Below are 72,089 nucleotides of genomic sequence, written 5' to 3'. Positions count from 1 at the left end.
TTAAGGGTGATGTTCATGGTTGAATGAGTGAGTGAGTGATTACTGGTGATCATAGGTGGTTGATGTTTTATGCAGGCTGATTCTGAAGTGTCCTGTGGTTGTGCTTAGTGTGCTAGAGGAGAGACGGGTGCCAGTTTGCCTTGAGATGATTCTTGTCAATGTATATAGGGCTTAGTGAATTGAATTAGATTCTTGATATATGGCGTTTCGAGCATGCCAGTTGAGCATAATTCATAGTGACTAAAAAAAAAGGAAAGACAAGAGATTCATAGCTTAATAATTGGGCGTTCGTTACACAATTCTTTTAGATTGGAACAATTTTATGGTTGGTGAAGGGGGTGTGAGTAACATTGGATAAGGAAACCTAGAAATGGTAGCAGTATGACTTGTAACCTTTGTTTGTTTTGAAATGTTTGTTGTGTGAGGAAGAACCAATAAACTGTACCTTAGAGGGTGAGTAATACTGTTACTTTGTTGGCAGGAAATGGTTTTGTTCCCTTGGCTATTGATGAGTTCTCACCTGGAGCTGACTTGATAGTTGTTCCGCGATCTTGCATGCCTGTTCTAGTTATTTTGGATGCTGTTGTTATTATATGTAGAACGTGCATGCTGTTATGTACATTTGGCTTAAAGTTGTTTTTAAAAAAAATATATTTAGTCAATTAAAAAGAGATTTATTTGGTAATAATTTAAAACATATTGATTAAAGTCTCAATCATAAAACAAATAGAATTGAGTCACAGTGGAGATAGAAAAATGTGTGGCCGTTAGGAGAGTTTCAGGTAGACTATGTTTTATACTAATGACTTAATGCGTATATAGTATTGAAGTGATGCTGCAACGCTGCATATAAAGGTGCAAACCTTGTATATAACTTAGGATTTATTAAATTAAACAAATTAAGATAGATTTGAATAAATAAAGGCCCATCAGTTATTACCTAAGTGATTGACAAAAACGTAAATATCTTATAATAAAATTTGTTTTACAAATAGTAGGAAGTGAATTAAAAGCCATAACATACATAGACATTATTTCAGTTTCACATATAGGATTATTGATTACATCAAGTTCATTAAGATTACTACATATATAATTTTTGCTAAGACTAAGTTTACAACTATTACTTATATAACTGAGGATACAATATTTAGACTTACCTCTATTAATAGCTATATAAGTAATTAGCGGGAGGGATTATTGTAGCAAAAGATTTCTGTGTACTACTATTATGAGGTTAAGGAGTTTGAATATTTTTAAACAAATTAAAATGGGAAATTGAAACCAGAAGAATGTTTTTTTTTTTTTAATTTTAAAAGCTACATCCACGGGCGCATAGTTGCCCGTGCCTTTTTTTAATTTAAGAAAGTTTTTTTTTATGTGGCGTACTTAATTTTGGGACAATTTAAACTGTACTTATATCTAGAGCTTATACTAGAGGGGTTGGATGAGACCCCCCTACCGACAATCTTTTTTTTCTTCTTTTTTTAACATATATTATTATAGTACATTACATATATAATTGTCTTTTATATAATTATTTTATACATTTATATAGGTGTGGAATTTTAGATTTGGCCTGGCTTATGCAGAACGCCTTCAAATTTTCGCCCGTCCGCCCCGGGCCTCGAGTCCTGGGGGGGCCAATGGTGCAAATTCCCTTGATCAAATTGTAAATAAGCCTTTGAAAAGACGCATAGTATGTCCTTAAGAGGAAGTTTGAGGTTGGAGGGGGCCTCCAATAAACAATATAAGTACAAGGATTAGTGCAGCCTGTACCGGTAGTTTATTTATTTATTTATTTATATTCTTTATTGCACAAAAAAGATAAAAAAAATGTACAATAGGCGGGCTTAACGCTAACAAGCATTTTCTACCAGTCAACCTGTCATGTGGGAGAACAAAAAGTGTAGGCGTGCAAAAAAAAAAAAAAAGAATTAAAAATAAAATATCAATTTTGAAAATACATACAGATATATATAATAAATACAATATAATATATACAAACTAATAAAATATTATATATATATATATACACAAAAATAAATATATATATATATATATATATATATATATATATATATATATAAAAAAAAATAGCTACATATATACAACAAACCATTATATACATTTAAATGAATAATAGTAATTTATAAATAAATAAAAAAATTATATAATTACATGTTTATTAAAAAAGGATTCTTTTACCCGGCGTTTGAATATTTTACGAGAGGGAGCTCTCCGAATAGGCTCGGGCAATTCATTCCAGAGTCGAACTCCTGCGACTGCAAAAGAGTTAGACATGTACCCAGAAGAATGATGAGGTGTTGACAGTAAAAGGTTTGATTGGGAACGTAAGGATTTATCATGCAAAGAGGAAAGGTAGGAAAAGTCGGAAGACAGATAGGTGGGGAAATTGGGATCAGAAAGGATGGAGTAAATTATAGAAAGGACCCTACATTTTCTGCGATCGGCTATCGAAAGCCAGCCAAGCTGCCTCCTACAAGATGATACACGGTCATACTTGCGCAGGTTATAAATGAAGCGTATGCAGGTGTTCAGTATCCGTTCGAGCTTGTTTAAGAGATCTTTATTCATATCCAAACAGCAAGCATCACCGTAATCAATAATAGGAAGCAGCAAGGTATTGACCAACTGTATTTTCGTTTGCACAGGTAAAAAATTCTTTAGGCGCATCATTGAGTGCAAAGAGGCGTAGATCTTACGCGATATATCGGCAACGTAATTGCTCCAAGTTAGCTTGTCATCAATAATTACACCTAGGTCTTTCACGGTGTTAGTAAAATTTATGATCGTGCCATTATACGTTAGGTTAGGCAACTTATTTTTTTCAAATTTAGCCAATTGTCTCGAACTGCCGACAATTATGGCCTGACATTTGTCAGGGTTAACATTAATGCCGTATTTGGAAGACCAAACTGAAATATGTCGGAGGTTAGCATTTAAAGAGTTTATAGCTCCAACAATATTTTCTACGCTAGAGTGCACATAAGGCTGCAAATCATCGGCGTAAAGATGGTATCGAGAAGTTATAATGGAAGTAATGGAGTTAATAAATATTGAAAAAAGAAGGGGAGATAGAATACCGCCTTGAGGAACACCAGCTGTCACATCATGCCAATCAGAAATAGTCTGGCCAACACGAACCGACTGCTGACGTCCCCGAAGATATGAGGAAAACTACTCTAAAGCCGTACTGGATACATTAGCATTGCATAACAGAGCAATAAGAAGCTCATGATCTACAACATTGAATGCGTTACTAAAATCAATTAAAATAAGCACTGTTAATTGCCTGTTTTCCATAGCAGATCTAATGTCTTCAGTAACTCTCAACAAAGCAGTAGTAGTGCTGTGTCCAGTTCTAAAACCGGACTGCAGTGGATTTAAAAAGTCACATTTTGAGAAATGGGTGGAAATCTGTTGGTGAACAGTGGATTCTAAAATTTTGGAAAGGAAAGGAAGAATTGAAATGGGACGAAAATGAGATGGTAGCGTAGGATTTGATATTTTTGGAAGTGGGAGAATAAATGCCTTTCGCCACCTCTCGGGAAACTGACTGGTGGATAGAGTTTACATTATATTAATTAAAATTACCTTTATCTTTCTAATGTCCATTTAGTTTGCATGTGGTTTTTTACTTCAAATTTCTAGAGTCTCCAGACCGACGTCATTTTATAAAAGTTTGCGTACTCACTAGCCTGAAAGTGGGGCCCTTCCAGAAGTAGCGCAAAATAAAGGTTCATCTTTGTCTGGGAGGACCATTGAGCCATCATCATCGGTTTGGGTGCTTATAAGGGATCTTAAAATAGTCCATAAATATTATATGTAAAATTTTAGCGTACTTTTTAAAATTGGTTTTGGAAATCAAATGGCAGTTGCTCTATTTAAAAACCGCCATCCGCCGCTTATACGGAACGCAACAACGTGTCAAGTACGAACACTGCTTAAAACGCTAGTACCCAGACAGAAATTTCGCTTTGCAACGTGGAATATTGGCTCTATAACCGGATGATGCAGAGAACTCGCAGATGTACTTATAAGACTTCGGGTTCAGTGCGGGACTTCGCTTTTCTCCAGGAAGCTTGCTAGAAGGGCAATAAGCCCCGCAATAACGGACAGGGTTACCGGCTTATATACACCGGGTCACCCTCATGTAAAAACGGTGTGGCAGTAGTTCTTTCTGAAGAGCTTCAGAACTGGCTTAATGGTATAAGGGTGCTGATTGAAGGCACAACTACAAACTAAATTAGTGCCTATGCGCCGCAGGCCGGCTGTGCCGTGTCCGAAAAAGAGTCATTCAATAAATAAATAAAAATAAATAAAAATATATTTATTTCAGTTTCACATTTTCTTTACCTGTGTGAAGTAATGAGACCAACCTATTAAGTTACTAGTAAAACTAGTACTTGTGTAAGGTGGCCCCGCTCTTCCTTAGCACTTCATACATTTGTGGAAATAAATATCTACACAATATGAATATATATCTAAGTTTAAACGTAACTTAATCTTAAATAACAATAAAAACAAAAATACAAGTAAAAATAAAAATACAAGTAAAAATACGGGCAAGACGATTCGTTTGAGGGTGCATGTATGTGGGTGTACATGTGAGAACGCGCGAGTGTGAATGCATGTGTGAGTGTGTGTGTGCGAATGTATATGTATGTGTGTGTGTAGGCATAAGTTTAGGTAGGTAGGTTTATGTATTAGAATCCATTAAGGCTTCTGTAGCGTCGTAATTCAATGATAATAACCAGGCTGTTAATATTTTCTTAAATTGATAAATACTCGTAGACAAAGGATTAACATTAATTTTTTTGTTTATTTTATTATATAAAAATCTAGACCGATTTGTAAATTGGCTATTGCCAAATTTTGTTCTCATGGAAGGAATATATGCAGTCACAATTCTTCTTTGATTGTGTAGTTTAGAGTTACTTGAGAAAGTGATGACTCTATGCACTTTTACAGTACTTTGGAGTATATATAGCTTTCGAACGGTTAGTAATTCACAGTAGTTGTATATTCTCTCAGTGGAGACTCTAAACGGCTTAAAAAACATTACTTTTAGCAAAGATCTCTGTACTCTTTCTAATTGAAGAAATTTTATTTTTGTTGCACCGCCCCATACGGAGATACAATATCCCAGTATCGATTGTGCTAAGGCAAGATATATTTGGATTAATAGTTTTTTAGTTGTTTATTATTATTTTATTATTTTTTATTTTAAATATCCAAATAAGCTTCCGAATTCTAGAACCAGTGAAGTCTATGTGTGGGTGCCAAGAAAGTCGTTGATCTAGCATAACACCAAGATATTTAGTTGTGGATACTCTACTCAGAGTTGACGGAGCACAATCACACAAATTAGAAGTATCATACAGACAATTATGCAACTCTATTTTGAAATCATTTTCAGGCTGAGTTTTACTATTTATAGTAAAACACATGTAATTTGTTTTATCTAAGTTAATAGTAAGTAAGTTAGATTTTAGCCAGGAAGATATATATGAAAGTCCCTTTTCTGCAAACAGCTTGACAGCGTTCCACGAGAAACCTGAAAAAACAATTGCAGTATCATCTGCATATGCAAAAATTCGACCACTATCAATCTTTAGACTCAATAAGTCGTTAATATAGACCAGAAACAATGTAGGCCCCAAGACGCTCCCTTGTGGAACACCAAAGCTTACAGAAGAATCACTACTTATGTAATCTCCTATTTTTACCCTTTGTTGTCTATTGCTTAAGTAGTCTTTAAACATCAGTAGCGCTGTGCCCCTAATTTCTATGTTTTCAAGCTTTTGCAATAGAATAGGGACAGATACAGTGTCAAAAGCTTTTTTGAGATCTAAAAAGACAGTTAAGCATTTTTGACCTTTATCAAGGACTTCAGTGATATGACAAGTCAGTGATAGAATTGCATCTTCAGTATTTTTATTACGTCTAAAACCATATTGGGAGCTGGAGATAATATGAAATTTTTCCATGTAACCCAGTAACCTGGAGTTCAGTATCTTTTCTATGATTTTAGCAATAGCTGGTAACACTGAGATAGGTCTATAATTACTTGTATCATTAGAGTCTCCGCCTTTGTAGACTGGGGTTAATATAGACTGTTTTAACAGGTAAGGAAAAGTTCCTAATTTAAAGCATAGATTTACTACACGCAGAAGGATGTTGACAGAAATATAATAAACTATGACGAAGTGAATAGTGCATTATCGCATATTCTTCGTTGGTTTGATGTTAATAATCTAATGTTAAATGCTAAAAAAACGAAATGCATCGAGTTTGCCTTACCAAATGTTAAAAAACATAATTTTAATGTAATAATTAAAGGAGAACCTCTTAATGTGTCGGAATCAGCTATTTTCTTAGGTTTTACTATAGATTCCAAACTCCAGTGAAACGCTCATCTGGAAACACTTGCAGATAAACTCAGCTCTGCCGCGTTCGCAATTGAGAAAGTAAGACAAATGACGGACGTTGAAACTGCCCGACTAGTCTACTTTAGCTACTTTCATAGTATTTTATCTTATGGAATGCTGTTATGGGGCAGTGCTTCAGATATCAATTCAATATTTATTCTCCAAAAAAGAGCCGTAAGATATATTTATAATCTAAGAGCTCGAGATTCTCTGCGAGACGTTTTCAAAGATGCAGGTATTATTACAGTTGCTTCTCAATTTCTATACTATAATATTCTCTTTGTCCGACAATATATACATTGTCATAGAAAAAATAGCGACAGTCATACGATAGAAACGAGAAATAAAGATAAGCTTGTTACACCAAGTTTTCGCCTCCAAAAAGTTAATAAATCCTTTATGGGTCTGAGAATACGTGTATATAATAAAATTCCGCAGTGTATTCTTAATTTGCCACATCCAAAATTTAAAATATCTGTAAAAAAAATTCTAACAAGTAAAGCTTATTCACTGTTCAAGAATATTTAGAGGATAAGCAAGTATGGAATTAATGTCTATTGAATGTCAGGCAGGACAGCTGCCAGCTAATGTAATAGTAAAATATACCATTGACTTTAAAAAGAGCAACTGTTGAGTTTCTTGCCGGCTCTTCTCAGCAGAACTGCCTTCCGAACCGGTGGTAGCTTTTTGTTGACATGTACATTCGACGATTCAAAAGTGCTTATAAAGTTTATTTGAATAAAGAATATTTTGAATTTGAATTTGAATTCCTGTAAGAATATACCCAACAATAAAAGCATCTCAGAATTTTCTTACAATCAAGTGTGAGTCTTACAAATTTTGATCCCATCTTTACAGACAACAAGTTTTTGCAATTTTTAACCTTACATCTGTATCCCAGCCGTCAGAATATTTGTTAGTATTTTGAATTTTCATAATACCATTACAATTAATTCTTCTGCATGATATTTCAGATATGTTAAGTCCATATCTTACCATAAACGGTATTGCCTTACTGTTGTCCGTAAAGATTTCGTGAAAAGGATTAAGCTCGAAGGTGTTTTCAAATCTAGATGAATACATTTATGGGTTAGGATTTTAAAAAAATTATACATGTTCAAAAACACCCTTACTCTGAAAACTCCACCCCTTCTTTCTAAGAGCAGGTCCAAATTTTAAAAAAATATGGATTTTCTATTATTTTTTTAGGGGTTAGTTTCTAAAGTAGCGCCTAAAATTGTATCATCATCATTCATCATCATCAATCATCATCATCATCATCATCAATATATATATTTTTTTTATTTTTGAATTTCTAACCCCTAAGATTTAAAAAAAGTAGAAAACAACAAAAAGAATTGAGCATGTATTATCGCTTTAAATGTTTTGGTGTTTTAAATTTAATGTTTAAATATCTTTTTTAACCATTTTTATGTGTATTTTGTCTGTATTTGATGTCTTTTTTGCAACTTTAGATATTTACTGAGTTATTGTTGCTCAGAGTTAGAAAGAGAACACATAAAAATAGAAAAGAAGAAAGCATTAGACTGTGGAATTATACTTCAATAAGTCCCGATTAAAACGGGATAGCTTTTCTAGTCATCATATTAATAAAAGGATTTCAAAATAATTTTTTAACCCCTCTAAAGAGGGGTTAAAAAATTATTTTTTAAATTAAGAAAAAAATAAAAATTCATGAAATGTAAAAGTATCAATTATTGTTTTAAAATGTGCTAATTTTCCTTTAAACAGTTTTGAAATCAATTTATTAGTCCATTTTTAGATATCATTTGATATGTTTTGACAGTTTACATGAAGGTGTTTATAAATACAATGTTCTCAGTATTTTTTCTTTATTTCAATATGATTGAATGCGTTTGATACTTTTGAATTCAATATTTCCTTTTTTTAACTTTTTCTAAAAACAATCTCTGCATGAAGATGTTAAAATATTTTAAGTTATTCAATATTGACTCAAATTTAGTTGAATTTATCATTTTTCATGTTATTGCCTCATATTTAAACCAAAGAATCCAGAAGGTTAGTATAAATAATGTAAAATCATCTGGATCTCCTCTAAAGATGGGCGTTCCACAAGGATCCATTCTTGGTCCCCTTTTATTTCTTCTTTACATTAACGATCTACCTTTTTATGTGAAGAACCTATGTGATATTGTACTTTTCGCGGATGATACCTCTTTAATATTTAAGGTTGACAGAAATAAAATAAACTATGACGATGTGAATAGCGCATTATCGCATATTCTTCGTTGGTTTGATGTTAATAATCTAATGTTAAATGCTAAAAAAACTAAATGTATTGAGTTTGCTTTACAAAATGTTAAAAAAAATAATTTCAGTCTACTAATTAAAGGAGAAACTCTCAATTTGTCGGAATCAGCTATTTTCTTAGGTGTAACTATAGATTCCAAACTCCAGTGGAACGCTCATCTGGAAGCACTTGCGGATAAACTCAGCTCTGCCGCGTTTGCAATTAAAAAAGTAAGACAAATGACGGACGTTGACACTGCCCGATTAGTCTACTATAGCTATTTCCATAGTATTTTATCTTATGGAATGCTGCTATGGGGCAGTGCTTCAGACATAAATTCAATATTTATCCTCCAAAAAAGAGCCGTGAGATATATTTATAAACTAAGAGCGCGAGATTCTCTGCGAGATGTTTTCAAAGATGCAGGTATTCTTACAGTTGCTTCCCAATTTATATACTATAATATTCTCTTTGTCCGACAAAATATACATTATCATAGTAAACATAGTCAACATCATACGATAGAAACGAGAAATAAAGATAAGATTGTTACTACAAGTTTTCGCCTCCAAAAAATTAATAAATCTTTTATGGGTCTGAGCATACGTGTATATAATAAAATTCCACATTGTATTCTAGATTTGCCACTTCCAAAATTTAAAATATCAGTAAAAAAAATTCTAACAAGTAAAGCTTATTACACTGTTCAAGAATACTTAGAGGACAAACATGTATGGAATTAATGTCTATTGAATGTAATGCAGGATAGCTGCCAGCTAATGTAATAGATTGTACCATTGATTTTGAAAAGAGCAACTGTTGAGTTTCTTGCCGGCTCTTCTCAGCAGAACTGCCTTCCGAACCGGTGGTAGCTTTTTGTTCATATGTTCATTCGACGATTCAAAAGTGCTTATTATAAGTTTATTTGAATAAAGAATATATTGAATTTGAATTCCACTGTAGGAAGGATAGTGGAGCCATTGTGAAGGATATTGAAGATTTTGAGTAGGTTTTGGGCAACGTTGGACGGTAAAGGAAGTTCATCAGCAGTTGAGATTATGCTCACAAGAGTGTCAGTCAAAGCAATCAACAGATCCTTTGTAGATTCTGCTGAACTGTCAGAACCTTGATTAAGTGCACAACCATTAGGAAGGGATGAGGAACAACTGCTAATAATGGACTGGTGAGCTTGTCTATTGTATCCCTTTGCCATAGGAGCGTGGGGACGGGGAGCTTGGAAAACTGTTTTAGAATAGGATTTAGAGGAAGAAGCAGCAGGTCTGCTTTGTTGGGATTGGGAGTTCGTGAAAATAGGAGGTGAAAACATTTCCTTAGCAACATCTGCATAGGAACGTTGGACAGACGGAAACCGAGAGGATGCTTCCATATAGGAAATACACTCTTGCGACATAACCGACTTAATGTTCTGTTGTCTTACATACTCAGGGCACCCTTTATCAGTTGCAAAATGTTTAGCTGCGCAATGGATGCAGGTTGAATTTTCCTGCCGGATGTCACATGCGTCACCAGTATGAGACTGGGAACACCTATAGCACCTTGGCTTTGATCTACACTGTGACTTAACATGACCAAAACGACAGCAATTAAGGCACTGGATTGTAGGATATTTATAAAGTTCAATATTAAGGACGGATTTATAGGAGAACACTCTTTCAGGCAATTGTTGACCACGTATAGTAATTACAACAGTTTGAGTTGGAACCCATGTAACTACACCCTCACTTACATTCTTCCGGTTCATTCGTCTTGCTTTTATAACTTCTCCGCACGCAGTAGGGAATATCAGTGAGCCAACAAACTCTTCCAAAGACCATTCAACGGGAATTCCTTTTACAATTCCCATCCTTGTAATATTAAATGTCGGGATTACACAAACATATTTACATAGACTAAGAACAAGATTATTCAAAAATCTATTTGCTGCATCAGCAGATGTAAATTGGACACTGATTTTATTGCGACCCACATTTTTAACTCCATCATTAACTATATCAGTGATTTTATTAGTATGGAGAAATTGACCAAATTTAATGGCTCTTAAAGAGGTCCCTGCAGACGGGTCAGGAGATTCCCTTGACACATACACGATAAAAGGACCTTTATCAGTACTTATATAAGATTTTGGGGCATCGGATAAGGCAGGGTGGGTCCATACATTCTGGATGGAAGGAGTGGCGGAGGATGGGTCTATAATAGTTTTTTTAATAATATCCTGGTTTGAGGATGTTTCCTCAACTTGCCTCTTTCTATTGATTACTTGAGCTGTAAAATTTACATTACCCCCCCCCCAGGATCAGGGGGGTCAGGTGGAGGATCAGGATCCATCTTAAAATAAAATAACCTAACTATATACTAAAACTAATCTAAACTATAAGACAACACAACTACTTACTATTACCAATCACCTTGTTAGTATGGATCTATTTACACTATTATATATTGTTTCCACTATGTAAAATAAACATTTTCAATAGTACAAAAAGGAAATTTTCACGAACACGTGTGTCAAGCAAAACAAACGTCAGCGAAAAAAAACGTAACTTTTAATAATAAATGAAGACATTTTGACATTGACAGTGACATTGACACATTGCAGTACTATATTTGACAGTTGACATTTGTAGCACAGAAGTCTCCTAACTATATTGTTAGAAATAATGACCATAGAGGTTATATAAGGGCGACTCAAATTACTGGCTGGCACTTTTTAAGGCTGCCAATGGCGACCGAAAGAGGAGGATCGCTAACGTCACTCTGCCCAATGAATTCTTTAGAATCGGATATTGTTATTACACTGCTAGATAATTCCCTTTTAGTTGTTTAATAATTATTCGAAGCCTTGTTTTAATTCATTAACCTTCTCACTTTATTTAATATTTCCAATAGTTTCTTATAATATATATTTAGGTTTTAGGTTAGAAATTTATAAAAATAAACCAAAACAACAGATCATAAAGTTACCATTAGGTTTCAATTCAAATAAACATGTAAAAAGACTTAATTAAGGAACAAACTAATAATCTACACACATTAATAGCTAAAGTAAATAACTAAGTAAAGGTCACAGAATAATGACTCTACAAGCACCTACTAGTAGTAATTATCAGGGGGGGAAGGATGAGCTAGATGCCACCTGGTCGGTCAAGCTCAGCCAGGTGAGACCCTCGGTAGACCCGAGGGAGGCCCAGCTTAAGCGACCAGCGACCGAGGTGGCAGCTCAGGAGTCGGACTCGGGATCGGATTCAGGGGGAGGGAGGAGGTCCCTCGGAAGGCGTCGTACGTGGGACCTCCTCCAAATGAGGATGTACACGACGGAGCGCTTTTTATTATAGTGGGAATGGCAGAGATGGGCATCGACACCACTTGTACACTGACGCCCGGATTCTGAATTGAGAATTTGTTTATTTGAGAAGTTAAGAAAGTCTCAAACTGTACTCAACTGTTACTTAAGCATTTTTTTGTTTCTCATTTGATTTTTCTCAAACCTTTCTCAAACCATTCTCAATATTTGAGCATTTGACTAGTAGCATGCTCAACTCATGCTTTTCAACGTATTTTGCGTTTCACAACTGAGCAAAACACGTTTGACAGTTCTCAAACCATACTTATGTCAGTGAAAAGCAAGGAACATACTAGAAGAAGCGTAACTCCCATACAAAAAATTTTGCCAATAGCTTTACACGCTTATACTACTAGCGCCGCATTTTGTAGCATCAAACTTTTTCGGAAAAGCAGGAACATTCAAATTCAAAAGCATAATTACTAGTAGGCAGTATTGGGGTAATTTTAATTGCAATTAACAATTAAATATTAATAATAAAACATCTGTCTGTACGGAAATCAAAATTACCAATTGATTTTGATTGATCATAATAAACATTCAATTGTGATTTCCGTACAAACAAAATATGTTAAATTGTTATTTGTAAGTATAATATTATAAGAACATAAATATGTAAAAATGTTTTATTTTATATCAAACATTAATTACAAATGGCTGTTTCACATTTCTAATGATTTATTATACACTGAACTGGGAATTCTTCTCGAGGGGTCCTTCAGTTGCGGCCTGCAAATTTATATATAGTTGTATAAAGGAACAATAAGCCGTAATAACCACAGTAATGATTTGGTTAATTTAATACAAGTTTGCTTTATGAAATCGATTTTTTAAAATAAACTTATAATTTATTCGTTTTCTAAACAAATAAAATCTTTTTTATTGGTATGTACATGTTTTAAAAATACTTACGGGAGAGAATGTGAAGTTATTGCAACAAGACATCCAACTCTTCTGCTGCTATTGTTTCTGCTGGGTTGTCGATCATAGGGGACTTTTCCGCGCCATTGAGGACATCAGTGTGCAGAGCAGAGTGATTTGGTGCTATGAAAAAAATTACACGCGAATTTAATTAAACATTGAAATATATTATCAACTAACACAACATATTTGAAATTTAGATTATTAAACATCCAATTTAAAAATACTCTAAACACTTACTGCGGGAGTCCCCACTTCCAGGCTTAGTTATGCTTTAGAATGCTGGCTTAAATGTAAGCTGCAAGTAGCATAAGTATTAGTTCGTTATTATTTATTATTAACACAAGTATTATTATAATTATCATGTTCATTATTATTACATATACTTTTCTTAACCTTTAACTATGTACGTGATTTTTTTATAACACACATATGGACGTCGGGTCTGTCAGACCAGTGTATTTATTGGTCATATTCCGTCTGTTTTTTAAGGGAAGAAGACAATTTTATGTTTTAGTTTACATGAATAGCCTCAAATCAAGCAAAATGAATATAAATAAAATCGCTTTTTATTAAAGTTTACGCATCACAACGATTTAAGTAACTTAAAGTCATAATTTCAGTCTTTGGCCACATGGGATGACTCTTAAGAAAATAATACTATAAAAAAAGTTTTTAACAAAATATAAAGTCGAACAAATAAAAAAAATAAAGAAATTACATCTTATGTTATAAAACAAAAATTTTGACAACACCTCAAGATAAGGTATTATTGAACATCGATACACAATGGCTTTCAACATTGTAGGCTATATATCTTTGGGGGCAAAGTGTACATGTTTTTCAAGAACCCAAAGCTATTTTTTTTTAATTCATGTTCAATAAATGATAGATCAGATCGCGAAACGCGAGTCAAAGTCATTCTCAATTCTTAGAGTAGTTTAGTATACGGAACGCGTCTTTTTATTTGATAAAGTGCTATTTTCTTTATAAAATGTCGTCGTCCAATTCTTTTGTTTGATGTTGATTATAAAGTACCGATATTTTTGGCCCTGACGTGCTTGGTCGATTATTTTTTTCCATTTTATCATCAAATCATTCATGTATGGGAAACATGGACGTCGGGTCTGACAGACCCAGGCCCCGTTTAGAAAGTAAAATACTCACGTGTTTTGAACCCAGAGACACAACCACTGCTATCTACATTCATTTTGTCATTAATACGAAAGGTACTGAGCGACTTAGTGGCAGAGGTCACCGAAAAGTAGCCGATTTGTAGAATTCGTAGAACTAGATGGGTCTATCAGACCCGACGTCCATACTTAAAGGTTAACTATCCTTTAAGTAGTCATATCAAAACTAAATTTCCAGCATATATGGTTTATATTTGAATATTAATTATTTTCAATTGGAGCAAAGAAAAACTTGGCATTAATTTACATAAATCATAAAAGAATATTTTATTAAATATTATATATACATATATTTAACTATTTCCTAATCTTATTATTAATTTTATTTTCTTTTGGTAATTTCCCCGGGAGTTGTATCACAAATTGTACTCACATTTAAGGAATGGAATTTTAAAAATAATGTAAAACATAATAAAATACCTCTTCTCATGCTGTTGACTCTAAACCAATGTTTTTATGTCATCTTCACGTCTTGCTCTATTTCTCAAATTTTATATTTTTTTAAAAGTTAAGGTCCCTTGCTTTAGAAGGAATCTCTTTCATCTGTAAAAAAAGAATTCATTTAAAATTCATATTATTGCATGTTTGTTAGTTTCTACTGGTATTTTTTTATTTTCAACTAGGCTTTAATATTATAATTATAAAAAATAAAATAAATCAGCTTCTCACTGTATCCCACATACTGTGACTGTGTCTCACTGGTAAGACACTCCTTTGCCTAAGTAACACTAAATATAAGAGGCAGTTGAGGCGCAGCAGCACAAGGGTGTGACTGTAATGCGACAGTAGTGGGTTCAATCCCCACTTAAGGAAACAAAATATTCTGATAACTTATGCTTTTATTTCCTTGCTCTGGTGCAGCGCGGCATTGAGTTCCGCCACTCAACTCTTAATGCCTCCAGAACAAGAAAGGCAGAATGCCTAATATATATTTACAATGACAAAAAATAACTTTACCTAGTCTTCACCATTTATAGGTGAATAGGATGGCCCAATTATATCTGGCACAGCATATTATATGCTTAGGTTTGCCTTTCGCTTTTATAAAAACATGACATACTAACCACATAAGACTATTGGTAGTATAGGTAGTGTTTATAGTATAGTAATAGTGGGTGTAATGACTCCAAAAAAAGTCTTAGGCCAACAACATTTGACCCAAGTCTGTGCCCTGAAACATGAAATAAATTTAGGTGAAAAAACCATAAAATATAGAACTGTGCTACTTATAGATTTCTTTCAAAAACAAATAATTCCCTTCTGAAATTACTTTTAATGACCCTAACAGTAATGTTAACTGAACACGCATATTCTAACATTTACTGCTCTCTGATATTAACATTTTACATAATAGGTTTTTACTTAAATTTGGAAGTTGTGTTAGTATTGATTTAACAGCTACAAAACTTCAATCTAAACACTGGCTACCAAATGAATAAGGTAATTATAATGCTTGAAGGTATACTCGCAATAAGAGTTTGATTTTTAAGTCCAAAATATATCATAAAATAATTTTCATTACTTGCTTTATAATATTTGTACACTTACTTCATAATATTTAGCTTTCCTGTTTTAAAACTATAAAAGACAATCGCCATATTGCCAGCACGTGTTTTAACAAACTCTTCAATATACTGACACGAAACCACTTAACTTAAAGTACATCTTTTCGTTAACTAAATTAAAAAATATTAATTCGTAATACACACAAGAATGTTAAAAATATCAAATGAGAAGATCAGCTAAATCACATGGTACAACAAGATTGACCGCCATGTTAATTAACCCAACCCAGATAACATTGTTGCCATTGACAAATATAACAAAATAAACAAAAAGTAACATGTGGAAAATTAAATTAATATTATAAAAGTCCAGTTTATTGTATAATTCTTTTTGTCTAATATTCTTCAGCAGATAAATTAAATTCATTATAATTAAGCAAACATGTATTTTTAATTCCACTTTAACAAAACACTAAGTACAAAATTGCAGCATTGTAATTTGTCTATTATGTCTAGAAATCTTGGTACAATATATATTTCTGTATAAAATATACAAATTATGGTTGGTACACAAAATTAAAATAGTAATGTGAAAGCAAGTTTGAATCTTGTAACATAGAAGCAGCCTGGGAGGGTCACGCCTAAACGTAACGTGGAATGAACTAATGCCAGTTCTAGCACCAACAGCCAAAAAATGTCTATGTGTGCAGGCAAAACTTTTCATATGGGAGTCGACCACAGAACACATTTACGACAGACAGACCCTGGTGAAAAGTTAAGCGTGCGACCGCGGCTACTTAAACTATTCTCAAATCTCTTTCTCGTAGTTTTGTGAGAAAATAGTACAAGTTTTACATAACAATAAAACTTGTATTATTGTGGAGAGACGATGCACAGCATCTGTGAGAGGGCGCTGTATACTTCCCTTTGATTATCCAATGATGTTCACTTCCGGTTGCTGTTTTGGACCAATCAGCGATTCGCCGGAAGTCACGTGGTCTCAGGTGGTAGGGCGCCGGAACGTATAAAAGGCGACACTACGCTTCTTACCTCATAGCAGATTCTCACCAGGAGCCTTAAAATGATGCTGTGCATCGTCTCTCCACAATAATACAAGTTTTATTGTTATGTAAAACTTGTACTATTATTTGGGATGTGACGATGCACAGCATCTGTGAGAGACGTGTTTATAACTCCTGGTGACCACGTACGACACTATGTGATCTAAATCAGAATGATTGTATAAATTGATTCTGATACATTCAGATAAATTGATCTGTAAAACCACAAAAAACATGAGTAACATTGTTTTATTTATAAGCAAACAAAGAATTGTAAATTGCTTAATTTTTTAATTCAATTAATAATCGCTCTGTCGGAAGCTGAGCCAAAACAATCTAACTTCAATTATTAGATTTACTTATAATCTGCTTACAAGCAAATTTTAGATGAAAAGATTTTAGAAAGATGTTTCGCAACTCGCTGATAAGCATGAGTAGGAAAGGAAGCTCTCATAACCGTCTAAATAATAAGCTTAGACGTGCTCACTTCTTTTGATAATAATTTACTAACCTGTTTATATAAGTATCGATTATTATTCCTGAAGCCCTTGCGTAGCCTCCCCTCTAAATTACACAAAATTGTTACCTTTTGTAGCCTGTTTCCGGTGGTCTAGCTAGATTCTTAATGTAGAACCTAGAAAAACATTTTTCTTAGGATGACACCACCGTCTCTAGAGCGTAATTTTCAACAGGTCTCACCTGTTTCACCGAAATATTTCTAAACGAAATATGATATTAGAAGTACGAGCAGGATCGAAATGCCCATGAAAATGTCGTCCGGTCTATTGAAAATTAAATCCGGCTCAGACAGCAGGTCCTAGATAGAACCGGCCAACTCCATACTTTCTTACTACAACTATAATAAATTTATAGTAAGTAGAGACGCGTTCTAGAGTGGATACCACGCCTGATACCAAGCGTAATGTAGGACGTCTTCCCGCTAGATGGGGTGACGATGTCCGCAAAGTGGCGGCAACGTCCGGATGCAGAGAGCCGAAGATTGAGCCCAGCGGAGCGCCATTGAAGAGGCCCACGTCCAGCAGTGGACGAAGACAGACTGATGATGATGATGATGATGAAATAGTTACCCGAGTTAATTTTTACCTTGTAATTGATGCCATTAGTACAACATATTAGTAACACTAGAGCATTTAATAGAATGCTTTACAAAATACTATGTACTCAGCCCAATAATATGTTCCAATTTTTCCAATTTAGAGTTAAACTGGTCAAACCTTTGAACACCTTTGTAAAATTTAAGTCCATCATCACACACTTTGAGTATTATAACTTCATAAAAGCATCAATGAATACTCACCAGAACCGCGACCCGACCGACAATTCATGATGTGAATGTCCTATCTGCTACTTAGGTACAGTTTTGAAGAAAACTGGATTTGACATACGACGCGTTAGAAAATGTGAGTTTATAAGCTCATTAGTTTTTCAACCAAAATTTAGGCCGACTAATGCTTATATCATTCTTCGAAGTGTAATAAAGTTATAAGTAATTGATACTACTATACATTGACATATAAAGTTATCAATTTTATAATATTTCAATTATCGCTTCTTAGCTGTATTTTAGAACTACAATAGTTCACCCTCTGAAATTCGCCTTTAGAAGTAACTTTACAGTGTCAAAATTTATACGATTTAAATACAGATGTACTCAATTCAAACGTCCGATTTCCCCGGACTTGATGTCGTAGACATCCAACATGCTCTCCGCCATATTGGAGTTGCGACTACGTGTACACCTCGCTAGCCAGGTTCAGATTATGCAAAACTCAAGGCAATAAGCAGCGGAATACCTACGTTACGCACGCGGATATCGCCCAAGGTCTATATGCAGACATCATATAACAAGACTGTTGACAGTAATAATTAGCACAACTACCTTTACACAGCCCTCATGTTCCATGAAGATATTATTTTCATTAACTTTTCCCAGCTCTGGAACCAAAGTTACAAAAAATGAATGAAACTTTTTGATAGTCTTTTTGCATTATTATTGTGTATCATACTTTATGGTATCCAACAACTTAGTAATAAAAGGTTGTCGTCTGTAATTCTTGGAGACTAATTTCGTCTTGATTTGCCTTCTGAATTATTTAATGGCTTTTCTTTTCCACTTTCTCCTGCTTCTTACCAACATTTCCTTCTATTTAGATGCAAATTTTTACTTCTTCCAAATATTTTCTGCTGGATTACAGATTTCTTATACTACATCAGCTTCAATTCTGATGGTTACTGCGATACACAACAGGTATAGACAGTTTCTAATATATAGTACGTCAGGTATTAAATACTTTTGCCGAGGTACTCATGGGGATGTGCACTCACTGGCACGAGGATAATGCCAAATTAGCCGAAGAAACCTTCGGTGACTTTTTATAATACTTATGTGGACTTTAATTTAGTTTTAGACACATTGTTTCTTTTTATCCATTACTTAACAATCCATATATCGAACTTTTTATTCTTTTTTGATAAACCTTTCGTTATCTATTACAAAATTTCCTATTGGTTTGCTTTATCAGTTGTCGAACGTGAGTCGAACTATTTTCTATTCTTGCTTTCTCGAACCGCTTGAAAATTCTTATTGGATAAAGCCAGAGATAATATGGAGAATGCTCTTTATTAAGTCGAAAAGAGTTTTCAGAGCCCCAAACCATCTACACCCGTCTCCGATATATCCAGAGGCAGCCTCCGTATTTCTCAACACAATGTATACAGAAAGATACAGTGTATCTGTATCTGTTTAAATAAAGTTATTAACAATCATGCAATACCCTTGTACTAAGTTCTGGGCTTGTGTTACCAGTCGGCGGGTTCTCACTCCAAACTACCGATATCCGGTATGCACCGATACCTGAGAATTGCTAATGTATAATTAAATGTGCTAGAGTTTTATACTCAACGCATGCTTCTCAATTTTGATGCATGTAGGGTTGACGAAGGTCTAACTGCTTCAAATAATCTTGGAAAAGGATTATTGGTGGCATGGAGGTAGATGGCTAGATGCATTCCCGCGATTAAACCGGGAAGGGCCTACGGAGCCCAAACCATCAGCCACTGCCTCCGATACGCTCAGAGGCAGCCTCCTTATAACTGCCCCCCTCCCGTACAATTGAGAGCATTCCTAATTAAAATAGTACCGAGATTTTTTAAATTCTAATGTACGGATAAATGCACTTTAAATAATTGGACATACCTTATGTCAAGTAATAGTCCGAGTCCCCCTTAAGGCAACTAAGATAAGGTGACTGGCTAGAATCTTTGCCGAAGAGGCCATACAGAAGATCCCTTGATTGCCAAATACTATGACGCCCACTGCTAAATGTTATGACGTTCATAGCGATGGCAGTAACCACGAATAAGCAGGAAATCCACAATTCCTTTATCCTCTCTCCTCCAGGATTGAGACACATTTTTTAAACACTTTTCCTGCCAGGAGGCTTTGAAATTGTCTTCGAATCCTTGTGTCTAATTCTTCCGAGTATTCGCTTGCAATTGTCAAAAGAAGCTAAAAGAAACTCACACAGATATATCCATTGTTATTCGTTAACTCGCTTAGGATACGCTCCCGAACATTTCAACAACGTTAGTAATTATCCTATTACAAATAAATAAAAGGTGGTTGGGACCGGAGCTTGTTCCGATCCCACTTCCGATCGGTGTCACGTCAGAGTGACGGGCAACGCCATCTAGTTTTGACAACTAGCAACTATTAAATAATCTGCTTCCCTGATATATATGATGAGAACAGTTTTTTCAGAACTCGCTCAGGATACGCTCCTAACGAATTTATCGCATTGAAACGAAGGTAGTATATTAATAGATAATATACAACTAAGTAAACTCGGTGAAAACCGATTTATTTAGTAAACTCCGTTTACATCGCATGATATTATGCTGAGAACGTTCCCAAGAGCGTGAAACAAGCGATGAGTCCTCTTGCTTTTTGCAATGCCCGTTAACTGAATAAAATTGGGCCATAACTGCTGAAAATCTGAGATAACCTAACCTAACCTTATTGTAGGTTATAACACAGCCGTGTTCGGTGAAGCTCAGAATCCACTACTGTATTGGTATATATGATACCAAGCAATAGAACAGAATTACATGCATGTAGATACTTGTTAAACAAGAGGTTCAAATGACTCACCCGTTGTCCATTTTTTACCTTTGATTTTCACAAAAACAAATTCTCTGATGAGGATGAACATCTTTGCTGGAGGCCTTCCCAGGAGTAGGCCCGATGTAGAAATCCGGTTCACGATGTGAAGAAATTCCACCTCCAACACTTACCACGGCACTTTCACTTTTAAACAATGTTACTCTGATGGGAAATAACGACGCTATGAGGTAAGAAGCGTAGTGTCGCCTTTTATACGTTCCGGCGCCCTACCACCTGAGACCACGTGACTTCCGGCGAATCGCTGATTGGTCCAAAACAGCAACCGGAAGTGAACATCATTGGATAATCAAAGGGAAGTATACAGCGCCCTCTCACAGATGCTGTGCATCGTCACATCCCAAATAATAAATTGTTTTTCGCGACGATATAATTTTATCTGGACTATATACGAAGTACAATCTATATTTTTAAGATAATGAGCGACAACGATACATCTTTGTCGTCTTTGCGATGCCTCCACTGCGTCCACGCAGGCAACAAATTCAAATTCAAATTCAAAATATTCTTTATTCAAATAGGCAATTATTATAAGCACTTTTGAATCGTCGAATGAACATATGAACAAAAAGCTACCACCGGTTCGGAAGGCAGTTCTGCTGAGAAGAGCCGGCAAGAAACTCAACAGTTGCTCTTTTCAAAATCAATGGTACAATCTATTACATTAGCTGGCAGCTATCCTGCATTACATTCAGTAGACATTAATTCCATACATGCTTATCCTCTAGATATTCTTGAACAGTGTAATACGCTTTACTTGTTAGAATTTTTTTTACAGATATTTTAAACTTTTGTAGTGGCAAACTAAGAATACATTGCGGAATTTTATTATATACACGTATAACATATATATTATAACATACATAGTATAACACTCAGACCCATAAAGGATTTATTAACTTTCTGGAGGCGAAAACTTGGTGTAACAAGCTTATCTTTATTTCTCGTTTCTATCATATGATTGTCACTGTGTTTACTATGACAATGTATATTTAATGACAACGACGCAGAATACCAAGAAATCGACCTGATTTCTTCACGGACTACAGTGAAGAAGTATTTAAGAGTCGCTTCCGATTCACCAAAACGTCAGTCACATTTATTCTGAACAAAATCAAGCCAAAGTTAGTGCGTAACATACAACGACGGGATTGCATTTCTCCTATGTTGCAGTTATTGATAGCTTTGCGATTTTATGCAACAGGAAGCTTTCAGACAATAATATCTGAGGAGACGTATCACAAACTGTGGCTCACCCCCCCGCTTTTGAATTCTACCAATTTAAAACTCATGACGTGGACTCATGACCCCTTGAAAGTGTTAAGTATTGCGAATGTACGCGCAGTACTCGGAGACAAGGCAGCCCAATGTGAGCTCGTGGTGGTCTCCGGTCGTGAACCAAGCCTGTTGGGGAGAAATTGGTTTCAGGCGTTAGGACTGCAGATTTCAGGCCTGTGTTGGTCCGCCGAGCAAGTTAGGCCTTATAAAGAAGAATTCCCTGATTTATTTATGGAAGGTCTAGGGATGTACAAAGGGCCGGAAGTTTCGTTAAATGTTAAGCCAAATATAACGCCACGTTTCTTGAAAGCACGCCCCGTTCCGTTTCCATTGAAACATCAGGTTGAAGATGAATTGCAACGCCTGGTGCAACGCGTTCAACGGTAAATGCAGCTATAGACACGGATACTTACCCCCTACCAACATCAACTGAGGCTTTCGTGAAACTTAGTGGAGGGCGTATATTTACTAAATTGGATTTGAAACAAGCCTATACTCAATTAAAGGTAGATGAAGAAACTGCGATGCTCTTGACACTCAACACACCTATTGGTCTGACGAAGGTGAATAGGCTAGCTTTCGGTGTGAGTGCAGCCCCGGGTATTTTTCAGAGAGTGATGTCGTCTGCCCTCGCGGGGATGGATGGAGTGGCATGTTTATTGGATGACATTGCCATAGCAGGAAAGACATTACATGAACACAATCAACGCCTAAGAAATGTGTTATTGAAACTTAAAGAGATGGGCTTGCGTCTTAACTTAAAGAAATGTGTGTTTGCAGCTGATAGTATTACGTTTTTGGGACATATGATTGATGCAGAAGGCCTGCACCCATCCCCTGCAAAGGTGAAAGAGATACAAGAAAAATCGGCGCCAACTAACAAAGAAACTTTAAGGGCTTTTCTAGGCTTATATAACTTTTATGAAAAAATTTTGCCAAACAAGGCAACCGTGTTGGAACCTTTATATCGCTTGCTTGAGTCAAAGAGGCCTTGGGGATGGAGTAAAAAGGAACAGGAAGCATTTGAGATGGCCAAGGGGTTACTATCGTCGGATCGAACGTTGGTTGGCTACGATATCAACAGAGAATTACTCCTTATATGTGATTCGTCGGAGTATGGTCTGGGGGCTATCATAGCACATGTCATGGACGACGGTTCAGAAAGGCCGATAATGATGGCATCACGAACGATGCAAGCGCATGAAAGAAGATATGGCCAAATCGATAAGGAGGCACTGGCTATAATTTTTGGATTGACAAAATTTCATGACTACTTAGCGGGCCGGAAGTTCTCTATTGTGACGGATCACAAGCCGTTGATCGGTTTGTTCAACCGGGAGAAACCTATACCGGATCAGATTTCACCGAGAATGTTGCGCTGGTCTTTGAAGCTGGGGTGTTACGATTATGACACGAAATATAGACCCGGGAAGCTGATTGGTAACGCAGACGCGCTAAGCAGATGTACAGCCCCGGATACATCGACAGCGACTAGAGACATGGTTAGAGATGTTTTACTTTTGGAGGAGCAGCCTAGGGGTTGGAATTTGGACGTGCGCAAAATTGCTGAACTCACCAAGAAGGATCCTATATTGAGAAGAGTTTCGTTTCATGTTTTACATGGTTGGCCACCACGTAATAGCGACCCTGTGCTGCAACCATACTGGACGCGAAGAGAGGCTCTTTCACACAATAAAGAGTGTTTATTGTGGTGCAATAGAGTCATTATACCTGCGGCTCTTCAAGACCAGGTACTTAAACTATTACATGCCCCACATGCGGGGATCGTCCAGACAAAGGCATATGCTAGAGGGTACGTATGGTGGGTAGGCATGGATAACCAGATCGAAAGAACGGTGAGTGCATGTGAATATAGCGGTTGAGATGTGATACCACTATTTAATATGATCTTATTTATTTTACACTAAATGAGTAAAATTAAAAATCCAAATTTTGTGGAGAAATTGTCCAAATTTATTTAACTCACAGATACGTGAAGAGAAAATGATCACAGAAGGAAATAAAGAAATTTAAATAAATACCAATAGAAAATACAAGCTAAACTAGCACGTAATAGCAAGAAGTTAAGGTTGAGAATTGAATGCAAGCTAAGAGAGCAATGGATACACAAGTGAATGTCGCAAGCGATTCTAGCCGACTCTTTAAACGTGGCGATGCTAGCTAGCAGCCTACGACACGCATAGCAAAAAAACTCGGAACAGGTTTGAATTGTTCCAATGCGCTGCGTGCGGATGTTTTTAGTAAATGTAGTAATATTAATTTAGAATAAGTAATGTTCCCTACAGTACTCCCCCCCAGAGACCTGGTTAAGGGCGATAGTAGTCTGGAAACTTGACTCTTCTTCCGCTTCTTGTCCGCCTCTCAAGTGTCTGCTCCACGTCAGATTGAGAGATAGCCTTTGGTGCTGTTATTATCTTCTTTGATGCAGGAACGGCCTCTCGCGTAACATATGCGGGTATTTATTGTAGTGCTCACCAATTTAGGGGTCACCAATATAGCGGTTGAGATGTGATACCACTATTTAATATGATCTTATTTATTTTACACTAAATGAGTAAAATTAAAAATCGAAATTTTGTGGAGAAATTGTCCAAATTTATTTAACTCACAGATACGTGAAGAGAAAATGATCACAGAAGGAAATAAAGAAATTTAAATAAATACCAATAGAAAATACAAGCTAAACTAGCACGTAATAGCAAGAAGTTAAGGTTGAGAATTGAATGCAAGCTAAGAGAGCAATGGATACACAAGTGAATGTCGCAAGCGATTCTAGCCGACTCTTTAAACGTGGCGATGCTAGCTAGCAGCCTACGACACGCATAGCAAAAAAACTCGGAACAGGTTTGAATTGTTCCAATGCGCTGCGTGCGGATGATTTTAGTAAATGTAATAATATTAATTTAGAATAAGTAATGTTCCCTACATGAACTATGCCAGGTAGTCAAAAATAATCCACCAGCAGACCCACAAACGTGGATTACCTCAGATAAAGCGTGGAACCGTGTTCATATAGATTTTGCAGAACCATTCCAAGGAAAAACTTTTCTTGTGTTGATTGATAGTTACAGCAAATGGTTTGAAGCTGAAATCATTCCCTCAATGAGTGCATCCACAGTCGTCGTAGTTTTGAGGAAAATATTTGCTGCACAGGGACTTCCAGAGGTTTTAGTGTCGGACAATGGAAGAGCATTTAGCTCTGATGAATTCAATTCATTCTTATCTAAAAATGGAATCAGACATTTGTACTCACCGCCGTATCATCCGGCAACTAACGGGCAGATCGAACGTGCCATTCAGACGTTCAAGAATAAATTAAAGAAAATGTCGTCGTCTGAGATGCCTTGGAGTGAGAAATTGAGTAAAGCTTTATACTATCTTCGTACGGTGCCAAACAGCGTAACAAATAAAACGCCTGCAGAGTTATTGAACGGTCGTAGATATAGGACAGCAATATCATCTCTCCACCCGGACTCAGTACCCTCTACTACTGAGATGCAACTGGAGGCAGCGGCACACAGAACACCCGCACGCACTTTTGCTGAGGGCCAACCAGTGCTAATACGGATGTATGGTCCAGGTGAGAAGTGGAAAAGAGCTACTGTCGAGATGATTGAGGGTCCTAGCTCCTACAGGGTGCGAACGGAAGATGGTGAGCTGCAACGTAGACATGCTGACCAGATCTTAGCACGTACTGTAACATCACCAGTAATTGACCAGGACCCGATTGTTGATGACCGTACTGCTCGCAGCTCAAGATCTGGAACAGCTACACCGGATATGCCTATTGAGATACCACCACCAGAATTGTGGCCAGATATAATTGGAATCCCAAGCACTGATTAGATTAATATTTTGTAATTTATTATTTTGTTAACTGTTTAATTGTATTGTAATGAGTATTTCAATATGTATGGGTATGGGGGAAAGATATGTTATATATAATTTATAGTGGTTACATTGTGTACCTACATTGACATTTATATTTGATAATTGTAGTGTGGGGTACTTTGAAAATAAATCAGTTTTGCTTCATACTTGAAACTTGTGTTATCATTTTAATATATATTTCACATTATATAAGTGTATTATTATTATTAAAAATGTAATAAAATACCTTTTTACATAGATTTGTTACTTGTATGTATTAAAATTATTTTACTCATGCTCTTATGAGTCATGGCTCATTGTATTAGATTAAATTTATATCAGTATAATATTAAGTGTTAAATAGTATTTGTATATAGGTTCTTTGTAATTTTTTAACCGACTTCTGTAAGAAAAGGAGGTTATCAATTCGACTGTATTTTTTTTTGTTAAATAGTATTTGTCTACATAAAAGGCTAATAAATAAAACAATTTTTTACATAAAATTAGTTTTTTTAATCCTAATTAAAACCTAGCAGTCTCAAAAATCACAGATATTGATAATAATAGTATAAAATTTTAACATAAAATTTTCATTTAACATTTAGGAACATATTATTTGTAAATATTTCTATAATAATATCAGTCCACACTAAAATTAAAGAAAAAAAAACTAAACAAAATAAAAAAGAGTAAAAAAATTAACATTTATAAGTATGATGTATTCCTTTAAATTAAATCCTTTTTGGCCTTTTCTAGTTTAATCTTTAATAATTCAATTTCTAATTCATTTTTCTTTTTTTCAGACCTAAACCTTTGCATTTCAGTTTTTTTTTGGTAATAGGCCAACTCAATTATTTTTTTAAAATAAATTCTTTTTAGCGCTTCTGCTGATTGTGTTTTTAATAAGGTAGTTCTTTGCAGTTTTTGTTTCCTTTTCCTATCTATAGATGGATTGGATTTTTGTTCCAACTCTTTTTTTGGAATTTTCTTCAACATTTTCACCTGAAAAAAATAATTTTAATAAATATATCAATATACTTTTTGGTTAATTGTAAAATTTAGGATCTAGGCCTACCAAAATATTCAGCTGCTTCATCATATGGGTTTACATTGGGGTGTATTTGGTTATCCAAAACTGAGAGTATTTAGTACCACCACCTGTTTTCTTAATATTTTTCTGAAAAAATATTGAGGCAGTTAAAAACTATTTTAACATAAATTATAAGCTTGTATTACTATTTATTTGGTAAACATATAAAAATAGGATTTGAACTGGCATGTATTGGAAACTGTTCAACCGCCACAAGAGGTGATATTTTATGTTTCCCAAAATATTTTTTTTTCCTATAACACTTTAAACCTGATCATCAGCACACTTCTTGAAATCTTTTAGTAGATTTTCACTTATAATAATCTGTAAACAAAAAAAATATTAACATGAAATTCCCACAACTCTTCTAAAAAAAATGATCTGTTTAGACATTATTAAAGTTTATTTTATCATTTAAATGAGGTATATTGTAACATTATAGATAGAGTTATATTATAAAAAATATAAATTATTTAATCATTTTAAAGTCTACATACACTTTCATTATTTGCCACTTCAACAACCACAGCTCGGCTTGGCTACTAGTCGATGGTTGTAAAGAAAAGTCTTCATTTGATTGAACAGACAATTGCTCCAAGTATCGTTTTCTAAACATTTATGTAATATTAATAATAATAATAATAATAATAATAATAACTCTTTATTGTACACCCAAGAAAAGACACAAAAATACAATAACATTATCTAAATGTACAAAAGGCGGCCTTATTGCTTAATAGCAATTTCTGCCAGGCAACCTTAAGGCAGAGGACATAGCAAATTAAGATAGGGGTAGGGTGCAAAAAAAATATAATTAAGGGTATAAAATAAATAACAATATATTTACCATACATAACACATACAAAGCATAAGTTACGGAACCCTAACCCTACGAATATGCTGACGTACCAAAGTACTCGCCTGATCTCAGGCGACCACCCAGCGATTTCTTCGAATTGTCCAATGCACCTGTGTTTTAATTCTCGTAATTATAATATCTTATTAGAAGTTAAAAACACTCTTTATTCTCACTTCGATTAAAGCAGTCGTTAGTTTTAAGAATAATTGTATTAATATATAATTAATAAATAATTAATAATTATTCGGTTTTTTTTCAATCCCTCGACTGCCGCAAACGTAATTGGCGCAGTCGGTAGGATTTTCGCGGGCCGGTTCGCGATCGGTTTAAATTAATTACTCGATAATTATCATCGCGTCGCGTGCCGCCCGGGTGGCTATCGAGCACCGTTCGAGAATCCAGAATCTACGGACCTGTGGCAGCCGGGAGTAGAATCCAGCCTTCGATTCAACTGAGAAGAGACCAGATAATGCAATTTATGTGAGTACATAAGAATTGTTCTCGTGTGGCTCCTTCCTATTCATAAGTTACCAAAATTTTCCATCCTAACACATCTAGGACCCGAGAGCCTCCATCTAGGCAAGCCCGTCGGTTAGGTATAGATAGATTAAGAAATATTAATTCGCAAGAAATAAAAAATTTAAATTTAGATTGTAGTTATTCTAATTTAATTAATTTAGTTAACATGTCTCACGATCCGGACACCATATTTAAGGCCCTCCGCCTTGTCCCGGAGTTCGACGGGAACCCAAATATTTTAACTCGATTTATTCAAATTTGTGACCATTTAGCGATCCAATATCTTAGTGAATTACCTGGTAGTGAATTTTCTAACGTATGTTTGTTAAATGGAATTTTAAACAAGATAACGGGCACAGCAGCAAGCAAAATTAATTCAAACGGAATACCCGATAGTTGGCTAGGTATTAAAACACTTTTAATTAATAACTTTTCCGACCAAAGGGATGAGACCGCCCTATACAATGATCTCTCCTTAGCCACACAAGGTAATAGAAGCCCTCAAGAATTTTATGACCATTGTCAAAATTTGTTTAGCATGTTAATGACCTATGTTACACTACATGAGACACTATCCACCACTATCGAAGCAAAGCGCGATTTATATAAAAAAGTAACAATGCAGGCCTATGTTCGTGGTCTTAAAGAACCATTAGGATCCCGCATTCGTTGTATGCGACCACCAACTATAGAAAAAGCTCTGGAATATGTACAGGAAGAACTTAATACTATGTACATGCACAGCCGTTACGAGGTTTCAAAATTTAACAAAACCGTAACGCTAGACCTAACGCTACTCACCACACATTCGCACCACGCACATTTCCACTAAGTATACCTATATACCAAAATAGATCTAACACACAGCCTTTTAAATTTAATAATGAACACCAACACCCTAGACTACCCACGCACACACAAAGAATGTTCGGTGCACCACCTCCGAACTACAACCCTAACAGTCATATGTTTAAGTTACCGCCTCGAAATAGTAACACACAGAAGCCCAATCAAGGCAATGGATTTCCTAGACCTATGAGCGGTGTGAGCCACTTTGTGTCTCGACCACTGCCACCAACACAGCATACACTTACAGGACATAATTGGTTAAAATACGGTAATCCTCCCCCGAGAAATTATTTTAAATCAAGGGAAATAAATTTTAATAACTTTGAAGACGATTACTCGTACGATTATTACACAGACTTTGAACCGTATTACAGTAACGAATACATAAAATACCCCTATGACTATGACTATGACTACTATGAAGCTTATCCCCAAAACTATACCGATAATCCCACTACGTCACAAATAGAAACCATTAATGAGATTACATCTGACGATAATGAGCAGGATTTTCAGAAAATCTCCAAGTCCGACACCTTAAGATAGAAATTAATCTACATACACAACGTCACCTTCCATATACAGGAGCCAATCAATCCTTTTTAAGTCCAACTGTTGTAGAAAAATATCTTAATAATTTTCCTTTAAACTACGATCCATTTGAAGTATGTAATGTTCATGCCAAAACTAGAAGTGACTATTCAATAACTATACCGAGCTTTAATGAATTTAATGACCCGCGTAATATAACATTTTATGTATATTAATTTCATGATTTTTTCGATAGACTCATAGGAACCGATTTGTTAGACAAATGGGAAGCAGTAATAGATTATAAAAATAAAACACTTATTACCAAGACTGCTTCAAACCCCATATACGTACATGACTCCCGTAATGTAAATTTATATGAAGATATAATCCCAGCAGGACAATCAAAATTGTTAAATATTCCTATTAATATACACGATGGCGAAGCATACGTAAAAGAACAAAAAATTTCAAATTGCATAATTAGTGAATGCCTTACGTCCGTTAAGAATAGCAGAGGTATCGTAGAAGTAAAAAATCCTAGTAGGAATGACGTAATATTCTCAATGGACCGAGCCGTCTATGCAAAAATTAATAATATCACTTTTAGATGCAATGAACAATCGCAACGTGTAAAAGACGTTCTGACGCGACTTCGTACAGAGCATCTTAACGTTGAGGAACGGAAAAATCTAGAAATACTATGTAGCCAATACGCTGACGTATTTTATCTAGAAGGCGAGCCTCTTACTTTTACAAATAAGTTAAAACACTCGATTAAAACCACCGACGAAGTCCCCGTCCACACAAAAAGCTATAGATACCCATATGTTCATAGACATGAAGAAGGAAGACAGACAGAAACAAATAGGTCAAATGCTCGATCAAGGAATAATAAGACCCTCTAATTCGGCATGGAGCTCACCTATTTGGGTGGTGCCTAAAAAGGTCGACGCATCCGGTAAAAGAAAATGGCGAATCGTTGTTGATTTTCGCAAATTAAACGAAAAAACAATAGACGATAAATATCCTATCCCCAACATTAACGACGTATTAGATAAATTAGGAAAATGTCAGTATTTTACGACTTTAGACTTAGCCAGCGGATTTTATCAGGTACAAACAGATCCTCAGGACATACATAAAACGGCATTTAACGTAGAAAATGGACATTATGAATTCCTTCGTATGCCCATGGGATTAAAAAATTCTCCGGCGACCTTTCAGCGAGTGATGGACGATGTGCTGAAAGGCCTACAAAACTCTATTTGCCTAGTCTATATGGATGATATAATGGAGAATAATCACTAATTTTAAATTCTAGCTCATCGTATTGTCTTTTAAAAACAAAAAATACTTGTGAAAGAATTATTTTGATACGTCTATTAGTTTTTGAGATATTGTCCTTTAAAGTAAGCGCGCGACGCGAGATTCCGTCGGGCCATATCCGACTCGCGTGACGTCACAGGTCTTGCAAAACTCGCTCGCTCAGTTCGTCTTCGTTCACTCGCAGTTCGCGCTCTTCTTTAGCTGGCGGTCCACCACAAATTTAGTTTCGTTTAATAAATAATATATAGGTATATTTTAAAAATCTTTTCTTTTCACATACATAATGTAATAGCGAGCATTGTATTTTAAGATATTGAAGTTTTGATAGTACTTTGTCAAAAAAACAGTTCTATCCTGCGCGGTTTCATGGCGTGTTGTACCAAAATCTTTAGCTTTGATTATTTTTATTGTAGTATCGATACTAGAAAGCTTGATTTTTTCCAACAACACTTGGCTTGGCTTGCGTTACCACAAACTTAATCAGTTTAACTTTTTACTTTAATGGAGAGACTACTCAGAACTTTGATGGAGGCATACAGGAAAAAAAGGAGAGCTCTGCATTAGATTTGCGGCCTTTTTAGATTTGCAGAAGGCCTTTAACTGTGTGCCTCGTCAATGTATTTGGAGGGCATTGCGATCCAAAGGGATCCCTGAGGCCTATATTGAGATTATCAGAGATATGTACCACGATCCCGCTTTGCGATTCGCGATGGTTAGGATTGCTGTTGGCGACACCAAACCCTTTAGATTACAGTAGGGGGTTCACCAAGGCTCGGCTTTTAGTTCGTTCATATTTATTGTAGTGTACTGTCACGGCTCACATCCAGGACTAGCCTCAATGGCTGATGATGTATGCCAATGACATTACACTCATTGAAGAGAAGCAACTAATGCTGGACCGTAAAGTGAACCTCTGGAAGGGTGCGCTTGAGAACAGCGGTCTTAAACAAAATGTGTCGAAGACCGAATACATAGCCTGAGGGAGCCCGAACTCGAGCACCGTCCTTGTAGGTCCTGAGCCCGCCGTTAAGTTGGAAAAGTTTCAAGTACCTTGGATGCATGAGTCTGGAGGCATCGATCACGATGTCCATGGCTGGATAAGCGCTGCCTGGGCCAAATGGTGGGAGGTTATTGGTGTCGTGTGCGACCGCAGAATACCACCCAAGCTCAACGGGCTGATATATAAGAGCATCATCTGACTGGTTCTATTATTCGGCAGCAAATGTTGGCCAGCACTATCTCGGCACGCTGAGGAGCTTCACGTCACGGAAATGAAGATGCTGCGGTCTGACGCATTCGAGGTAGTCTTGGGGTCCATGACGTAGCGGATAAGCTCCAAGAGCGTGGCCTAAGATGGTATAGCAACGTTGCGCGCCGGCGTAGGAACTATGTCGGATGCAAGTTCCTTGCTATGTCTGTCCTGTCCCTGGAGCTGGACCTCCGAACGCCCAAGAATGCGGTGTTTGGATGTCGTGATGCAAGACATGAGTGCCAATGGTCGAACCACTCAGGACGTTACAAATCGTGTAAAGTGGAGTAGGTTAAGCAGGAAGGCAGACCCTGGCAACACACGCCGGGATTCGACGATGTAGCCCATTATAAATGCCATGGTATGTTTACAATCACCTCTGCTGGCGGCACAATCTTCGCAGATTACGTATAAACTTATTGCTTCTTTTCATTGCATTCCAAGCTGCAATAATATAGTTTAATACGTGCACGGTGTTCTGCTGTAATCTACATTTGGCAATACATACATAACCTACTCTTTTAACTTATACGTACGCAATAGCACGCAATAGTACGCATCACGACCATAACTCTCTCTTGCCGATCTTCAATAATCACAATAGAAATATTATTCAGATATACATACGAGTATATAAAAATATTAAAAATGTACATTAAAAAAAAATTGTGCATGCTCAACTTACTCCATGAATTTAGTTATATTATTATTATATTATTTTCACTTATAAAACAATCTTACTACTTTGAACTTGAATAAAAAGTTTGGTACTTTTAACGCAAATAGCGTTACCTACAATATGAAACTAGTTAGGTTAGGTTACATTACAGTTTTAAATAAATAATTTCAGATTAAATAACGTAAGATAGTTATTATCTATATCTATACCCCAAATTGAATTAATATTACTAGTTAGACAACAAAACTTATCTTCGCATTTTTACTCCTCGCATTTCTGTGGCGACGAAATCACTATTTTCCGATAAATAATCGGCAACCATAAATCTATCTATTACAGGTAGGTTATCCGATTGACATTTTTCGAATCCTTCATCCATTTTAATTAATTGTATTAACACTAAATACAATCGAGTAACAAACAAACAAAGTACTGCGCGAGATCTCCTATCACCGTTGGCAGACCCTGTTAGCGGCATTTGAAATTTTTGCAAACTTCAAATGCCTGTAAAATCATAACTACTTGGTTTTTTTTAATGAAACACAAACTAGTGTATTTGTATACGTAAAAACTTTACTGTAACGAACTTTGAAGTATTATTTCATACCTATTACCATTCCTCATTGTCTATAGTACATCCTTACAGGAGCATATAGTGAATTTAAGTAAAGTTTTTCAGAGACTACGAGAATCCAACTTTAAAATCCAAATGGATAAGTCAGAATTTTTAAAACGAGAGACAGCTTTTCTAGGTCATATTATAAGTGCAGACGGAGTTAAACCTAACCCCGAAAAAATAGCTGCAATAGAAAAATATCCCATACCGAAAACATCAAAAGAAATAAAACAATTCCTAGGCTTAGTTGGATATTATCGTAAATTTATTCCAGACTTCGCAAAATTAACAAAACCCCTTACACAATGTCTAAAAAAAGGTAGGAAAATCATTTTAAATGACGAATACATATCTAGTTTTGAAAAGTGTAAAACAGTTTTAACAAATGACCCAATACTTCAATACCCCGACTTCAATAAAGAATTTAACCTCACAACTGATGCATCCAATGTGGCTATAGGTGCTATTTTATCACAAGGCCCTATAGGATCCGATAGACCAATTTGCTATGCCTCTAGGACCCTTAACGACAGTGAACAAAACTATAGTACCATAGAAAAAGAATTATTGGCTATAGTCTGGGCAACAAAGTACTTTAGGCCTTACTTATTTGGAAGGAAATTTAAAATAGTTACAGACCATAAACCATTGCAATGGATGATGAACCTAAAAGAGCCAAATTCACGGCTTACGAGATGGCGTTTACGATTAAGCGAATTTGACTATACAGTGATATATAAAAAAGGTAAGAGTAATACTAACGCGGACGCTCTCTCTAGAATAGAAATACATGCAAAAGAAACAAATTCATTAATAGACGAAATCGACGAATTAAATTCCCTATTAGGCAATCCGTCCGATACCTTACGCAGGGTATCAAATTCCTCTACGGTATCGGTTCCTGAAAGATTAAACTCTTCAACAATAGCCGCCTCTCATCGATCTAATTCCTCTACGTTAACGGCAGACAGTAGTCACGATAGACCTCTTAATAAATTTCATAGACCTTTCGATCTATTAAATGGACATTTTGACCCCCGAGACTGTCTTGACCTTGACCTCATTCGACAAATGTTACAACAATACTTACAGACCTATAAAGAGCGGATGAAAAAAGAGTACGACATCATTAACTAATCATCCCTTAGTGACTGAACGACCCTTATTGAAAATAGAAATAATACACGCGAACCTGAGATAGAATATGCACCCGATCCATTAGCTGAAAGACAGAAAACAGCCCCTAGATATACACAAGACACTGTCCTTGTCGATTTACCCATACATATTTACACTAAAAAGAAACGTGGTCCTATGGCAAAATCGCGACTAAAGCGAATCCCTAAAGCAGCAAATTTGTTACAGGATCCTAGTGTTTGCGATGCTACCCCTGGTACATCTTCAGGACATTAAATTCGCGGACATTAAATCTAAAAAGATAGCACACACAGTCTACAGAATCATTTACACAATTATAAAAATCAATTACTTAGGTACATGCCATTAGATATTATTCAGTATATGAAATACAGATAAATTACTTGCTTAACAAATTAGACGAGATATTACTTCAAATTAAATCCTTACAACCCACTAGATCTAAAAGAGGAATCATTGATGGACTCGGAACAGTTATAAAAAGTATTACAGGGAACTTAGACTATACTGATGCTTTAAAGTATAACGAAGCTATAAAATTATTAGAACATAATCAAGAGAAAATTACAAATAAAATTAATAATCAATTAAGCATAAGCAAAGAATGGATCACTAAATATAATAGCGTTTTGACTCAACTAGTAGAAAATCAAAGTAAAATTAATAGTACCTTAATGTTAATACTTTCTAACAAAATGAATAATGGTTTGACTTTAATTAAATATGCGAAATTTGGCCAACTATTAGTAATATTAAGTGAAAACATAGACGATTTAAGGAACGAATTATTAAGAATAGAAAATAGTTTAGCTTTTATACATGCATCAAGCATGCACCATTCTATGATTAGTATAGATATATTAAGTTCAATGATAGACAAGCTTAAGACTATCTACGGAAAAGATAGTATTTTAAATTTAGAATTAAGAGAATATTATAATATAATTCAACCGGCTTCTTACTATGCTAATAAGCAAATAGTTTTTATATTCCGATTTCCTATTATTTCTAAGGATATTTTTTTATTATATAGATTAGCAGTAGTACCTAATAAAAAATCACAGGCTCTTATCCCATCCTCTCCTTTCATTGCAACAAACGATAATTCATTCTTGTACATAGAGGCCGAATGCCCGAAACATAGCAGCTGGTATCTCTGCCAAGTAGAACTCAACCATCAGATACGTACAAATTCCGATTGTATCCACGAGCTAATTATTAACCAAATATTGAAAGAATCTTGTCACTTAACTACAGTTAATCTTTTACGAGGATCTATGGAGAAACTAGACGATATGCACTATATTATATCGTTTCCTGAGAATCAAAAGATACAAATATCATGCAATGAACACGAATTTACATCATTAAAAGGCAGCTACCTTATAACTATTCCCCTAGGATGCCAAATTATATCCGAAGAATTTACGTTAATCAACGACAACAACGAAATAAGAGGACAGCCCTTAAAATTGATAAAGATATCCGATGAAATTGCTCACCTAGATACAACTATTAATATATCATCTATAAATCTTCATGGACTCCATAGACTCAAAGATAAAATTGTGATGCAATCACCGCTACACATTGAACACGAAAAAGATACTACAGTATATCATACAACCATACCAGTATACGCAATATTATTCAGTGCAGGTGCACTTATCATTTTATTACAATATAAAAAGTATAAGAAAACTATTGGAAAGAATGAGGAAAGTTTGGAAAATGGAGATAACCCAGAAGATCCTAAGGAAGCGTGTACTCCGGCAACTTTTTCACTCAACATTCTCAAATAGTTGCCTCTCTAGGGGTGGAGGAGTTATGGAACCCTAACCCTACGAATATGCTGACGTACCAAAGTACTCGCCTGATCTCAGGCGACCACCCAGCGATTTCTTCGAATTGTCCAATGCACCTGTGTTTTAATTCTCGTAATTATAATATCTTATTAGAAGTTAAAAACACTCTTTATTCTCACTTCGATTAAAGCAGTCATTAGTTTTAAGAATAATTGTATTAATATATAATTAATAAATAATTAATAATTATTCGGTTTTTTTTCAATCCCTCGACTGCCGCAAACGTAATTCATACATAAATAAATATAACCGTATCAATATACATACATACAAATACATACACACATATATATATATATATACTACATACATACATAGATAAAGATAAGAACTAAATGGTAAGAATAAAATGTAAAATGGCAGAAAAAAAAAGGAAAAGAACCTAAGTCTGGTATGGTTCTTTAAATCTGGCGTTCCGAGCACGCCAGTTGAGCACATATCACTTCGCCAATGTCACGTTGTATGGAGAAGACACGAAGGAGGTTGTACGGTAAAAAATAGACAGTGTTACACGATAGGAAAATGCATGTAGAAAAAAAAAAGATCCAGTTAAAATTGCCTTCACCTACAAATAAAGTTAAAATTAGTATAATAAATTATATACATAACACAGAGATTAGTAATAAGAAATATAATACAAAGGTTAGCTTATAATTTAATTTTGTTATATCTAATATATTTACATAAAAATTTACAAAGAGGACTAAACACAAACATTAACAAACATTGAACATTAAGAGGACGGGGAACTTTATGAGGAAGGACGTCGTATAAGGGACGGATTAGCTTCGGGCAAGTGAAAAGGATGTGAGGAGGGGAACCGTCGTCTAGGCCACATTCACACAGTGAGTGGTCCCTGACCCTGATCTTAGCTAGGTGCACAGGCGTACATGCATGTCCTAGGCGCAAGCGACAAATAGTTGATATAATCCTCCGTTCAGTAAATCTTTGGGAGAAAAACCAAGATCGCCTGGGGATATTAGGTTGAATAGCACCATAGAATTTACCTTTCTGAGATTTTGACAATTCCCAGAATTCAGACCATGACACATCCAAATGAGTTAATGCAAGAGACAACAGATCCTGGGCCGAAATAGAAGAGTGATCTGAATTACCACACTGGACGGCCAATTTTGCGCACGAGTCTGCAGATTCATTCCCACTTATTCCAGAATGACCTGGAATCCATGCCAAAGTAACATCCAAACCCTTTAAATAACATGAGTACAGTTCTTCACGAATCCTTAAAATAATTGAAGACCTTAGTTTACTATGAAATGGATTTCCCTTTATAGCCAATATGCAACTTAAAGAGTCAGTACAAATAACAGTCTGTTTAAAGTCATGGGAGTCTGTGAAACGGATTGCTTCTAACAAAGCAACAGCCTCTCCAGTAAACACATATGATTCGGGAGGACATTTAAATTGTAATATAATTTTGAATTTTGGTATCCAGCAAGCTGCACCAACACAGCTTTCTTTTGAAAGCTTTGATGCATCTGTAAAGATGAGGATGTGATTTGAAAAATTTTCATTTACTATGGATTGAAATTTTGTGTTGGTGTCAGCAGCTCCCTTGGTTAGACCAAGATTAGTGATAACAGAAGGATGGTGCACTAAAGCTTTATAAGGTGTACAGAATAAAGGATTAGATGGAGAAGAGGACAAGGGATGGGGAAGAGAAGTAAATTTCAGGAAACTATTGAGCAAGTAGGGTAGGGGCCTGCCCGGAGGAATGAGGTCCGCTAAATCAGATAGCTTGGACCATAGAGGGTGGGATGACAGCTGTAACATTTTACCAACAAACCGATCACACAGGAATTGGCGACGGATAGGATAGGGAGGATCAACACACTCAACCTGCAGTGCGTTGGTGGGAGAAGACTTCATTGCACCTATAATAATTCGTAGGCATTTGTATTGGATTCTATTGAGTTTTTCAGTAGCAACTTTGTTAAAGGGGTCTAAAACAAATAATCCGTGGTCAATGTGACTACGGATAATGGCATTGTACAGTAGTTTGAGAGTATAAGGGTGTGCACCCCACCACACACCAGACACAGCTCTTAAAGCGTTGATGCCGTTTTCACATTTTTTACTGACATGTTCAGCATGGGCAATTCCGTTCAGTCTTTTATCGAGAATCATGCCTAAGAATTTAACATTTTCTGCTAATTGGATAATATTATTACCGCAATAAATTTGAAAATCAGGAGTTACTCTCTTTTTGGAAAATACTACCGCCCGGCACTTTGCTACTGATAGTGCCAAGCCATGATCAGAGAGCCATTGGTTTAAATAGTGTAAAGCAGTATTCAGACGATAAGTTATGTCCTCCACAGATTTTGAGCTGTAGTAAAGGACGATGTCATCAGCGTATTGAAGAATGTTACAAAAACTATTGACAGACAATTCAAGGTCATGAGTGTATAAATTATACAACAGAGGACTTAGAGCAGAACCTTGAGGCAAACCTTTCCAGACAAGTCTGGGAGGTATAGTAAGAAGTGGATGTTTCACAGATATTGATCTACCGGTCAGCAGATTACATACGAAATGAGCCATCCTCGGCGGAATACTCAGCTGGTGCAATTTTTGCCTGAGTACCGGAAGAAGAACATTATCATATGCAGATGCAACATCTAGAAAAACACCAACCAAATACTCTCCTTTGGCATACGCTCGTCGAATGTCTGTAGTAAAAACACTGAGACTATCTGTGGTACTTAACCCCTTTCTGAAGCCAAACTGAGAGGGTGCTAAGATATTTCTGCTCTCCACTATCCACTCCAAACGATTTTTTATAAGCCGTTCCATAATTTTTGATAAAGCAGAAGCTAGAGCAATGGGTCTGTATAAATTAGGATCAGAAGGAGATTTTCCAGGTTTTAGGATGGGAATAACATTTTGGAACTTCCAAGATTTGGGGATGTTACCTGATTGAAATATGTTATTGATTAAATTTAAAAAGTGCCTCTTAGACTTCTCATTTAGTCTAGCAATAAAAGAGTAAGAGATACAGTCCTCACCTGGACTTGTATCTCTTAAATCCGTTAAGACATTTTTGAGTTCTTCGAACGAAAAATTTGCATCCATTTCATCCGAAGATTCAATCAGTTGGGATACAAATAAATCATAAGATGGTACAAAGGGAGGAGCAAGTTTGTTAGCAAAATCATTAAGCCATAGAGAGGGATTATTGGAAGTAGGACTGGAACTATTGTTAAGAGAACGACGAAATCTCCTAACATTCGTCCATACAAGTGAAGAAGAAGAACGAGGACTAAGGGATTCACAAAAATTAGTCCATCCAAGTTTTTTCTTTTTCCCAGTTAAGTTTCTAAATTTCGCATCTCTGCGCTTGTACTCAATGTAATTCTCCATAATCATACAGGCAGCATATGATTCTTCGGCAAATGTTCGCCGATCGACAGAATCAGAGCATTCCTGATCCCACCAGGGATTGAAATGCATCCAATTCTGAATGGAGTGTTTTTTAGGGATATGCAAGTCAGCTGCAGACAAGATGGCAGAGACAAAACGATCATAGCAAAGAATGATATTCTCAAAATTACCGAATTCAGGAAGATTGCCCAGCATGCAATCCACAGAGTCGGCATACTCATTCCAGTTAGCTTGTTTTAAATTATATTTAGAGGAAGAATTTAGAGGGGGAGCAGGGGAATGTCTATTATGTATAGAGAGGAGTATAGGGAAGTGGTCACTACCATGGGTAGAAGGAAGAACAGACCATGATAGCTGGGAAGCAAGAGAAGGAGAAGATAAGGAAAGGTCAACAGCGGTCTTAGGATTCTGATTTGGATTAACCCTACGAGTCGGAGAGCCATCATTGAGAATGCAAAGAGATACATCATCAATCATGTCTACCAACGAAGGAGAAAATCCATCACAGTAATAACACCCCCACAATGAGTGATGAGTGTTAAAATCACCCAGGACCAACACAGGACTAGGAAGAGAAGAGATAATAGACTTTAGCTCAAGGAAAAGAGAGGGAGAGGTGTGAGGGATATAAATCGAGAGGAAGGAGATATTGAAAGCCCTCACAGCAACAGCATTAATCTGTTGGCTGTGAAGAGGGATAGGGATAAGGGTATAAGGAGAGGAGTGCTGGATAAGGATAGCACAACCTCCATACCCGTCACTTCTGTCTTCCCTTAAACAGGCGAAACCTGGTACCCTAAAACGGGAGCCAGGCACCAACCATGTTTCCGAGAGGGCAATAATGACAGGATTATACAGAGAAATAATGTTAAGTAATTCGTGCTTTTTGGCACGAATACTTTGACTATTCCACTGTAGGAAGCTCAGTGGCTCCATTGTTTAGTATTTTATAAATTGTTAGTAAATTCTGGGCAACGTTGGACGGTATAGGAAGTTCATCAGCGGTTTGGAAGATACTCACAAGGGTTTCAGTTAGTGCAACCAATAGATCTTTTCTAGATTCCATTGGACTGTCAACACCTTGGTTTAAAGCAGAACCATTAGGAAGGGAAGAAGGACAATTGGCAATTAAGGCTTGATGAGCTTGTCTATTATATCCCTTTGCTAAAGGAGCGCGGGGACGGGGAGACTGGAAAACTGTCTTTCGGTAGGATTTATATGGAGTAACAGGGGCAGATGAGTTTGGTGATAAGGTGTTAGAAAGTGTGGGTGGGGAGGATATTTCCTTAGCCATATCGGCATAGGAATTGCGGACAGGAGGGAAACGAGCGGAAGCCTTTATATATGATATACACTCCTGAGACATTGTAATTTTGATGGACTGTTGCCTTGCAAACTCAGGACAGTCCTTGTCTGAGGCAAAATGTTTGCTCTCACAGTATAAACAATAAAAATTTTCCCTGCTTCTGTCACATGCTTCACCATTGTGGGACTCTGAACACTTGTAACACCTTGGCTTTGATCTGCACTGTGATTTTACATGACCAAATCGACAACAATTTAAACATTGGATAGTAGGGTATCTATAGGGTTCAACTGGGAGGGATGAATGATATGAAAAGACCCTTTCAGGCAACATTTGACCACGGAATGTGACTACAACCGACTGAGTCGGGACCCATGTAGTCACACCCTCACTGACACACTTTCTATTTAAACGCCTTACTTTCATCACCTGTACACCACTAGAGGGAAACTCCAAGGAACTTACAAATTCATCTAGTGAAAAATCGACTGGGACATCCCTTACAATACCCATTCTAGTAATATTGAACGTTGGGATAACAGCAACATATTTACATAAGCTGAGTATGGGATTGGATAAAAACAAATTCGCTGCAGTAGCTGTTGAGAATTCAACGCTAATTTTGTTGCGACCAACACTTTTCACACCATCGCTGGTGATATTTGTTATTTTATTTATGTGAAGGAATTGGCCAAATTTAATGGGTTTAATGGAAGTCCCAGCTGCAGGGTCTGGAGTTTCCCTTGACACATATACTATGAAAGGGCCTTTGTCCGTATCAAGGTAGGACTTAGGACTTTCAGATAGGGAAGGGTGGACTTATAAATTTTGAATGGATGGAGTCGCAGTGGCCGGGTTAATAATTGTTTTTTTAATGGCTTCATTGTTATTAGTAGGTGTATCATCACCTTGTCTTTTGCGGGAAATCGATTGTAAACCACCTATGCCACCTCCAGGGTCAGGGGGATCGGGTGGATGCTCTGCATCCATTTTACAACTAACTAACCTAACTTACCTATTAATATATTTTATCTAACGACAAAAACAACACAAACACTTACACAAACCTACCACCTTAACAACACAGATCTTTTATTTAAAAAACTGCAATTTGTACTAAAAAATTATGAATACTATACACAAAAATAAGATACTCTCACTACCACGTGTGTCAACCATAACAAACGTCAGCGAAGCTCTCTACGAATAAATGTAATTTTTTCAGAACCTAAGTCTTAAAGTGACATAAAGTGTAGTGACATAAAGTAATATTAGTTTTATAATATTTTTGTTGTTTTTTCTATTAAATACAAATGTTTGCGAAAATGGGTATTCTGATATAATTTATTATTATTACTTACATTTTTGATTGCAGAATCTTTTCTTGCGCGATGCTTAATATTGTTATAAAAATGTTTAAGCATGTGTTCATCTCTTGGCCCAATCGTACATATGCTGTTGTATTCCATAACAACGGATTTCCAGGTTGCCTGTTTCTGTTGCACAAAATATGCTCCTGTCCTCTTACAATCTATAACGTTTTGGTATCTGAAGCATAGTAATAAAAGTAGAACTAAATATACAACAATATTAATGCCATATACTTATATTGAGAATAGTATTATTGAACATACTTACTTTGCTACTATTGAAAGCAGAGTGTTTTTTTCTTCTAAAGTGTAGTTAGGTGCCCGCTTAGTTTTTTGTTTATTATTCATTTTAGATCTTATTAGAAATAAAGTAACACTCTGTTGTTTATATTTATTTTCTGGTTGACATTAATAATCCGTTTTATTTAAACATGTGAAACACGGTCAATTACTATAATTATGAATATTTTAATATTTGAAATTATTAGTTTTAAAAAGCACTTCTACACGAAATAATAATTACACAAATACGTTATACAATTTAGGAATGTTAATTTAGTTTTACACTCAACTTAATACAAAATTTAACAGATTACCGATAAGTATCGGTTTTTATACGTGTATGGGAACGCAACAGCCGTGCTCAAAAGTATTTGAGCAAATGATCAGTTGATTACAGTTTGACGAAAGTACGTTTTGAAGTGTGAAACGTAAAAAACTTAAGTGCGTGCTCAACCATTTAAGAATACTTAGTTGAGATTTTGTACTATACTCAATTCAGAAACCGGCCGTTAGTGTTCAATGTTTATATTTAGTCCTCTATGTAAATATATTAGATATAATAATATTAAACTATAAACTAACTTATTTGTAAAAGACTATTTATTACTAACCCATGTCCATGTATATATTGCAGTAGGCAGTACTTTAACTGGACCTCTCTTTATAATTTTGTTTGTTTTTTATTCTCCTATTGTGTAATATAATCTCTTTTTTACCGTATAACCTCCTTCGTGTGTTTGAGTGATTAGTGTTCATGCTCAACTGTATTATTTTAAAATAATACATTTGTTTAATACTAATTAACTTATTACCTAATGCCTTATTAAAACAACTAGCACCTTTTAATCGCTATTATATCATTTAAAAGGTATGTAATAAATTTGAGTTTCAATAAATAAACATTTATATTAGATCACTAATAGTGATAAGGTCGCCCTTGCATGCTACTCTACGTCTTCTGTCTTACTATATAGTTATGTGTTTGTTTATGTATGCAATAAAGAGTTTTATCTATCTATCTATCTATCATTTTTATCGAATGTGTTAGAAAAATTATAGTAGATAATATAAATAAAGATAAATTAGAATAATTGTCGGAATATATAAGATGATTGTCGTGTGGAACAAACATCAGAAGGTTGGTAACTGTAAGTAATGTTATTTTACCTTTTAAATGATGTGAAGCTTGGAGTAGTGCCATGGACTTGTGACCATAATTGTAGGCTTAAGGGATCCCTTAACGTTATAACAACACTTGCCTTTCACTGCTCTAGCCCAGTACAATTACATATATCTTACCTGTACTGTAGTTACCACATTTGCAATTACAATAATAATTGATTATATGAACGATAAATCTATTAACATTTATAATGAAGATAGCCGAGGATATATAATACATTTTCAATAATACTATTATAGCGGTTGAGATGTGATACCACTATTTAATATGATCTTATTTATTTTAAGATAAGATAAGATAAAAAGTCTTTATTGCACATTTACAAGAGTTAAAATTATAATTTTAAGACATAAAATGCACAAAGGCGGCCTTATCACTAAAAGTGATCTCTTCCAGGCAACCAATCCAAGGATAGAATACATCTAAGAGTGAGGGCAAAATGTGGTGCAAAGCTTGAGTAAACTTAATAAATATATAACCTGTACATACAATACATAATACATATAGACACATACATATAGTTATTCATATATATACAATACACATACATAAATATATAGATAATATACATACACATATACATTAAATATATATAATATAATTGGGAAAGAGAAAATAAGATAAAATAAATGATAAAAATACAAATAGGTATACATATACTACATCCGAAGATAATGATTCTTAACTTTACGCTTAAAGATATTTATAGACGTAGACCGTCTCACGTCTCGTGGTAACGCATTCCATAATTTCACTGCTTCTACAGTAAAAGATTTACTGTAGCAGTGAGTGCGGCACTGCGGGAACTCGAGCACGTTATCACGTTTCGAGCGGAGACTGAAAGGAATACAGGAGTTAGAGCCAAGGAAGGAAAAGCGTTCCTTAAGGTAGGAAGGAGTATCGGGATGGAAAAGGATGGAATAGAGGAGCGTGACAGTGTGGAGGTTCCGACGGTTTTGTACAGAAAGCCACCGCAGCCTATCACGATACTGGCTGATGTGATCAAATTTCCTCAGTCCGAAGATGAATCTAATAACCAGGTTTTGTAGGCGTTCAAGTGTATTGAGCAATTGTTGCGAAATGTCCAGATAACAGGTGTCAGCATAGTCTAATATAGGCAGCAAGAGTGAGTGCGACAGGGAGATCTTGGTTTGTATGGGCAAAAGATTTTTCCATCTCTTTAGCCTACCAATAGTGTAGTACATCTTACGACTCAGCTCAGAGATGTGAGGAGCCCAGGAGAGAATGCTGTCCACCTTGATACCCAGATTTTTAACAGTGTTACTGTATTCCAGCTTACAATTGTCAAGGGTAATATGAGGATAGGAAGAGAAATTTAATATAGCTATTTGTTGGCGACTGCCTAGGAAACACACCTGTGACTTTTTGGGATTTATTGCCAAACCAAATGACTTGCTCCAGGTACTGATTGTATGCAGGTTGGAATTTACTAGATCAATAGCTTTCGCAATGTCATTCACGTCCGCGGTCAAATAAATTTGCAGGTCATCGGCGTATAAATGGAAGGAAACGGATAGGAGCTTGGTAACGGAGTTAATGAAAATGGAAAAAAGGAGAGGAGAAAGGACGCCACCCTGCGGAACCCCAGCACTAAGACGACATACGGATGATCGCTGATCGTTAATACGAACAGTTTGCTCTCGTTCATGTAGATAGGAGTAAAACCATTCAATAGCATCAGAGGATACATTAATGGACTTAAGAATTGCTAAGAGGATATCAAAATCAACAGTGTTAAAAGCATTCGAAAAGTCCAGTAGTACAAGAATAGTAATTTGTTGATTATCGATACCCAACCTAATGTCGTCATTTACTTTATTTAATGCCGTAACCGTGCTGTGCCCAGGTCGAAATCCAGACTGGAAGGGGGATAGGATTTTATTTAAAGCTAAGAAGGATGAAAGTTGTTGATGGACTATACGCTCTAACACCTTTGACAAAAATGGGAGAACGGAGATAGGGCGATAGTCAGAAAAAGATAAAGGATTAGGTACCTTAGGAATAGGAGTTACTATAGCTTGGCGCCAGGCATTGGGAAAAGAGTTTGAGGAAAGGGAATGATTAAAGATGTGGCATAGGACAGGGAGTACAGGGTTGAGCGTTAAGAGAATCATCTTCCGACTGATTTGATCACTACCAGTAGCATCGGATTTAATGGCCAGCACATGCTTCTTCACGTCATCAGTAGAAACAGAGGAGAAATAAAAAGGAGAAGGGCAGGAGATATCGGGAATTGACTTAATAGTGTCCGCTTTAATTTCTTGGTTCAGTAAGTTAACATTTGAAAAGTGTTTGTTAATTTCATCAAGATTTACACTAAATGAGTAAAATTAAAAATCCAAATTTTGTGGAGAAATTGTCCAAATTTATTTAACTCACAGATACGTGAAGAGAAAATAATCACAGAAGGAAATAGAGAAATTTAAATAAATACCAATAGAAAATACAAGCTAAACTAGCACGTAATAGCAAGAAGTTAAGGTTGAGAATTGAATGCAAGCTAAGAGAGCAATGGATACACAAGTGAATGTCGCAAGCGATTCTAGCCGACTCTTTAAACGTGGCGATGTTGGCTAGCAGCCTACGGCACGCATAACAAAAAACTCGGAACAGGTTTGAATTGTTCCAATGCGCTGCGTCCGGATGATTCTAGTAAATATATTAATATTAATTTTGAATAAGTAATGTTCCCTACACTATAAGTCAAATATTATCGTAATTCCATTGTTTTCTATCACCAGCCAGCAAATCATAGGCAGATGTATCAAACTACAAATCCTAGACAAGTGTCAAATATCAATTATAAAATATTATTTATTGTAATTATCATATATGTATTATTTAATTACCATTAACTTTATAAATCTATTAAATATAATCATAATTCTATAGTAATCCATTACTTAACTACCAAATCATAGGCCATAGTTTCAGGATGTTCTGTTCTGTTCTTTCTATTATGGCGTTCTGAGCGTGCCAGTTGAGCACAAAATCACTTCGCCAGTGTCACGTTGAATGGAGAACTCACGAAAGAGGTTGTACGGTTAAAAAAAAAGTTATAATATTATACAATAGAAAAATGCATGTTTAAGAGAGATCCAGTTAAAATACTGCCTTCACCTATAACAATATATATATATATATATATATATATATATATATATATATATACAATATATAAATAAAAAGGGGTTAGTGGATAAATAGGATTCAGAAGGATGGAAAAATAATTCACTCGCAAGGGTGGTCAAAGGCTGCGAGCCTTTTAATAACAGATTCACAAGAGAATGACAAACATAAACGTCAATAGTGACAGATTATTAACAACTTACAAATAAAATGTTGCTACTTAAAATATGTTAATTATAATGTATAATAAAGTTAATTATTTAAATTAAGAAAAATAACTATTATTTTAAAATTATTATTTGGTCTTGAACAGTTAGTAATATCTACTATTTAACACAAATGTTAGTTTATAGTTTAATTTTGTTATTCTTAATATATTTACATAAAAATTTACATAACGGACTAAACACAAACATTAACAAACACTGAACATTAAGGGGGCGGGGAACTTTATAAGGAAGGATGTCATATAAGGGACAGGTCAATTTAGGACAAGAGAAAAGGATGTGAGAAGGAGAACCGTAGAGTTTCAGGATATTTTAAACGCCAAATCAATGACAAGTGTCAAATGTCAATTACAAACATTATTTATGATAACAATTGAATTGTGCTCAACTGGCACGCTCGAAACGCCATATATCGAGAAATCAATCTATGATAACAATCATATATAGTTGGTATGGTATGGTTCTTTAAATCTAGCGTTCCGACATATATAGTTAGGAGACTTTCGTGCTACAAATGTCAACTGTCAAATATAGTACTGCAATGTGTCAATGTCAAAATGCCCGCTCTTTTCATTTTGTTATTAAGATACTAATTTTGACTTCGCTAACGTTTGTTTTGGTTTACACACGTGTCAGTGAGGATTGTATTTAATTTAGTGTTGTTTATTAGTTTAAGTGGAAAAGTTTAAGTTTTTAGAGGTTCCATATTATCAAGGTGTTTGGTTTTAGTAAGTGTTTGTGTTGTTAGTAGTTAGATTGGTGTTATTATATATATTTAAGTTTGTAGGTTAGGATTTAAAATGGATCCAGACCCCCCGCCTGATCCCCCTGATCCGGGTGGTATAGAAGCACAGATAAACAGAAAAAGGCAAAGCGTAGATTCTCATCCTGATGTTGATATGGTTAAAAAAACCATAATCGATCCTTCCACTGCAACTCCTTCAATTCAAAATATTTACACTCACCCCTCCCTTTCCGAAAATGCTAAGTCATACCTTGAGTCCGATAAAGGCCCTTTCATTGTGTATGTGTCGAGGGAAATTCCTGACCCGGCAGCTGGTACCTCTATTAGAGCTATCAGATTTGGCCAGTTTCTGCACAAGAATAAAATTAACGACATCATTGATGGTGGTATTAAAAACATTGGTCGCAATAAGATTAGCGTTGAGTTCTCAAATGCTACTGCAGCGAATTTATTTTTGACTAACCCATTATTGAGTCTATGTAAATATGTTGCTGTTATACCAACCTTTAACATCACTAGAATGGGTATAGTAAGAGATGTTCCCGTTGACTTCTCATTAGATGAGCTAGTTGAGTCCTTGGTATTTCCCTCTGGGTGTGGTTTAGTATTGAAAGCCAGGAGATTGAATAGGAAGAATGTAAGTGAGGGGGTAACTACATGGATTCCGACACAGTCGGTTGTAGTTACGTTCCGTGGACAGATGTTGCCTGATAGGGTCTTTTCCTATCACTCTTCCCTCCCTGTAGAGCCCTACAAGTTTCCTACCATTCAATGTTTAAATTGTTGTCGGTTTGGCCATGTTAAAGCACAGTGTAGGTCAAAGCTTAGATGTTACAGGTGTTCCCAGTTGCATACTGGTGATGCATGTGACATAGCCAAGGAGGATTCTAAATGTATGTATTGTGGTAGTAAACATTTTGCCACTGACAAAGACTGCCCCGAATTTTTAAGACAACAGTCAATCAAACTTTTAATGTCACAGGAGTGCATATCCTATATGGAGGCGTCATCACGTTTCCCTTCTTCCCAACGCTCTTATGCTGATATGGCAAAAGAAGTGTTCTCCCATCCTATCCCCTCATACCAACCAATTCCTAATAATAAATCCCTTTTACCTCATTCCAGTGTTCCAGTCGGTCCTAACAAATCCTACCGTAAGACTGTGTTCCAATCTCCCCGTCCCCGCGCTCCTTTAGCAAAGGGATATGATAGGTCAGCTCACCAGGCAATAACTGGTAATTGTTCCTCTTCCCTCCCTAATGGTTGTGCTCTTAATCAGGGCATTGACAATTCAGCAATGTCAAGAAAGGATCTGTTAGTTGTTCTAACAGAGACCCTTGTGAGCATAATCTCTTCCTCTGATGAATTTCCTTTACCGTCCCACGTTGCCCAGAACCTTACTAAAATTTATAATAAAATCCTTAATAATGGATCCATTGAAGTTCCTCCAGTGGAATAGTAACAGTATTCGGCCCAAAAGGCATGAATTACTGAATATTATTTCACTTTATCAGCCTGTCATTGTTGCCCTCTCGGAGACATGGTTGTTGCCTGATTCCCATTTTAGGGTGTCAGGTTTCTCCTGTTTACGGGAGGACAGAAGTGACGGGTATGGGGGTAGTGCTCTTCTTATCCGGCACTCCTCTTCCTATTCCCGTATTCCTCTTCCACCTCACAGTCAACAGATTAATGCTGTTGCTGTGAGGGCTTTTAATATCTCCTTTCTTTCCGCTTATATTCCTCATCCTTCCTCTTCCCTCTTCCTTGAGCTGAAGTCTATTATCTCTGCGCTTCCTAGCCCTGTGCTGGTCCTGGGTGATTTTAACACTCACCACACTATGTGGGGGTGTTATTACTGTGATAGATTTTCTCCTTCGTTGGTAGACATAATTGACGATGTGGATCTCTGCATTCTCAATGATGGCTCACCGACTCGCAGGGTTAATCCTAATCAGAATCCTAGGACTGCTATTGACCTTTCCTTATGTTCTCCTTCCCTAGCTTCCCAACTATCATGGTCTGTACTTCCCTCCACCCATGGTAGTGATCACTTCCCAATTCTGTTATCCTGCAATAATACACACTCTCCTACTTTTAATCCCTATTCGACTGTTAAATATAATTTAAAAAAAGCAAACTGGTCTGAGTATGCTGACTCTGTGGATTGTATGTTGGGCAATCTTCCTGAGTCTGATAATTATGAGAATGTCGTTCTTTGCTATGATAGGTTTATTTCTGTCATTTTATCTGCAGCTGACTCACATATTCCTAAAAAGCGCTCCATTCAGAATTGGATGCAGTTCAATCCCTGGTGGGATCAGGAATGCTCTGATTCTGTCGATCGGCGAAAGTCTGCCGAGGTGACATACGCGGCCTGTATGTCAATGGAGAATTTTATTGAGTACCTACGCAGTGATGCGAAGTTTAGAAAATGCATTTGTAAAAAGAAAAAACTTGGCTGGGTCAATTTCTGTGAATCCCTAAGTCCCCGCTCCTCTTCCTCTCTTGTGTGGACAAACGTTAAGAGATTTCGCAGATCACTTAACAATGTCAACTCTCCGAACTCCAATAATCCTTCCATTTGGCTTAATGATTTTGCTGACAAATTGGCCCCTCCTTCTGTACCATCCTATGACCTTTTTATATCCTCGCCGGTTGAATCTTCAGAGGAAATGGATTGTCCTTTTTCCTTTGAAGAGCTCAATAACGTCTTAACGGATCTAAAGGACACTAGTCCAGGAGAGGATGGTGTCTCTTATTCTTTTATTACTAGATTAAGTGAACAAGCTAAGCGCCATTTTTTAAATCTGGTAAATATTATATTTCAATCAGGCAATACTCCCATCTCATGGAAATCCCAAATTATTATTCCTTTACTTAAACCAGGAAAATGTTCTTCCGATCCTAATTCCTATAGACCCATTGCTCTTTCATCTACTTTATCAAAAATTGTTGAACGGCTTTTGAAAAACCGTTTGGAATGGTTAGTGGAAAGCAGGAATATACTAGCGCCCTCTCAATTTGGTTTCAGAAAGGGGTTAGGTACCATAGATAGTCTCAGTATTTTAACTACAGACATTCGACGGGCTTATGCCAAAGGAGAGTATCTAGTTGGTGTTTTTCTGGATGTTGCATCTGCATATGATGGTGTTCTTCTCCCGGTACTCAGGCAGAAACTTCGACAGCTGAGTATTCCGCCGAGGATATTTCATTACATATGCAATTTGCTGACCGGTAGAACGGTATCTGTTAAGCACCCGCTTCTTACTGTACCTCCCAGACTCGTCTGGAAGGGTCTTCCTCAAGGTTCGGCTCTGAGTCCTCTGTTGTATAATTTATACACACATGACCTCGAACTGTCTGTCAATAGTTTTTGCAACATACTTCAATACGCTGATGATATCGTTCTCTACTACAGCTCAAAATCTGTGGAGGACATAACTTTTCGTTTGAATACTGCTTTGCACTATCTTAACCAATGGCTTTCTGATCATGGCCTGGCATTATCAGTGGCTAAATGTCAAGCGGTGGTATTTACAAAAAAGAGACTAATTCCAAATTTTAACATTTTATATGATAATATTCCCATTAATTTTTCGGAAAGTGTAAAGTTCTTAGGTTTAATACTCGACAAACGATTGAACGGAATTGCACATGCTGAGTATCTCAGCAAAAAATGTGAAAAAGGCATAAATGCTTTAAGAACTGTGTCTGGTGTGTGGTGGGGTGCACACCCTTATACTCTTAAATTATTATACCATGCAATAATTCGTAGTCATATTGACTATGGTTTATTTGTTTTAGACCCCTTTAACAAAGTAGCGTCAGAAAAACTCAATCGAATTCAATATAAATGTCTCCGAATCATTTTAGGTGCAATGAGGTCTACTCCCACTAACGCACTCCAGGTAGAGTGTGTTGATCCTCCTCTTCCTATCCGCTGTCAATATCTCTCCGATCGATTTGTGGGCAAAATGTTACAGCTTGCTTCCCATCCTTTAAGGTCTTTTTTTTTTTTTTTTTTTTTTTTTTTTTCGCAGGGGAAATCTTCAAAAGATATCAAATCCTTGGGGAGGATCAGATTATGTAGGATTTTTACCCACTAAAACCCCTGCGGCTGCCGACTTCGACACAATGGGAGGACCCGGGAAATTGGTAGAACCGCGTCCGTAGCCCTCCTCAGATGACGCGCTCCTCTACGGAGCTCTCTTATATTTTAAAATTAAATTCACCAACAGACCAGAATATGGTGCGCAGATTCCCCACACTGCACACCAATGGTCTAATCTAATTCATTGAGGACTAGGAGGGACCAGGACGATTGGCCCTCTCCCGTTCTCGTCCAGCAGCCTCCTTCCGTGACATGACCGTCTCACAGAAGGTGACTACGGCTGTCCACGCTGATTCCCTGCGCAACATTTTTCTTATAAGCACAGGAAGGGAAAGATTACGTCCAACTTCCTGCACTAAAGCCCGCCTTTCCGTGTCCCACGTGGTACACGATTCAAGGGTATGTTGGGCAGTATCAGAGTCTCTGTCGCAGTGAAGACAAATCGGAGATGTCTGACGTCCGATCTTAAACAAATAATCACCAAAGCAACCGTGCCCTGTGATTATCTGTGTAAGACGGTACGTAACTCGACGTTTTCGTCTCATCCAAGCCTCGAAGGAAGGAAGTATCGCTTGAACGACACGCTTGCGAGCATAGCGCTCTTCGCAAAGCCGTGTACGCCACGTCTGGAATGCAACATCGCTTTCCCGTCGTCTGATATCAAATGTGCTCAGAGGTGAAGATCCAGCTGTCTCTCGAATCCGACTGTATATTCTCGCATTCATAGATGCCAGAATATCTAAAGGCGGAAAATTTGCCAGTAATGTAGCTGCCTCATAGGATATCGTACGGTAACCACGTACTATTCTGATAGCCACTCTGCGCTGTAGACTACAAATTTTAGTTCTACAGCGCCGAATTGACAGTCTGTGGGACCAGACAGGTGCACCATAAAGGATCATTGATCGAACAACACCAGCATAAAGCAAACGAACTTCCTCTGTCGGTCCTCCAAGATTAGGTAGTAGACTGTGCAGGGCACCCACTACTTTGTCTATTCGAGGGACTAGGCGGTCAAAGTGTTCTTCAAATCCCCAGCGACTGTCTAAAGTGAACCCTAAGTATTTCATATGCCGACCGACGTGAACCTGATGATCACCTACACGAACATACGTGTCAGGCGGATCCCTACTTCTCGGCAGCTTGTGAAACCATAATGCTTCAGTCTTGTGAGCCGCTATGCGCAATCCCAGGTCATATATTTTTGTGACGATCATTTCAACACCGATCTCTGCAAGCCTTTTAGTGTCCTCAAAAGTAGACCCAGTTGCCAACACCAACGTGTCATCTGCGTAACAAATAACTTCGACATCCCTAGGGAGTACTACACGTAAAACAGCGTCGTAGGCAAGGTTCCATAAAAGTGGTCCTAGGACAGATCCTTGCGGAATCCCACAAAACATTCTTCTATGGATTCTGTAACCGTTTTGATTCGTGTATGAAATGTATCTATCTCGCAAATAATTCCCAATAATCGCCCGCAGGTATACGGGCATCTGATGGTAATTTAGTGACTCGCTAATCGTATCCCAAGGGATAGAATTAAAAGCATTGACAATATCCAAGCTTACCGCAAGAGATATTCTACCCTGGGATGTAGCTTCCATTGTAAGAGAGCGGACACGCAGAATAGCCTCCATAGTGGAGCGCCCCTGTCGAAAACCAAACTGATTATCCGATATATTAGGACCGTCGCATGAAAGATGTTCATTGAGGCGATTGGCAATAATCCGCTCAAAGAGCTTACCAACCTCGTCTAGTAAGCATATGGGGCGATACGAAGAGGGTGCACCCTGGTTACTAGATTTCTTCTTAAGTAGCACCAAATTTGCCTCTTTCCAGGCCCTAGGGAATGTAGCAGAACGAAGACAACTGTTAAATAGTATTCTTAGCCTGCTTCCCAGGGCGGGTAGGGCCAAAACCCAAGCTCTGCCGGGTATACCATCAGGACCTGGTGCAGTATTACGAGCACTGAGACGGCGTACAACTTGCTTCATTTCCAGGTCAGTTACGCACAGCTCGTCAGACCAAGCCTGAGGAAAGAACACCACTGGAGAATGTGACCGGATCACAGGGAACAGAGTATTAATTACACTTCTTAACTGATCCGTGTCTAGAGTTTCTGTCAAAGGCGGCATCCATGGCCGTAGTTTGCCCAGAACCATACGGTATGGACGCCCCCATGGATCTCGATCCAAACCATCAAGGAGCTCTCTCCAGGACCGCGCTTTTGCCTCTGAAATGGCCACCTGAAGCGCCTCTGTGGCCTCTCGGTACGCCTCATAATCGCGGCTTGTCTCTTCTGGGGTGACTCGCTGACGTCTTCGGCTCCTGGTGTACCGACGCCAAGTACGCAAGCAAGACTCACGTAGCTGGGCGATCTCCGATGACCACCAGTATTCTGCTCTATAGTTGACGTGTTTGATTCTGGGCATCGCCGCGTCACAAATCCACACCATTGTACTCCTGAACCAAGCCACTTCACTCTCGGCGTCAACAAAAGCTTCTTCAGTATTTTCTGGCCAAGAAGCAACAATGGCAGCAGCTTGGAAATAATCCTTATTTAGCCTCTTAAGAGACCATCGATGCAATGCACTGCCTGCTCTACGTAAATAATTAGAGCGGTTGAATTCGCGACGGATGGACACGTCGAAAATTATATGGCGGTGGTCAGAAAGCGTTACCAGTTCTTCTGCTACACGCCAATTCGACAGGAAGCGAATGGCTGCAGGAGTTGCCCAAGTTAGATCAACGATGGACTCTCCTTGCCACCGCACACAAGTGCTTTCTGTCCCTCGGTTTAAAAGCCGTAAATCTAGACTTGCTGCCCATTCAAGAGTTACTTCTCCTCTTGCGTCATCTCTATTATTTCCCCACGCCCTAGCATGGGCATTAAAGTCTCCCAAGACAATCAACGGACGGGGTAGGCATCTGTGAACGCAGCTGACCAGTCTATCTAGATACTCCTCGTAATCGGAAAGAGGTATGTTAGGGGAGATATAACACCCTACTACTGCCAAAATACCCCACTGTACTGCTACATATCCTTGACCTTTTTCTAGAAGTGAACAAGGTGGAACCCGTTCTCCAGCACCCCAAAATATACCTACAGTACCTAATTCATCCCCAAACCAGCGAGGGTGATTGGGTATATTGTATGGTTCTGCAACCACAGCAAGCCCAACAGACCACTCCCTAATACTCTGCATAAGGAGATGCTGAGCATTACGGCAGTGATTTATGTTGGCTTGGAAAACTCGTATGGGTGTCATTGTTAAGCCTCCATTATCTCTAACTGCCTGGACTCCGATGATCCTTTAAGGTCTAAGCTATCCGAGTTAGCCGACCTTATTCCTCGTGACAAACCCTTACCATATGTACTTAATAGTTTTCTTAAATTTACCAATCTTCCTCATCCTTTGTCCTGCTCTCCATCTAACCCATTGTTTTGTACATCATACAAGGCTTTGGTTTATGCTCCTCGTATCATAACAGATCTTGGCTTGATCAAAGAAGATCCTGGCACCAACACAAAGTTTCAAGATATAATTCAACTCAATTGGTTTGATCATCTTCACTGATGCATCAAAGCTCTCTAAAGAGGGCTGTGTTGGTGCAGCATGCTGGATCCCAAAATTCAAAATTATTTTACAATTTAAATGTCCTCCCGAATCTTCAGTGTTTACAGGTGAGGCTGTTGCTTTATTAGAAGCAATCCTGTTTGCACACTCCCATGACTTTAGACAGACGGTTATTTTTACTGACTCGCTAAGTTGCTTAATGGCGTTAAGAGGTAACCCATTTCATAGTAAATTAAGATCTTCAATTGTTTTAAGGATTCGTGAAGAATTGTACTCATGTTATCTAAAGGGTTTGGATATTACTTTAGTCTGGATTCCAGGACATTCTGGAATTAGTGGGAATGAATCGGCAGACTCCTGCGCTAAGTTAGCTACTCAGTGTGGCACATTAAATCACTTTTCTAATTCGGCCCAGGATTTGTTGTCCCTTGCATCTGTCCATCTAGATGAGTCCTGGAGCAAACTCTGGGAAAGATCAAAGTCTCTGAAAGGTAAGTACTATGCTTCTATCCAACCTTCTATCCCAAAGCGACCTTGGTTCTTTACTCAAAAATTTACTGAACGGAGAATTATATCAACAATTTGTCGTTTGCGTTTTGGGCATGCATGTACGCCTGTTCATCTGGCTAAGATCAGGGTCAGGGATCACTCTCTGTGTGAATGTGGCCTCGACGACGGTTCTCCTTCTCACATCCTTTTCTCTTGTCCTAAATTGACCCGTCCATTATATGACATCCTTCCTTATAAAGTTCCCCGCCCCCTTAATGTTCAGTGTTTGTTAATGTTTGTGTTTAGTCCGTTATGTAAATTTTTATGTAAATATATTAAGAATAACAAAATTAAACTATAAACTAACATTTGTGTTAAATAATAGATATTACTAACTCTCTTTATTTATATATTGTATATATATATATATAATTATTTTTTTTAATTGTTATAGGTGAAGGCAGTATTTTAACTGGATCTCTCTTAAACATGCATTCTTCTATAAGATAAGATAAGATAAAAAGTCTTTATTGCACATTTACAAGAATCACAAGTACAATTTTGGGACATAAAATGCACAAAGGCGGCCTTATCACTAAAAGTGATCTCTTCCAGGCAACCAATCCAAGGATAGGACATCTAAGAGAGAGGGCAAAATGTGGTGCAAACCTTAAGTAAACTTAATAAATATATAACCTGTACATACAATACATAATACATATAGATATACATATATATACAATACACATACATAAATATATAGATAATATACATACACATATACATTAAATATATATATATAATTGGGAAAGAGAAAATAAGATAACATAAATGATAAAGATACAAATAGGTATACATATACTACATCCGAAGATAATGATTCTTAACTTTACGCTTGAAGATATTTATAGTCGTAGACCGTCTCACGTCGCGTGGTAACGCATTCCATAATTTCACTGCTTCTACAGTAAAAGATTTACTGTAGCAGTGAGTGCGGCACTGCGGGAACTCGAGCACGTTATCACGTTTCGAGCGGAGACTGGAAGGAATACAGGAGTTAGAGCCAAGGAAGGAAAAGCGTTCCTTAAGGTAGGAAGGAGTATCGGGATGAAAAAGGATGGAATAGAGGAGCGTGACAGTGTGGAGGTTCCGACGGTTTTCTACAGAAAGCCACCGCAGCCTAACACGATACTGGCTGATGTGATCAAATTTCCTCAGTCCGAAGATGAATCTAATAACCAGGTTTTGTAGGCGTTCAAGTGTATTGAGCAATTGTTGCGAAATGTCCAGATAACAGGTGTCAGCATAGTCTAATATAGGCAGCAAGAGAGAGTGCGCCAGGGAGATCTTGGTTTGTATGGGCAAGAGATTTTTCCATCTCTTTAGCCTACCAATAGTGTAGTACATCTTACGACTCAGTTCAGAGATGTGAGGAGCCCAGGAGAGAGTGCTGTCCACCTTGATACCCAGATTTTTAACAGTGTTACTGTATTCCAGCTTACAATTGTCAAGGGTAATATGAGGATAGGAAGGGAAATTTAATTTAGCTATTTGTTGGCGACTGCCTAGGAAACACACCTGTGACTTTTTGGGATTTATTGCCAAACCAAATGACTTGCTCCAGGTACTGATTGTATGCAGGTTGGAATTTACTAGATCAATAGCTTTCGCAATGCCATTCACGTCCGCGGTCAAATAAATTTGCAGGTCATCGGCGTATAAATGGAAGGAAAGGGATAGGAGCTTGGTAACGGAGTTAATGAAAATGGAAAAAAGGAGAGGAGAAAGGACGCCACCCTGCGGAACCCCAGCACTAAGACGACATACGGATGATCGTTGATCGTTAATACGAACAGTTTGCTCTCGTTCATGTAGATAGGAGTAAAACCATTCAATAGCATCAGAGGATACATTAATGGACTTAAGAATTGCTAAGAGGATATCAAAATCAACAGTGTTAAAAGCATTCGAAAAGTCCAGCAGTACAAGAATAGTAATTTGTTGATTATCGATACCCAACCTAATGTCGTCATTTACTTTATTTAATGCCGTAACCGTGCTGTGCCCAGGGCGAAATCCAGACTGGAAGGGGGATAGGATTTTATTTAAAGCTAAGAAGGATGAAAGTTGATGATGGACTATACGCTCTAACACCTTTGACAAAAATGGGAGAACGGAGATAGGGCGATAGTCAGAAAAAGATAAAGGATTAGGTACCTTAGGAATAGGAGTTACTATAGCTTGGCGCCAGGTATTGGGAAAAGAGTTTGAGGAAAGGGAATGATTAAAGATGTGGCATAAGACAGGGAGTACAGGGTTGAGAGTTAAGAGAATCATCTTCCGACTGATTTGATCACTACCAGTAGCATCGGATTTAATGGCCAGCACATGCTTCTTCACGTCATCAGTAGAAACAGAGGAGAAATAAAAAGGAGAAGGGCAGGAGATATCGGAAATTGACTTAATAGTGTCGGCTTTAATTTCTTGGTTCAGTAAGTTAACATTTGAAAAGTGTTTGTTAATTTCATCAAGATTTATTTTATCGCTTATATTAATAGTTTTCCGTGTGCGTCCAATACCCATTGCATCTAGGAATTTCCACACTTTAGCAGGGCTGTTATTTTCAATAGTGGAATGGATAAATTTACGTTGTGCATCTCTGCAAGTCTTACTACATCGATTCCGTAGTGTTTTGAACCTAATAAGGTTTTCTTCAGTGCAATTTCTTTTGTATTTAGACTTAGCAGAGTTCCTCTTTGCCATGAGTTTCTTAATATCGTCTGTAAGCCACGGAGCGGGGAGATGTTTAAGTTTTACGGGTCTAAGAGGAGCATAAATATCAAAAAGTTCAATAAGAAGAGAGTTAAATATGTTAATTTTGTCATTGGTACTTGGAGCATTGAACACACTATCCCAATCGATCTGGCTTAAGCTTTTCATGAAACTCTCATTATTGAAATTCTTGAAGCTTCTACGCATGATAACCGTGGGCTTGATTTTTGGTGTGCGAATCTTATAGGTTAAGTATACGAGATCATGATAAGAAAAGGCTTCAGCACACAGTTGGCCGAAAGTGACGACACGTTCATGAGAAGACACGATCATTAAGTCCAGTTGTGAAGGAATAGTGTTTGGGAAAAAATGGGTAGCACTGGTAGGAAGAAGGTTGAGGTTTGCACTATTCACTATATTTTTAAGTCGTTTAGTACGCCAGTCATTTTTAATTATGCATGTATTAAAATCACCCATAATAATTGTGTGGTCGAAATTCGGTACATACTTGTCTAGCAAATTTTCAAAGTTATCAAAATAATTTATGTGAAGCGATGGGCTGTAGAATACTCCTAATAAAAGCTTTATGGTACCGAAAATGACTTCAATAAAAATATGTTCAGAAGTATTTGAGTACAATGTAGGGGATTTGTCAAGAATAGAAAAGGGTATGTGGCTACGTAGGTAAATGGCTACTCCACCGCCACCTTTCCCTGTTCGATCATTGCGGATTAAATGGAAGCCACGTAGTGCGTAGGATGTTGAGGGTAAGCATGGTTTAAGGAACGTTTCAGAGACTAAGATTGCATGAACGTTTTTAACATCGAAGGAAGCCAAAAGATCCGGGTAGTGGGCGGGAATGCTTTGTGCATTTATGTGTATCACATTAAAGTGCTTGTTAGAATTAAGAAATGTCATGTCCAATTTAGTATTGAGTTGGGAGAAAGTGCTGTGAAAACTATTATTAGACGACGTAGATGAACATTGACAAAATATATCCTCATCGGAGCTGTTACCATTTAAATTTGCGTTATTGAGCATACCGTTGCATAAAACTATATAGATAAAATAATATAAAAATAAATATATACCTGGATAAAATAATATAAAAATAGATAAAAATAATATAAGAAGAAATATATTTCCTATATATAAATATATATAAGAAAGTAAATAGATAATATAAATTAAGAATTAATAATAAGTTTATGAATAATATTAATTATAAAGTTAAGTTAAGTTAAGTTATAGTAATAGAATTAATAAATTTGCATCACACCCATGCCAGCATTCACTTACAATTATAAAATAATAAACAAAACATATATACAGAGAAAAAAAAAAAAAAGATAAACAAAATACAAGATAATCGATTCCATAATCTAAAATTTATCGTTGAATTTAACACTTAAGACAGCGTCATAGACACTGATCTGTGACAAAAACCACAGCCAATAATAGACTATTCTAGATTGATTGATTTCTCGAAATATGGCGTTTCGAGCGTGCCTAGACTATTCTAGCCATTGACAAGTTAGACGTCAGTAAGCCGTCAAAACGTCAGCGAAAAACTATACATTATAATAATAGTAAATGTTAGGTTGAAAATAGTGGGTAAATGTCTATTTTGTGGAAATATTAGTAGTTTTAAACGATACTAGCACTTAAACTATTGTACATAAGAATTAAAACATTATTATAACAGTACTTGAGACAAAATAGGACCTACAAAACTGCTTTAGTTTACTTCTTAATGATTCTCTTCGCTCGCGAGGCCTATGCAATTGGCTTTGTCCTGGAATCACTAGCAATTGAGCTCGCAGCAGGTGCTGTAAGAGTAGGTTGAGCCTCAGCCGCGTCACGGATGTTATCCAACTCAGTGCATGTAGAAATAGTATGGCGCTTCCCATCAGGTCCAATAACAATGATATAGCCCTCCTTCGTCCAGCATTTGTTAATGCCAAGACGTTTCCGGGCTGCCATGAAGGTCTCATGCCTGGATTTGGTTAGGAATTCCGAAAGAGTAACTCCCGAAATTTCACAAGAATGGGTCTTGGCTTATCTGCTGCCACGGTACCCAGGCGCTGACATCGGCTAATGTCACTAAGTTCCAGGTCAGGCATTTTAAGGTGATTGGATAGGACTTTCACTGCAGCGGCAGAATCACTCAAGTTTCTGTCCTCTGGCACACCATGCATCAACAGTATCTTTTTTCTGCTCCTCATGTCAAGAAGGTCATACTGTTTTGACAGAATATTTACCTGCAGTTGTAAACCCTCCAGTGCACTTAACACAAAAGACCGGAATGCACTGAACTGCGCAGCAATATGTGAAGTGGGGCTTGCCGCAGGGATAGCAGAACTTAAATTTCTATTGTATAACTTTTTTTACCGTACAACCTCTTTCGTGAGTGCTCCATTCAACGTGACACTGGTGAAGTGATTTTGTGCTCAACTGGCACGCTCAGAACGCCATAATAGAAAGAACAGAACAGAAGATACTAATTTAAGCGGGAAGACATATTTGGCCCTCACATACTTGAAGTTACACGTGTTGTAGTCGATGTGATTTGTTACTAGGTTATTAATAGCTCATTATTAGCAAGTTATAAAGTAATTTAAATGTTTTAATTAATAAATATTGTGAATTGGTTAAAAGAGCTGCTATAATTAACATTGAGTAAATACCTATATGGGTCATAATCATAAAAAGTGTACATTTTGTGTCTTTTCTTGTCCCGCTACTTTGAATGCGTTTTAAAAATACAATTTTAAAGATAATTTAAATATTTTGCCATTTACGATAAATTTACTTATTAACTTAAAGATTTTTGTAATGTTTTAAATGTATTAAGGCTAATAATAATATTTTATGTTAGTTGCAAAAAACTTTTCAAAATGCTCCCATACAATTTTTCGTGTCCCATTCACCACTTTACTTTTTAAAAATTGATTTGTTACGAATATTTATGGTTTTATTTGATTTGATTTGATATCTGAAATCAAATAAAACCATAAATATTCGTAACAAATCAATTTTTAAAAAGTAAAGATATGTTTATATTATTTTACTTTATGCATAATATTAAGTAGAACTATTTTTATTGATACATTATTTAATAAATAATATATATTAATTAATTAAATTTGTCCCAAAATATTGTCTTTTTGTTACTCAGGGCTAGTAACGTACAATTAAAATATGAACGCAATTATTTTGGATGGTATTTAATATTAGTTTTTATTGTGGCACCATACTTCTAAAAGTCAATGCTATCGTAGCTACAACAAGTAGTGTTCTCCCAGCAGTTGAGGGGTTCAAATGTTTTAAGGGGAATGCCTAAAGATACATCTCAGGGTTATAAACGGCTTTTACTTTGGTAAGTATTCTATAATTTCATTTTCTTGTTTATGTTATTTGCTTCTTTTTACAAAATCTCAAAAAAGTACTTCAGTGCTTGCACATGCAACACGTGGCTTATGAGCAAATATTTAAAAAGGTTAGAATTTCTCAGACTTTATTCTCAATTTTGTTATATTTTGTTACGTAACGAAACTGAGAAAATATGAAGCCTAGTTCATAATTAAAAATAAATTGTTGGCATATGGAAAAAATAATTGGTGACTTTCGATAACGTAAAGTGACCAAAAATAATGATTTTTAAGTTTTTTGCCTGTTTGCTTGTTTGTCTTTGTGTTTGTGCGCGTAAGCGTGCGCTTATCTCAGAAACGGCTTAACCGATTTAGTAAAAAACATTTTTTTATTCTTCCTGAAATTAGTTGTGATTTTGTAATTACTATTTTTTTCTCTGGAGATAGTGAATTAATAAATATGTAGCTCAAGCGGGCGAGGCTTTTATTTAAAAACAAATACGTTCTGTACTAGCGTTCTTAAAGATCTAAACAATAAACATGAAGTATTATTAAATACCTATTGATACATATTTTTTTATTTTCAGTAAGCGCCATGGCTCCTATGTCATATGCTGAAAGACAATAAAGATATAGAAAACGTCTTAAACAGACCAATCCTATTAAATATGAAGATATGCGGAATAAACACTTACAAAGAATTAAACTTAATTCCCGTGATAACAACTCAAATTTTGATATATTTTAAAGTGGATTTAATTTTATCATTAACTTTGTGATCTTTAGAAATATAAGTATATTACGTTACGAACTAGCATTATTATATTGTTAATATTGTCACTTTGTTATGTTTTCTTACATTTATAATCTGTTAATTCAACGATTGAATCTTTAAAATTTTAATTTGTGTCTCATTAAATAAAAAAAAAACAATAGTTTTATTCATATAATATATATTTTGTTGTGTATAATGCCTTATGACATCAGTTTCGTAACAAACATTATCAGTATTGTTACTTATCAGTTACGTTACGAATTCGAAAATGTCCACTTTTCTGATTATGACCCATATGTGTTTTCGAATGTTGTTGGTGTTTTATATAGGTTTCTAGTTATTTAAACTTCAGTTTATAGTTATTTTGATTTTTAATAAATGTAAAAATGTCAGGTGCTAAGTATAATAAAATACTTAATAACCACAATTTATTGTTCCTCTTTAACATATACACACTTCTAACACTGTTTCTATATAACACTTTACACTTATACACGTTTTAAAACGCATAGTTCCAACAATGACACTGATTTTAAATACTTGAACACTGTCACAATTTTACACCTTACGACAGGCAGAATAACGACTGCACTGACTCAATCCTTCAAAAACGTCACTTTTTATAGCCGTTCCCTTCCTCTTTTATAAATAATTATGTGGGTATTATTATTTTATTTTCTGTAAAATTGCCCTCACACTGACAATTGTCTTACAGTTCGGCCGTCCTGCACCGAAACACGACCTCGTGTTTCCAAAAAAAACAAAACAAAAGGAGAATAACTATGGTTCATAACTCTTACACAATCGACTGTAATAATGTCTCTTACAAAAATGATTTACAGCTTTCACAAACAATATTTAAAGGCAATCTGCCATGTTAAACTAGGGCCAATTTTTACCCACGTAACCTGGGTCAATCTGCCCACCTGAATCTAGAGCAATCTGCTAACCTTAACCTGCGGCAATCTGCCCACTTTAAGTAGCAGCAATCTGCCCATATTAAACTGCGACAATCTGCCCAACTAAACCTGCAAAATCTACTCACCTTAACCTGCGGAAAACTGTCCACCTTTACTAGCGGCCATCAGACTATTTTAAACTGCGGCAATCAGCACATTTTAAGCTGCAGCAATCTGCCCATTTTAATCTGTGGCAATCTGCTCACCTAAACCTGCAAAAATCTCCTAACCTTAACCTGCGGAAATCTGTTTACCTTAACCTGCGGCAATCTGTCCACCTGAACCTGCGGCAATATGTCCCTCCTCACAGTGCTCCTCCTCGACTCCCACTGGCTGCGAGCCAGCGAAGATTAGAATCTTCCGTGAAACGTGGCGGCAGAAGCTTGCTAGGCACCTTACGGAGTCAAAGATGATGTTGTCACCGTTGACGGTCTGCTCGAGGTAGCTCGCAGCAGCTACCTGCGCGTCTTCTTGGCCCAAGTTGGTAGGTGATCAGCTTTGCGACAATCTGTCCCTCCTCACAGTACTCCTCCTCGACTTCCACTGGCTGCGAGCCAGCGAAGATTATAATCCTCCGTGAAACGTGGCGGCAGAAGCCTGCTAGGCACCTTACGGAGCCAAAGATGATGTTGTCACCGATGATGGTCTGCTCGAGGTAGCTCGCAGCAGCTACCTGCGCGTCTACTTGGCCCAAGTTGGTAGGTGATCAGCTTTGCGGCAATTTGTTTACCTGAAACTGGGGCAATCTGCCCATATGAAGCTGGGGCAATCTGCCCACATGAAGCTGGGGCAATCTGCCCACATGAAGCTTAGGCAATCTACCCACATGAAGCAGGGGCAATCTGCCCACATGAAATTGGGACAATCTGTCCACATGAAACTGGAACAATCTGTCCACATGAAAATGGGACAATCTGTCCACATGAAACTGCTACAATCTACCTAACCGAAACTGGGGACAATCTACCCAACCGAAACTGGGGCAATCTACCCAACTAAAACTGGGGACAATCTACCCAACCGAAACTGGCAGCAACCTGCCCAACTGAAACTGGGGCAATCTACCCAACTGAAACTGGAGGCAATCTACCCAACTAAAACTGAGTCAATCTGCCCAATTGAAACTAGGGCAATCTCCCCAACTGACATTAGAGGCAATCTGCCCAACTGAAACAGGGGCAATCAGCCCAAATGACCCTGGGGCAATCTGCCCAACTGAAGCTAGGGCAATCTGCCCAACTGAAGCTAGGGCAATCTGCCCAACTGAAGCTAGGGCAATCTGCCCAACTGAAGCTAGGGCAATCTGCCCAACTGAAGCTAGGGCAATCTGCCCAACTGAAGCTAGGGCAATCTGCCCAACTGAAGCTAGGGCAATCTGCCCAACTGAAGCTAGGGCAATCTGCCCAACTGAAACTAGGGCAATCTGCCCAACTGAAACTAGGGCAATCTGCCCAACTGAAACTAGGGCAATCTGCCCAACGGAAACTAGGGCAATCTGCCCAACTGACATTCATTATCATCATGAGTACCCAATTTGGCTTGAGAATCACTATCGTCTGAAAGATCTTTATCTATGGCCACTATTGCTTTATAAACACCCCTACACTTTTGTACTTGGGAGAAGATCTTAAATGTCATATTTGTTTTTTTTGTTAAAAACTTGTAACCTTTTTATTACGAAAAACTAACGAAAAATTCGTTTTGGTACTTACACGGCGGTTCTTTTATGCTATTATATATTTGACCCCCTTTTCTATAAATACTTCATTTATAATTTTATTACGAATTGTTTCTCTATTTTATTCTTTATATCTACGCTTAATGACTTTAATATAAGACTATCAGAGTTGCTACTCACATTTTAAACCTCAGTCGGCGTTCAACCGATTCCTTTATTATGAATATTATTTAACAACACAATTATTGTCCGCAATTGCTAACGATTGAATTGAAGTAAGTATTAAACAGCACTAGCAATACTAAACAGAATATTTCTATTTATTATCGTGTACTTTTCTATACATCAAAAGGGTTTGTTATAATAATAGTAATGACACTTTAAATTAAGTAGATTCATTTACTATATAAAAAGTACTTGTAACACCGTATTCTATTTCCTATTGTATAACTTTTATTCTAAGATCTCTAAACAGTCTTATACTCAATTCAATTATAACTAATAATTAATGACACCTTGATTTGTAAATAATACTCTGACAAATATATTTACTTTCTATATTGTACAAATTTAAAATATAAAAGTAGCTCATTCGATAAAAAGCTCGAAAATATACAAATAAACAATTTGTTTAGCCAAGAGAGTCCAACAGAACATGACGCTGCTCGCCTTACTATTCTTATATTCAAACCACTACTGGAACATATTATTATCCTCCTCCGATTATATCCACCTGCTCATTTGATAGTGGAGTAGAGATTACGGTAACAATAGGCTTAACACGTAAATCGTGTTTTTAAATGTCTGTCTTATAAGTCAACTATCTGGTCAGTCTAACTGGAGTAGTAAATATAAAATATAACATTTTATATTGTAATTACATAATTAGCATCTGTTCCTCTAACTGGTTGTATTATTTCATAGTTTAGGAAAATATGTCAATGATTCACAACAATTAACTATTTTTATTACTAATCTTTGGTTGGTTTTGCATCAGGTGCCTTGTGATAAACACAATATAAACATAACCGTACGTATTTTTTTGCACTTTGTTGAATTTACTTGAAACATAAATAACTACATCAGTGTTCTGTTTATCATTTAAAACTGGATTAAAACTTAAAACATCCGCGTGGCTCATTTTACTAGCCATACTGTTCTACTATGTACAAATTACATTATGGAATCTGGCGCTAGCAGCGAGAAACTCGAGGAATTAACACGTTTTTCAAAAGTTGCCCGCAATGAATACAATAAGCCACCAAATTAACCTTGAGACCAGTAAATAAAATCTAAAGCGCCATAACGCAGAAACTACCGCACTAATATCAATTCATTTAATTTGCTGGATCACCACCTAATTCTCTTGAATCAAAAGCAAAACAATTTCAAAATGTATTCCTTTAATAAAATATCTATATTAACACTTATTATTTTTTTTATTCATTTTCTATTTCTAAGTTACTTTAAGTTTGGGTCTGCTTATTTAAATTACTATTATTACTTTTATAATTATTGAAACACATAACTATATTTTAACAGCTTATTTCTTTTTGTCTTCAACAAGTTATTTTAGAATAAGTTTACCATTTTTATCGTTAAATTCATTTAATTCTTATAAAACAAAATATTCTTTACACGTCTATAAGTTTATTACATCTACCCTAACACATATGTATACTGTAATGGTATACACTAACCATTGTTAAACCGTTGTTTGATGCTTTGACTTTATAAGACTTTTTTTTCTTCAATTCTACTAAATGATAATACTGCGGGAATTATAATTTTATTTAGCTATTATTTTAAAAGTATCGTAAGTCTTAAACATTATAAATGTTTGTTCCGTAACAACATAACCTAAGTAAATATTCAGTAGACACTAAGCACTTCCGTTATTGCCAAAATGCCATCAATAATAATTAAATATCATAACTATCTACGGGTGTAACTGTCGAGTTACCAAAACCTATTGAAGGCTCCATTTCATCCTTATTTCATTTAATATACTTCTGACCTTTTATTTCACTTAAAGTTCTTCCTAGTTTAATGAAAGAATTCAAAACAATGCCGTTTACTGAGAACACGTTACTGTTAGTTGTATTACTTTTTCTTTCGATTACATTTTCACTTAGTTCATTTACGCGATTTACTTTTCTACAGACTTTAACCAAGTAAACTAAAAGATGACCTTTAGCACACTGTTAGATTTGTTATAAAGGAGACTTTAATTATAGCGACTACTTTGACTTTTGCATCTTAATATCTTATTAAAATTTTGTTATCATATTGTGCCGCTTCTGCACTTCTACTTGATTAATATTACTGTTACTATTAATAAAATGCTCGTACCTTCATAACGATGCTTACTTCAAGGAAGACGATTTTCATTGTCTTCTTTAGAAGAGCCATCTGCACGGCTGTCACGCTAGCGGCAAACATACTGTTCACGCTTCGGCTTATAAACATGGTCACTGTTGCTTTGTTGAACACTACTACGGGCACGCCTGCTACCACGCACCTACCTTGTTCCTCACGTTCACGTCTTCTGCGATTTCGACTGTACCTTCTGCTACTTGGACGGCGACCATAACTATGCTTTTGACTACAACTTCGGTTATCCCGGTTGCTGTGATCGCTTCCGCTTATTATCTCCGCGTCTATTCTGTCTACGATCACCGTCGCAGACGTACCGTGTTCGTCGTCGTGCGCCGGTTGGTCTGCTTTGGGCGTAGTAACAACACCAGTTATCTTTAGGTGTTGGATCCCACTTCTGACATTTGTAAAAATGTCAGGTGCTAAGTATAATAAAATACTTAATAACCACAATTTATTGTTCCTCTTTTACATATACACACTTCTAACACTGTTTCTATATAACACTTTACACTTATACACGTTTTAAAACGCATAGTTCCAACAATGACACTGATTTTAAATACTTGAACACTGTCACAATTTTACACCTTACGACAGGCAGAATAACGACTGCACTGACTCAATCCTTCAAAAACGTCACTTTTTATAGCCGTTCCCTTCCTCTTTTATAAATAATTATGTGGGTATTATTATTTTATTTTCTGTAAAATTGCCCTCACACTGACAATTGTCTTACATAAATAAGATTGTATTTGTAACAATAGTGTTGTATACACATTCCCAAAAATGAAAAAGTTATTTTTTCAAACAAAATAATAAGTCTTTTATTTCGTTTGATTTCTCTTTTAAGTTCTATTTTGTGTTAAATATGATTATATACCAATGTGTGATAACTAATAAAAGTATGTGATTGTTTTAATTATACGAATACAGTATGAAATTTGCATTTTTTTACTTAATCTACCGTTTTCTCCTGATTTTTTTTATGAAACTACTGTTTTCTCGTTTCTCGGGGTTGGCAACACTGCATAAGCTAACAAAACTCTGAGCGAATGAAATGGACGTTCAAAATTCAAATAAAATGGTGAACGATATTTACATTTAATAGCCTCATAAAGCTAATGGTAATTAAATAATAAATAATTGAATTGAATTGATATATGGCGATAATAAATAATACATATAATTAGGTTTCAGAAGTGAAATATCAAAAGAAAACTATACAACACTTCTTCCTGGCATTAATCCCGGCTATTACCAGGGTCTGCCTTCCTACTTAACCTACTCCACTTTGCACGATCTTTTGCGTCCTCGGTGGTTAGACCATTGGCTCTCATGTCCTGCATCACGACATCCAACCAGCGCTTCCTTGGGCGTCCGGGAGGTCGCGCCCCAGGAACTGGTATAGCAAGGCACTTGCGTCCGACATAGTTCTTAGGCCGGCGCGTAACGTGGCCAAACCATCTCAAGCGACGCTCTTGGAGCTTATCCGCTACGTCATGGACCCCAAGACTACCTCGAATGCGTCAGACCGCAGCATCTTCATTTCCGTGACGTGAAGCTCCTCAGCGTGCCGAGCTGGCCAACATTCGCTGCCGTATAATAGAACCAGTCAGATGCTCTTATATATCAGCCCGTTGAGCTTGGGTGGTATTCTGCGGTCGCAGACCACATCAATAACCTCCCACCATTTGGCCCAGGCAGCGCTTATCCAGCCATGGACATCGTGATCGATGCCTCCAGACTCATGCATAACGGATCCAAGGTACTTGAAACTTTTCCAACTTAACGGCTGGCTCAGAACCTATAAGGACAGTGCTCGAGTCTGGGCTCCCCCAGGCTATGTATTCGGTCTTCGACACATTTTATTTAAGACCGCCGTTCTCAAGCGCACCCTTCCAGAGGTTCACTTTACGCTCCAGCATTAGTTGCTTCTCTTCAATGAGTGTAACGTCATCGGCATACATCATCAGCCATGGAGGCTGGTCCTGGATGTGAGCCGTGACAGTACACTACAATAAATAAGAACGAACTAAAAGCCGAGTCTTAGTGAACCGCCTACTGTGATCTAAAGGGTTTTGTATCGCCATCAGCAGTCCTAACCATTGCGAATCGCAAAGCGGGATCGTGGTACATATCTCTGATAATCTCAAAATAGGCCTCAGGGATCCCTTTGGATCGCAATGCCCTCCAAATACATTGACGAGGCACACAGTTAAAGGCCTTCTGCAAATCTAAAAAGGCCGCAAATCTAATGCAGAGCTCTCCTTTTTTTCCTGTATGCCTCTATTAAAGTACTGATTAAGTTTGTGGTAACGCCCAAGCCAAGCCAAGTGTTGTTGGAAAAAATTCAAGCTTTCTAGTATGGATACCACAATAAAAATAATCAAAAGATTTTGGTACAACACGCCATGAAAGCGAGCAGGATAGAACTGTTTTTTTGTACAAAGTACTATCAAAACTTCAATATTTTAAAATACAATGCTCGCTATTACATTATGTATGTGAAAAAAAAAAAGATTTTCAAAATATACCTATATATTATTTATTAAACGAAACTAAATTTGTGATTGAACGCCAGCTGAAGAAGAGCGCGAACTGCGAGTGAACGAAGACGAACTGAGCGAGCGAGTTTTGCTAGACGTGTGACGTCACGCGAGTCGGTTACGGCCCGACGGAATCTCGCGTCGCACGCTTACTTTAAAGGACAATATCTCAAAAACTAATAGACGTATCAAAATAATTCTTTCACAAGTATTTTTTGTTTTCAAAAGACAATACGATGAGCTAGAATTTAAAGTTAGTGATTATTCTCCATTGAAGCTGTCATTCTTACACAGGGATTTCCCCGTGCATAAAAATATGACTGTTTAATCTGCCCTTGAATTCGAGGTAATGTCATCGAAGCACAGCAAAAGTTAATATTGCCATATAGTAGTTCTTGCATTTTATTGTGGACAGTGGTTAACAAAAATATTTGCATATTGTAGGTGGCGCAGAACACTAGTTGAAAAACAGTTAAATTTTGGAATGAAACAGAAAACAGATAACAAGAGGCTTTTTTGTGTAAATATCAAATCTACTGTTCAAATCAAACAGTAGGGTCGGCAACACTGAGCTTATGTCACCAACAGTGCTGCCAACCCTACTGTTTTAACAGTAGATTGACTATTTTTTGCCTTGTATCAGGGATACATTTTTTTTTATTTTCTGTTTAAGTCCTCATATCTACTGTTTTTTGAAAGGCGTAAAAATAATTATGATTGTAGTGCAACAGGAACTTTGCTTATTAAAGTTGACAAATGTGTATAAGTTTGCACTCATTTCATAACTTCGATGTATTGTAAGTTTTCACTTTTAGTCAAATTTCAGAATTGTGGACCTCCACAGAAAGTACCATAAAGAGTTTGCACGAGGTGAATTT

The 72,089-nt window shown here is 36.6% G+C and overlaps 1 protein-coding gene and 1 long non-coding RNA gene across 2 annotated transcripts; one reads left to right on the top strand and one right to left on the bottom strand.

Annotated features, from left to right (window-relative positions):
- Nucleotides 1-26,649: 26,649 nt before the first annotated feature.
- LOC146526510 (uncharacterized) lies at nucleotides 26,650-43,734 on the bottom strand. Its single transcript, XR_014879408.1, has 5 exons — nucleotides 43,232-43,734; nucleotides 42,955-43,141; nucleotides 27,726-27,836; nucleotides 27,214-27,552; nucleotides 26,650-27,140 (listed from the first exon to the last, which is right to left on the bottom strand). It is a non-coding gene; the product is annotated as an uncharacterized LOC146526510 (long non-coding RNA).
- Nucleotides 43,735-47,982: 4,248 nt separating this feature from the next.
- On the top strand, nucleotides 47,983-50,031 carry LOC146526509 (uncharacterized). The gene has a single exon (XM_085207045.1). The coding sequence runs from the start codon at nucleotides 48,606-48,608 to the stop codon at nucleotides 50,007-50,009; it is 1,404 nt and encodes a 467-aa protein (XP_085063171.1). The 5' UTR covers nucleotides 47,983-48,605; the 3' UTR covers nucleotides 50,010-50,031.
- The last annotated feature ends 22,058 nt before the right edge of the window (nucleotides 50,032-72,089 follow it).

Source organism: Heliconius melpomene, unplaced genomic scaffold (assembly GCF_056956725.1).
Source record: "Heliconius melpomene rosina isolate 202511_hmr_F unplaced genomic scaffold, ASM5695672v1 ptg000031l, whole genome shotgun sequence".
In the NCBI taxonomy this organism is placed as follows: Eukaryota; Metazoa; Arthropoda; class Insecta; order Lepidoptera; family Nymphalidae; genus Heliconius; species Heliconius melpomene.
Note: the sequence above shows the minus strand (reverse complement) of the source record. Positions and strands in the feature narration are given on the sequence as shown.

Coding starts and splice junctions, on each gene's coding strand:
- LOC146526509 (XM_085207045.1), top strand. CDS start 48,606: ATGGATCCAGACCCCCCGCCTGATCCCCCTGATCCGGGTGGTATAGAA.